The 60,948-nt window shown below is 39.1% G+C and overlaps 7 protein-coding genes across 10 annotated transcripts; 3 read left to right on the top strand and 4 right to left on the bottom strand.

Annotated features, from left to right (window-relative positions):
* Nucleotides 1–563: 563 nt before the first annotated feature.
* On the bottom strand, nt 564–8,599 carry grk1b (G protein-coupled receptor kinase 1 b). Its single transcript, XM_044141780.1, is given in 9 exon segments — nt 564–1,553; nt 1,678–1,879; nt 2,873–2,997; nt 3,093–3,176; nt 3,274–3,431; nt 3,642–3,769; nt 4,681–5,276; nt 5,279–5,386; nt 8,558–8,599. Coding segments are annotated over 8 exon segments (1,677 nt in total). The 5' UTR covers nt 5,379–5,386; nt 8,558–8,599; the 3' UTR covers nt 564–1,269.
* Nucleotides 8,600–12,322: 3,723 nt separating this feature from the next.
* On the top strand, nt 12,323–21,942 carry slc25a35 (solute carrier family 25 member 35). Its single transcript, XM_044141781.1, has 5 exons — nt 12,323–12,860; nt 12,936–13,001; nt 13,087–13,239; nt 16,181–16,315; nt 18,593–21,942. The coding sequence occupies exons 1-5, from the start codon at nt 12,489–12,491 to the stop codon at nt 18,761–18,763; spliced, it is 897 nt and encodes a 298-aa protein (XP_043997716.1). The 5' UTR covers nt 12,323–12,488; the 3' UTR covers nt 18,764–21,942.
* Nucleotides 21,943–23,596: 1,654 nt separating this feature from the next.
* LOC122845310 (mannose-P-dolichol utilization defect 1 protein-like) lies at nt 23,597–28,853 on the bottom strand. The gene is made up of 8 exons (XM_044141514.1): nt 28,844–28,853; nt 28,453–28,641; nt 28,162–28,227; nt 26,766–26,898; nt 24,757–24,842; nt 24,136–24,251; nt 23,942–24,052; nt 23,597–23,852 (listed from the first exon to the last, which is right to left on the bottom strand). Exons 1-8 carry the CDS (start codon nt 28,851–28,853, stop codon nt 23,730–23,732), a joined length of 834 nt encoding a protein of 277 aa, XP_043997449.1. The 3' UTR covers nt 23,597–23,729.
* A 1,621-nt stretch (nt 28,854–30,474) lies between these two features.
* On the top strand, nt 30,475–32,343 carry LOC122844841 (transmembrane 4 L6 family member 4-like). 3 transcript variants are annotated; one of them, XM_044140640.1, is made up of 5 exons: nt 30,475–30,768; nt 31,021–31,086; nt 31,581–31,720; nt 31,840–31,979; nt 32,070–32,343. In XM_044140640.1, the coding sequence occupies exons 1-5, from the start codon at nt 30,592–30,594 to the stop codon at nt 32,090–32,092; spliced, it is 546 nt and encodes a 181-aa protein (XP_043996575.1). In that variant the 5' UTR covers nt 30,475–30,591; the 3' UTR covers nt 32,093–32,343. The 3 variants fall into 3 exon arrangements, with proteins under 3 accessions (XP_043996575.1, XP_043996574.1, XP_043996572.1); XM_044140639.1 differs by having other exon boundaries at nt 30,487–30,768; nt 31,796–31,979; XM_044140637.1 differs by having other exon boundaries at nt 30,491–30,768; nt 31,793–31,979.
* A 958-nt stretch (nt 32,344–33,301) lies between these two features.
* On the top strand, nt 33,302–36,853 carry tm4sf21a (transmembrane 4 L six family member 21a). Of its 2 annotated transcripts, none has more exons than XM_044140738.1 (5): nt 33,302–33,604; nt 33,832–33,897; nt 34,737–34,870; nt 34,942–35,160; nt 35,493–36,416. In XM_044140738.1, exons 1-4 carry the CDS (start codon nt 33,428–33,430, stop codon nt 35,141–35,143), a joined length of 579 nt encoding a protein of 192 aa, XP_043996673.1. In that variant the 5' UTR covers nt 33,302–33,427; the 3' UTR covers nt 35,144–35,160; nt 35,493–36,416. The 2 variants fall into 2 exon arrangements, with proteins under 2 accessions (XP_043996673.1, XP_043996672.1); XM_044140737.1 differs by lacking the exon at nt 35,493–36,416 and adding an exon at nt 36,435–36,853 and having other exon boundaries at nt 33,304–33,604.
* Nucleotides 36,854–37,038: 185 nt separating this feature from the next.
* Nucleotides 37,039–43,465, bottom strand: slc25a15b (solute carrier family 25 member 15b). Its single transcript, XM_044140736.1, has 7 exons — nt 43,037–43,465; nt 42,223–42,312; nt 40,938–41,196; nt 40,716–40,853; nt 38,789–38,964; nt 38,553–38,711; nt 37,039–38,467 (listed from the first exon to the last, which is right to left on the bottom strand). The coding sequence occupies exons 2-7, from the start codon at nt 42,275–42,277 to the stop codon at nt 38,346–38,348; spliced, it is 909 nt and encodes a 302-aa protein (XP_043996671.1). The 5' UTR covers nt 42,278–42,312; nt 43,037–43,465; the 3' UTR covers nt 37,039–38,345.
* A 2,358-nt stretch (nt 43,466–45,823) lies between these two features.
* si:ch211-284e13.4 (insulin receptor substrate 1-B) lies at nt 45,824–60,136 on the bottom strand. Its single transcript, XM_044140983.1, has 3 exons — nt 59,427–60,136; nt 53,526–56,660; nt 45,824–50,902 (listed from the first exon to the last, which is right to left on the bottom strand). Exons 1-3 carry the CDS (start codon nt 59,773–59,775, stop codon nt 50,895–50,897), a joined length of 3,492 nt encoding a protein of 1,163 aa, XP_043996918.1. The 5' UTR covers nt 59,776–60,136; the 3' UTR covers nt 45,824–50,894.
* Nucleotides 60,137–60,948: the final 812 nt, after the last annotated feature.

Genomic DNA, 60,948 nt, shown 5'->3' on the forward strand with positions numbered 1-60,948 from the left:
AAATTTAAAAGTAACAGTGTGACTTCTTAAAGCAGGGGTGTCAAACTGAAAAGAAAATCTAAAAATGTACGCAAAAACTTGAAACAGAATTAATAAAATATACGAATAAAATAAGAATAAAAATGATTAATACAATATACGTAAAATAAATGCAACATAATTTAAAGAATTTGATCAAGAGATCATCATAGGAAATTGTTCAGACTCAAGTGCTGCATTTCGGTTCGCTGGTTCAAAATTCAACAAATCAGTTTCATGTGGAATCAAATGTTGGTGGGGCATCAAAAGTGAAGCTTCAGGTCAAGAACAGGGCCACAACTATAAACCCTGCAGGGAAAAAAAAAAATATATATATGTCAGTTCATTCAAGTTACGACGTAGACTATAAATGTTTCACATAAGATTGAAAAGAAATACATTTATGATCAGTGTGCATTTCCAATAAAAAACAACCAGGAAAAAGAAATAGAATAATTTTTTTTTTTTTTTAAACACACACACACACACACACGCACACACACAGTGTGTCCTAAGAACACAAACAGTTTTTGGCCTTATTTAATTCAAACCCCCTTTCTTTGTATTCATTAAACAATGTTGCTATTAAAAAAGGAAAAATATATTTTAATTTCAAACCCTTTAAGAGGAGGGAGACAGAATATATTTTTGCTTGTCACATTTTTATTAAATTCTTTTAACTATTATTTCCTACAACATCTGTACATAGACACACTTTTATTCATACAACAGAGACAGACAGTCTTATTAGTTTACTTCATATTCATTTGACTGTAGCCACATTTACGTTCATTAAGTTTAACACTGTGATATTTTATAGAGTAAAAAAATAAATACAGTCGTGTTTTTGTGCTAAAGATGTACTAAAAGTTGTTTAGGGAAAATCTTTTTCGTTTTGGGGGAGAGCGATGCACTGAATCAATCAGAGAAATGTGCATTTGTCTTTAGATATTTTATTTAGAAAATCAGAGTAAATATCAGCATCTGAGAAAAGAAAAGAAAAGTAAGAGAGAAGAAGGAAGAAGAAGAAGTGAAGCTTAACACATAAAATTCTCCTTTTATATCTTATCAGTCTCGTACACGGTGCCTTCCACCCTCCTCTCTCCTGTAGGGAGTTTCTCTAAGTTTCTCCGGTTAATTGACCCTCTGACCCCAAATCAAATCTGGTTCAAAGGAGTTTCTGTTGGAAAGAGAAGACAAAACATCTTCCTCGAAAACTCTGTTATCAGTTCCATGTGAGCTTCCTCTCGCTCACAGCAGCACACAGACTCCACCTTTGGCCTCTATGTAGTTTGGGTCGAGATCATTGGGCAGCTTGCCGCCCTCGCCCCAGACGTTCATTTCTCCAAACACGCCCGTCTCTATCATCTCTTCCTGCCAGGGAATTGGGATGTTTCCAGAAGCAAAGTCATTGTAAAACTCTGCGTCTTTGTCATCCAGCACCACTCCTTTGATTGTGCTGAACACACCCACTTCATCGATATCTTTGGCGTAGACCATTTTGGGATCAGGGACAAATGGTGGAGGCAACACGCCTTTAAATGAAAAGCAAGGGAGATCAATCAGTTTTGCTTTAGCATATCTTTTTTTTTTTTTTAAATCTACTTTCATTTGTGTATTAGAGAGATGTTTATTTTAGTTGAGTGCAGTTGATTTGACCTGCTTCCAGGCGTCCCCAGTTAATTTCTTTGAAGAACGGCTGATTTTTGAGCTCTGTGCATTCATTGTCTTTGAAGCCCAGTCGTTTTTCCGGGTCCTTCTCCATCAGACATTCACAAAGGTCTTTGCACTCCTTGCTGAAGCTCGGCGGGTAGAAAACAGGATCATTCAAGGTTCTTCTAGCAACCTCGTCGTTTTCCACCTGAACAAAGAGAAAACGCTTTTCATATGCTCCCTTGCCACATTGCAACTATGAATGTATTTTTAGGATTTTATTTGACAGGCAAATATGATTTTATCATCTTTTGTCACTCTGTGCTTTCCTTATTCTGTCAATTTTAAAGTTGTATTGTGTGATTTCCAGGCACATAGTGTCATTTTGTAGAGCAATCTAGTAATTATGTTAACTGCAATTGCAAAAAAAAAAAAGAAAAGAAAAATACGAAGAAAGCTCTTGATCTTGACTATGACTAAAAAAATAAGTTTTACTTTGTAATTTAATGCCTTGGAAGTCACTTTAAAAACTCCTGCTCTTTCTAAAACTCTGCCTTCAGGAAGTCATCACAACAGCATTTCACTGAGACGTAGCTCCTACATTACTATTCACAGCTCTGCCAGGTGTTTTCTAATTGCAGCTGGCTAGTCTGGAGGAGCTGAGTGGGAGAGTCGTGGAGGTAAAGTGCTCTGTGAGGCAGAAGCAGCGTGGATCCATCATGGCATTTTGCATTAGTTCATGTTTCCTGTTTCTGAATTTCCTTGTCAGCTTTGGGTCAGTTGTTTCTTGTATTTCCATTTAACCTCAGTTGCCTTCATGACTGACATTCACTTTGCTAATAGTGAACTATCACTTCTGTTGGCTCTAGTAATCATTATAATCTCTCATTCCCCCTGGTTCTTGTGTGTTTTTCCATTAACTCTCAGCCGTACACGTCCCTCTGTCATCATGCTGTCATGAGTCCTTCACAGACCACTAACCTAACATGACAAATCGAAATAGAATCACATCGTTTTAGCTAATTAAAATCTGAAAACTCCAAACGTTCAAGGGTTTATAATTTTGTAATTTTGTGTTTTGATGATGTAAAACACTTTGAACTGTTTTTCTGCTGAAATGTGCAGTACAATAAACTTGATTGATTGATTGATTGATTTAGTGGCGAGCTTTATAGCTAAACTTATCAAATTACCAAAGTACCTGTTCTCCTCGTACTCTAAATGGACCTTTAGCAGCAATCATCTCATACAGGGTGACACCCAAAGTAAAGTAGTCCACTGTGTAGTCATACTCTATCTTCTGTAGCAACTCTGGAGCCATGAAACCTTTAGGTATAAAAACAAGGTGATCCTGAATTTACAACGCAACATTTATTTTTTCTGGACAGATTTTGATGGCACTTTTATTACTTTGCATTTACCTGGAGTCCCAGCATAGCCTGCGGTCTTATCCTTTCCAGGTGGAAGCTCGACAGCAAGACCCAAATCTGACAGCCGGACATGTCCTGAGCAAAAAGGTTATGGTTTCAATGTTTGAGATGACAATATAGATACATATTGGAAAGACTTGAATCGCTTGGTAAAATGGATTAAATGGCTGACCTGCGTCGTCCAGCAGAACATTCTCTGGCTTCAGGTCCCGGTAGATGATCCTGTGCTGATGAAGATGCTCCAACCCACAGATAATCTGAGCTGTGTAAAACCGTGCTCTCTTCTCATCAAAACCTGGATTCTTCTCGTCTACGTTATACATGTGAAATCTGAGGAATGAAGAGCAGATGTAATATTGATTATAGTAAAAATATAGGAAATCATTTTTAGGTAAATTAGCATCCTTAGCCTGTTTAGTTATCACATTACCTTAGGCTTATTGAAAGGATTTTACTCTGATCTCAAAGAAACTGTTTGCCTGCAGGAATTATTCCATGACATGTTTCTTTCTAGTCCTGCTGAGTGTTTAGAAAGAGTACCTGAGATCTCCCCCATTCATGATGGTCATGACCAGACAAAGGTCAGTCTTGGTCTGGAATGCATAAGCCAGTGTCACGATAAAACGGCTGTGAACTTTTACAAGGATACGCTTCTCCACAATCGCTCCCTGAACATAAAACAAACAAAACAAAACACAAAAAAAATCAGCACTTCCAGGAATAGTCAATGTTGTCCTTTTTACAGAACTACACAATTTACCGTTCAGCATTTCAGACCTTTTTCCCCCTCATTGAGCCGCCTTTGAAGATTTCTCCTTGAGGCAGGTGACTTACAGGTGTTAACGGTTCAGTGAGATTTATTAACCTCTCTTCTTTTAGATACTTTGCAATGGAATTACTTGAAGAAGAAGCTACAATTTTAACAGAACAAATGCATTTTATTGTCAGCTTGTCTGTGATAAACGTGCAACGTGTCTTTTTGTTTTTGAGATATGAGTCATATTAAGATATTTCTCCTCACAAAACCGCATCATATAGTCAAACAAATGGTATTCAAGTCATAAGATCCATGAGCTGAAGGGGTGTGTTTGTGCTGAGTTCAGTTGTTTTTGTCAAGTCCAGTAAGTAAATTTGGTCACAGAAACCACTGTTGTGGTTTGGAAAGAAATGAAAAGATAAAATAGAGTTATCTATTTGCAAACTGGAAACAAAACATCACTATATGATAAGTGGGGAAAAATATTCACAGGTTATTTCAGTACAACCTAAAGTAAAGCAAATATGAAGAAAGAGCTTTTTGGCAGAGGGAAATCTACACTTTTGAAACAAAACCATACTGTTGTTTTCAAAGTTGTGTGTGTAGAAAAAGTAGTATTTCTTCCATTCCACAAATATTCATTACTTTGTACTGGTCTGTCTCAAAAATCCTCTATAACACGGTTTTGTGATTTTAAATTACAAAATGTGACAAATATAAAGGGATATAAGGAAAGTATCTCAATTTCTCTTGAAGTTTCCAAGAGAAAACATTTTTAACAAAGGATTTTTAACATTTTGTACAAAATAATTCCTGCTTTACCTCGTAGCCTTTGCGTTTCTTAAGTCGCTTCTTCTCCAACTTCTTGTTGGCGTACATTTTACCCGTTGCTTTCGCCTGACAGGCAAACACTTCCCCAAAACCTCCTTTACCTAGAACCCTGAAGTCCATGAACCACTCTTCATCAAAGGGCTGGCTCTCCAGCCATTTGAACTGAACGAAACGTAGGAAGAACATGCTGTTCTTGAACTCATCTAAGGCCTTCTTCTCCAGATGTCGGAGCAACTGCTGCTCACTTTCCTTGAACAGGTCAGCACGGACGTTCTTTAGGTCTTCTTTGACGCGAATGATGGCTTTCTCCTCAAGGAAACTGCAGAAATGCTTCGAATCTGTCTCATAATACGTGTTGACCATTCTCCGGGCCTTCTGCAGCCTGTCGTTCTCCTGGCTTATACCGTAGTCTTCTATGTCTTTCCACAGCTCTCCAGCATTTTTGTAGGTGGCACTACTCTGGAGGAACTGCTGAAACAAGCACTTGCCAATGGGCTGTTTGGTACACATGCTTTCAAAGGTTGTGTCTACAGTGGTCTTCATGTGTTGGCAATCTCTGATGTGAGGAAGTTTCAGCCTGGCACGCATTTTTTGTCGCGCATGGCGGCTGCTGCACATCCATCCGCGCCGCCTCGGGCTGACACGTAAGCTGAGTTTGCTACGACAGTTTCCAAACCACCGATGTCCATCGCTTTGCCTTTGTCAAGAGAAGGAGGATAAGCATATCAAGAAAAGCACAAGTAGTGTCTTTAAAGTGCTTTGAGCTTAAATAACTACCATCAGTTGTTACATGGGCACTCTTAAACAGCAATCACTGTTTTTCTAAGGATGTACTGATAAATGATCAATCCTGGATTTGGGTTTTGTATTGAGTGCCTGTCAGCTCCGTTCAAGCTAAACACCAATGGATGATTGGTAATCCTGGGCACCTGTGGCTGCTTCAATCTGTTTCTCAGAACATAAATCCTGAAAAAATTATACATTAAAGATTAAAATAAATTTGCAAAGGTTTTTTTTTCCCTCTCTCTCTCTCCCTTTAAAGGAAATTATACTTTGCCGTTGTTCTTATAAAGCTAAGATTTTGCTTTTCCAGTCATGGAGGACCATTGTCCTGCATATTTAAAATGACTTTCTGTTTGAACACATACTGTAACGAGTCAAGGACACGTCTCAAAGATTCCAGGAAATTTGTCCTTCAGGACTGGATTTCCCCACCTACGGCTTAACGTGTAAAGAGTTAAGCCAACGTTTCCTCCAGTCCCTGACATCCAGTCAGTGGCAGTTTCTGATATGGGCGATATGGGCAACCGCCCAGGGCAGCATCTTGTGGGGGAGAGCACCATTGATGACATTTCAAACTATGCTGGCGATTAGGACCACATATGTGATTAATTCAGCCACAGACAATAATTCTCATATTTAGTTGAAAGCAAAGATGACATAAGAAGGGAGATACAATTTTATTTGAGAGATACAATTTTCACATCTACTGAAAGGAATGTGAAATGTGTGAGGGATATGTTTTTTTCTAACATTCCCACCTTCATTTTCTGGAAAGTTTTTCTCGGATTCCCCTGCCGTTATCTTTCCCTTCTCCAGCAGCTGTTTTGTCATGGTGACTGACCTCATTTCATTGTATTCCTCCTTAGATATTTGTGTTACAGTTGTGAACAGTAACAGTATTTTAACATGATGATTCAAATATTGGAAGTAGAGCATAGGTAACTTTAGATTCATAAATCAAAATGATTTGAGTGAGAAGTAAGTCCTCTGGCACCATTTATTAATTTATTAAGACAAATTATTCACCAGTCTTTTCAATGGCAGCTGTAGTCAAGCACCAAGCGGGTATAAACGATGAATGGTTGACATTTTGGGGTAGCACTGTTTCCATTAAAGACCAGATTTCATGTTGTGACAACATTTAGAAAACCAGGTAATTCTGCTGAGATTGCAAATGTTTCTGCTTCTTGTTCAGGCGGGTCCTTTGCAGGCTGAACACACAAATGGGAAACATATTTTAAGATGCTTATTTTAACTGTGCTTCCAATATTCATTTATGATTCCATAAATACTCTTTCTTTAAGTATTCAAAGAGTATTTAAATACTTATCTCTAATATATTAATCCAAAGGTTCGCTGCTTAATCTACTCCTGGACACCTGCTTTAAACTACAGATTAAGGTAGTTTAAAGCAAGTGATCCGCTGGGATCTTATGTTGGGAAATTATGTTGGGATCTGCTGCACTCTGCTGTTCACAAGTCAAATATGAAGGATTGCTTCTGTCAGAAACATCCTTATTTATATAGAGTCATATGGAAAAATTAGGACACCCTTTGAAGAATCAGTGCTTTCAAAAGAGCAGAAAGTTGTTTATTACAAGATAAAAACAGGGAGAACAAAAGAGAGAGAGAGAAAGAGAGAGACAGAAAATACATAGTTTTAGCCAATAACTTAAAGAAGAAAAAATAGTAATTTAACTGAGGAAAAAGTTAGGACATGGTACCGCCTTATAGCTGGTTTTTGCTCCCTTTGGTCAAAGTATCTTTTGAGACTCGTCCTGTAGCAACACACCAGTCTCTCACATCAACTCTGTTCACATTCAGCTCTACGATGTTTGTTTGGGATTCTTGTTTGCTCAAGTCACTCCTCTGCATCTCAGAATATCAGAGAGCTGATCTCTTACTCTGTTCAGGACTTCCTATTTTTTTAACTCTCAGCCAAAACATCCACTAGCCATGACACATCCCCCTCCATGCTTCCCAGTTGTACATGTGCCTCTTTCCTTTTGGAGTGCTGTTGTTTGGGTCACACCAAGGATGTCTCTGTTCAGTTTCAGATTCCCTGATCACCAGACTCATAACCTGCGCCTCAAATACTCTTTTTTTAAACTGAAAATTTTAAAAGGTCTTTTTTTTTTTGTTGCCATTTTTATATTACTTGATTCTTTTAGTTTTCTCAAAATTTTTATGAAATATCCATATGTCTGAATAAATAAGAAACTAGGAATTTGGTTAAATACAAGTGAATGTAAGCAAGCATTTCATTCTCAGCTGATTTTAAAAAAAATGTTCTTATTCTCTTTCTAAGAACGTCTCTACATAAATGTGAGTAATATTTCTTTATCTAAATTGGTTTCCTTTATGCCTCACAGCTTTTTGTTTGTTATTGTTTCTATTTCTAAGACATTTGTTTAATTAGGTTTAATTAAGTTCATAACTTAAGTTCATAACTTAATTAATCAGTTCAGAAAATGTTAAATAGTTAAAGACTGCAACTATTTCTTTTTGTTTTGCAAGACTAAACCAAGGAGCAGTTGATCAAATATTTTCTTTAAATCAAAAACATTTTTTTTCACAGTTTATACATAAAAAAACCCATTGTATTATTATTATTTTAAAAAGCATTTCTTTGAGACAGCTGAGCATAAGGTGTGTTGTGGATCAGCAGGTCACTCTGGTTGTTTATTTCATTCCTGACCCAGTGCTGTTGGAGCAGATAGTAACACGCTGGCCTCTGCAGGTTGTCCATTTAACCCTGACCGTTAACGCCACGGCTTTCCGTATGAATGACTGATCTTCACGTTAATTACCCTTCATGAACCGGTGACTGTTAATTAGCCCAAATTACGTGGTTCTCTGAGGCCAGGCCTGACTGCGCTATGTTTTAGTTATATGTAATTATAAAAGATAAGCAGAAAGTAATCTGTTTTGATTGATGTTCAATCCCTTTGCCTCAATTATATTTCAGTATATTTATCACAATGAATAAAATCATCAGCAAAACCAAGAAATGTTGCGATTTTTGATTTTGCAAAGATCCTTCTCTTAATTGTAACACTCCTGAGATAAAGTGAGTAGTACTTACCGTGTTGTTTTTCTTCCGCGTCTGGAAAAGCTGTTTAAAATTCAGGATTCTAGATCCAAAAACATAAATATTTTTACCCTTTTGGCTGTTTTTTTCTTTTTAAATCAGCCAGCACAGGCAGAATGGTCTCTGTCCTGTCAGAGAGCTCCTCTCATCTCCTCTTCCTGCAGTGGGATGTGATGGGAAGGTGAAGACTTCAGGTTGAGGTTTACTCTGCTCCTAAGATCCCGTTTGGCAGCTCACTGGCTGCTGATAATAAAAAGGCGGAAGCGACTTGGATCACTCAGACAGAGACATGATCATAGGAAATCCAGCTCATGGGACAGTTTTTCTAAAGATTGTAGTGTCATGGGTTTTATAATCATCCAATCAACCTTAAACAGGACTATTTGATACATTCCTCAAGGTAATAAAATTAACAATAATGTGATTTCAGTTTGATGCCACAGAATGCGGTGATTGAGCCACAGTCCAGCTCCAAAGGAAGGACTTCGGATCTGACCAGGATTATCCTTGAAGGGTTTCATATCCGCACAAGAATTCAACATAACCTTTGAACTTGTCTCTGCCAGCAGGCCTCTCAGTAATCAAGTGAAGACTTTAATGAATTTAATGAAAATGTGTCTGCTCTTCTTAAATCGTTTGTGTGTTTTAAAAAGAAGGACATGAGAATTGAGAGGGTACGTTTCAGGTGAGAGGATTTAGTGTGTGGTTAAGGAAACGGAGAAGAGGGATTTGGATCACGTAGCTAAAGAGGACAGACAGGGTGATAGCACAGAACACAAAGAGGCCCAAAGTAGCTCATAATAGGTAATTAATTACTATAAAGTAAGGAGAATTCACTTTACACACTAAAATAATACCAAGTTACATCTCTAAATCGTTGTTAATTGATCACAAAATCTGAAGGGAAAAGAAATTATTTCCAATTAATTTAACTCAGTAAAAAACACAGTAAGTATATTGCTTTATACAATATTGCACATTATAAGATTAAATGCTCTAATATATTGCTCTTCAAATCAACATAAAACACACTTTACTGTCCAGTCTAATCCAGCTCAGTGACAGGTCAAACTTACTTAACCAGGAGGGGCCAGTAGGTAAAGTGGCCATGTATAAATGTAACAATCCAGCATTCATGTTATAATTCTAATGTGAGTAAAGTAAATAAGTAAATAAAGTTTATTTATAAAGCACTTTTCACAGACATAAATTGTACAAAGTGCTGTACGATAAAAATCAGCCTGAAGACCATACAAAACATAAAACCAACATATTGTGTGTATATGAAACACAATAAAATCAAGAGATAAAAAATGTTTTAAGTTGCTTTTTAAAACCCTCCACAGAGTCAGCAAAATGGATCCGCAAGGGCAAACTGCTTCACAGCCTTGGGGCCACCGACTGAAAGGCCTTCTCACCTATTGTCAGAGGACCCATCAGTGTTTCATAACGCCCTGAAGTTAAAAAAAGAAAAAAAAAAACATCCTATTATAAATGTTGACATTGTTGTTGCTATGGTGTTTAGAGGTCTGTCAACTGATTAAATAGATGTAATTAAATGAGGTTTTGGACGTCAACGTTCCAACTCCAACACTAATCTGTCATGAACTCAATGAGGCTAACCTGGTAACCTCTGCTGAACTCACTTTGGTTCACTCTGATTAGCTTGGAGAAAAAGACTGCAGAATGTGCCCTTAATAAACCGTTGACATTTATTTCATGCAACTGTTGGATTTATGTTATTGGGGCAGATGTTGTAGTTTTAAAAAAAAAGGGTTAAAGACCGTGACCCTCTTGGATCATAGGAGAAACTAAAAGGAGTCTCATTCTGCTCCGCTGGCCGGCATTTTGAACTGTACAACAACCGGGTCAAACTTCATGGAACGTCTTCCATGAATCTTAAATAAGATGTTAAAATTATGCTGCTTAAAGATGTTAATCAGTGGATTGTGCCAATGATTTTTCTTCCAACTAAAGAAAACCAATTTGTTTGCTTAAATAACATTAGCCTTTCACCTGCTAAACTGTTAGCAACAGTTTAATTTAGTCTTACCACCCCGCAATGAGATAGTAGTGGTAAAGCTGGACTGATATATGTATACAAATAATAAATTTTATCCTAAGTCTGACTTGTTTAATCATCTAAGCTTTAGGTCAGTTTTAAATCCAAGTTTTAGCTGCCATTACATTATACATTATTCGCTTCAAACCATTTTTTGAGTTGGAAACGCAACCCAGCGTGCTGAATCATAATCTGATCTAAATTGTGTGAAATAAACCCAAGCCTGAATCAGTTCATATGACACACTGGCTCATTTCAAAAACAGCAGTCTTGTTATTACATTGAAGTAGTTTGTAGTTTTGAGTTGGCTGTTTTCCCACTGGTGATGCTGTTGTAGGTCTTCCTCTAAGCTATAGACAATTTATTACTATCCATCCATCCATTTTCTGTTCACCCTTCGTCCCTAAATGGGGTCGGGAGGGTTGCTGGTGCCTATCTCCAGGTGGGTCCCGGGCGAGAGGCGGGGTTCACCCTGGACAGGTCGCCAGTCGTCACAGGGCAACACAAAGACATACAAGACAAACAACCATGCACGCACACACACACACACACCCACACACACACACACACACACACACACACACACACACCCACACACACGCACACGCACACACACACACACACACACACCTGGGGAGAATTTAGAGAAACCAATTAACCTGACAGTCTTGTTTTTTGGACTGTGGGAGGAAGCCGGAGAACCCAGAGAGAACCCACGCATGCACAAGGAGAACATGCAAACTCCATGCAGAAAGACCCCGGGCCGGGAATCAAACCCAGGACCTTCTTGCTGCAAGGCAACAGCTCTACCAACTGTGCCATTGTGCAGCCCCACCAATGTATTACTACTTTTGAATTTTATAACTACTTTTTATTATAACAGTTATGATTAATATCTATTATTTTCTTTATTTTTTTTGAGCCTGTTCGGTTTAAGATACAGGTGGCTGCCGCCCCCTAGTGTAAAGGAATTGTGGCCAATTAAGATCAAAAGTCAATATTTGGCTTTCCACTTCTGAACTCTTTTCTTCACCACCATCATTTCACTTTGGTAAACTTGGGTTGACTTTATTTTATTTATTTTTTTTATTGGAGGATTAATGTACAGCGTAGCAAAAATGTATTTTCAGTGAATCACATGCATTTATTTATAAAACACTGTCCAATTTTACACGCTGCTTTGCAGCTTTGGTTTTAGTTACTTTATGCAGGATTCTATAAATATAATCTGTAACAAGACAAAGCCTGTTCATGGGCTACCATAAGTGACGAACACTCGTATTGTTTTATTTTTTAAGATGAGACGTTCAACGAAAGGATGAAATGTGAGTTAAAAACTGGGTTAAATGTAAATGTGGGTTTGATGTAACTGTATCGTGTGCCAGAGAAAACTGGCAAGAAGTTACTGTTTCTAGTTATGATGGACTTAATGTTGCCGCTAATTTTTGATTGTGAAAGCACAGAAAGTAGTGACTTTCTTCGTCGTTTTATCTATCATTTAGGTTTCTTAATATGCGACTTAAAAGTACAAAATAGATTCAAATCAATTGGAAATCACATAGAATAAGAATTAAATTGAGATACATTTGTGAAGAAGCCATTTTCTTTCTCCGCATTCAGCGGATATTTCGCTTTTGACCTTTGTTTATTAAAATTCCGACTGTACGGGAAGCTCGTGAAGCAGCAACGTCTGAGCGCTTCAGTTAGCGGCCATGTATCTGCGGCTTACGATATTACAGCGAGTGGGGGAGTTGTACAGTAAAAGTGGGCGGGGGCATCGCAGCTGAGCAAAATGTCACAAATATGAAGGACAGAAACCAGTGTTAGCGAGCCCGAACTCCCCGTTGTGTCGATCTGACCGGGATGGACTTCATCTTGGGCGGCGGGGCGGCCTGCGGAGCGTGTCTCTTCACCAACCCGCTGGAGGTCGTCAAGACGCGGATGCAACTTCAAGGGGAGCTGAAGAGCCGCGGCACCTACCAGGTTTACTATCGCAACGTTTTCCACGCTTTCTACACTATCGGTAAAGTGGACGGACTAGCCGGCTTGCAGAAAGGGCTGGTCCCCGGACTGTTTTATCAGTTCTTTATGAATGGAGTCCGGCTCGGCTCCTACGCCATCATTGAGTCGGCAGGTTACATCCACACCAACGGAAGGGTCAGCGCGGTGAAAACCACGTTAGCGGGAGCTAGTGCTGGGGTTGTAGGCGCCGTCATGGGCAGCCCTGTGTACCTGGTTAGTAGCTGAATTCACTTTGAATAAGTCAGGCGTCACCTCTGACGTCTAACAATGAACTCTCCTCATTGACAGGTGAAGACACATCTGCAGAGCCAGTCTACCTCCTCCATCGCAGTGGGACATCAGCACAGACACGAGGTAACGCACAGTGACACAAAGTGATAGTGAAAATGTAAATGCAGTTTTTTTCATGTGTTCCTCCCCCTGCTTCTTCTCCGGACAGGGGATGATCCATGCTCTCAAAGTCATCTACAGGCAGCATGGCATTCTGGGACTGTGGAGGGGCTCCAGTGCTGCTATACCAAGGGTCAGCATAGGCTCTGCAACCCAGCTCTCAACTTTCTCCTCCTCTAAGGAGCTAGTCGTCGACCTAAAGGTTAGAAAATATTCATCCTTAGGGTTAGATGAAGATGGCATCCTGCCAAGATGTAAAATTCTGTTTTATAAATTTTCTGTTGTGTGTGCATGTTTTATAAATGACTTCACTGTTTGAAAGTATCTGGGTTAACTAGCCATATAACTTGATAGAGCTGTCTGAATATTTGGGGATTTAATGTTGTTTGTTTACTGGAATCAAATGTTTCAAAAGTTTGAACAAGATCCCGATTACAAGTGGCCCCAAAGTTAATTTCCTGCATAGAGTGATCAGACTCAGCCTTAGTAGACAAAGCAACTCCTTATCTGGGCTGAGGTTGAAGTAGAGTCACTGTTTCTCCATATTGAAAGGAGTCAGTTGAGGTGGTTCTCCTGGGGAGGAGGTTTTCTGGGCCCATGCCGCTGGGAGGAGACCCTGGGGAAAACTCAGAACTCACTGGAGGGACTGGCCTCTGAACACCAAGGAATTTATCAGAATGAGATGAAGGGTGTTGCAGCATTTCTGTAAAGCAACTACTTCAGTCTCGACCAGAGCAGATAGCCTGACTAAACAACCAGTTATTATCGCTTGTTATACTCCCACTGTTGCTCTATACTCTATAAAGAGGGAAATAATTGTCAGGTTAAATTTTCTAGGCTCTTCAAAACTAATGCTAGATGTTTATTACATATTTTAACGGAGTTCTACATGTCAAAATCACCATAACAATTAAGAAATGTCAAGGTATGTTTAACTATGACTGTAAAAGTTACTATGTGCTACTCTAGCAATAACTATATAACTGTTGCTTTTCTGTTACTACCTGAGAGTTGCAGTATGAGCAGCGCCACACAAGATTGTGATTGACAGCGCTAACACCCACCTCCTGGCTCTGATTGGTTGTTTGTAGTGAGCGCAGGGAAAAGACAGAGGAGATAGTGAAAGTTTCAACAAATACGTGAAAAAAAATAGTACTATTTTTCACTCCAGGTTATCGTACCTTGTGGTCCAAGGCCTATTCTTAGCCTTACAGAACAAATTGTTCCAGCTGTTTTAGCTGCCAGGGTTAAAAAGATTACCAGGCTCCCTCGTTACTAATATAATCATTTGATCCAGAGACGATCATTTGAAGCCAGTAGCTGTGCACCGATTACACAAACAGTCATTGTTGCAATGACAAAACGCTCTGTGATGCACTCCACTGGAATAGAAATCCAACACCTTTTACTGGGCCCCTCTGGCTGAAAACGTTCGACTTGCACAACCAGTGCCTCAGTTTACTGGTGGGCCTTGCTGCCTAAACTCTAGCTGAAGGGAGTCCTTGATACTCCAGAAGTTGTCTGATGATTAAAGAGTGTTAATCCCTACTTGACAGGAAGAATTCTAGGAATTATTCAACTATTTGCTCCGTTGTGTAATTTGCTCTGTTGTGAAAAGTCACCGGGAGGAAGCGGGGGCCGAACCCTTCCTCCCAACATCTCCGCCAACATTGGCTCATTTACATGCTGCTAAACGTCTGAAATACAGGACAGCCTTGTGTTTTATACAAACAGACACATAGGCTGCTGCTTGCCACTCACTGGTCTACAACTATAACACATTTAAATAGATAAAGGGGTTTTAGCCAGCGTGCTGTGGATTTGTTCCCTGCAGAGACATTTATTGGTACTTCTAGTAAAGTGTGCAGTAAGCCTTAAATAAATTCATCTTTTATTGCAGGAGGTAGGCATTTTACACAAAAACATTTAGAAAGGACATTTAAAAAATGCTGTTTTTCAGTGGAGGAAGGAAAATGAAACCACCTGATCTTGCTCGTATTGAGCAATATTAGAAAGCGGAGTAGTACAGACATTGTGAACTTGGAAAAAACGGAAGAGTTTATTAAAATATACACTGTGAGAAATGCTTAGTATATGGCTTATATAATTGAGAACACTACATTCTTTATGTGTGCCGCTATATTGAATACTAAATTCAGTGTCGCTTAACTAGTTTCACTTTTTCCAGTCAGGATACTTTCCTCAGGGAGGAGAGTGAGAGTTGCTACTATGTGATAAAACATCTGTGCTCACAGTTATGCACTGTGGATAGTATTTGATGCCGTGGGCCTGTTTCTCTATGAAGTCTCTAAAATACGAGGACATTTTAAATGAAAATCTGGCCCAGTTAAGAAAAACAGATAAAAATGTAAATAGTTTTTACTAAAGCTGGATAATGATAAACTCAATATCCATCCATTTAATCATCCAGATAAATGGATGGATAGCGTACGGAAATGGTTCAAATAGAGCCATTTCAGTTCCTTGTCTGAAACCTGTGGGGTTTAGAGAAGACATCATATGTTTAGCCATCGTCTTCCTGTGCAATTCTGCTTTCGCTTCCAGCAAAGTCTGAGCTTTCTCCCATTCACTTGGATTGTTTTTGGTAGATTTTTCTACCGAAGCCAATTAGTGAACAGTAGAAGTTGTGAATGATGATTTCCTGCGCTGTTTTAGAATAGTAATCTGTAATTTTGGCAATGGCAGCAGAGGAGATGAACAATGTTTTTTAGTCCGTTTTGGTCACACTTCCAAATATTGAATGAACATTAAGAGCCGCCTCGTTCAGATCAGCGTTTCTATCTTTGCAGCAGAGGATGGTTGTTTACAGTGCAAGCAATTTCCTGCAATTCTAATTAGATTTTTTCTAAAAATCTTAGTACAATACTGAGAAATGTATGTTAAGGCTTTCTCCATGCCTTTATCATACTGAAAACCAGTAACCAGTTGCTGCTGTAGTATGCATGTAACACAGGTGCTAATTTTAGAACCAGTCCTCTGTTTCACTTAGTTAAAATTAGATATAGTTGCTATGTAAGGATGGCCTCATTTTCTGCCACTGCACAGTCAGACCTCTTCTCAGAACTGCTATAGAGCCCACACTCGCTCATCGCATGCCTTACGACATCTCCATCTTTGCACAGGTTTTCCCGCAGGACAGCTGGTTGGTGCCTCTTAGTGCCGGCATGATCAGCAGCGTGATGGTGGTGCTGGCAATGACGCCTTTCGATGTGGTTAGCACGCGACTCTACAACCAGCCTGTCGACCATTTGGGAAAAGTAAGTGAAATAAAAATGTAGGGAAACAATTGGGTGCCCATTTAGGGGGAGTTTTTAGTCTGCGTTTTTCAGTGCATCGGATCTACAGATGCCTTGCGTTTACGCTACACGCAGATGCTAACATCTATGATTTCACTTACAGGCTTTATATACATTTACCCTAAAATGTAACGTAATAGATTCCCATTTAGACACTCGGATCAGTTTTAACCTTCGAATATTATAAGTTTGCATAATATAAAACAACAGGGGAACCAAGTGGTATTAAAACCTCCAAAATAGCAGTTTCACCTCATGTGACAAGCTCTTAGTTAAGATAATTCATCTTTCTAAATGCAAAAAATTACACAACATAAATTGACAATAAGGGAGAAAGAGTACAGGTTTAGTAAATATTGCTCAAGCCTCACATTTCTGTTGTGTCAAATTCTGTCCAATCAGTAATTTAATCTTTACTTGGACTTGTCAAAAAATTACAACTCTCATAATAAAAGATGCCATATTTTCTGCAAATATGCGTCATTGCTACAAAATGGACAAAGGGACTACTTGAATGTCACAGCAACGTTCTGATAAATATTGTTACTTTATTTCTTTCTACGCTATGCAGACGTTTTGTCGTCACTAATGAAGATTCTGACTTCGTAGATGAAGGCCTACAGAAAGCTTTCAGTGGCTGAAATTACTCTGTATTTTCTGATCCTAATTTCAATAATTTCATCTCTTGTGTGTGCCAATTGGATCCATTTAACTTTGTCAGGCGATCATTTAGTCTGGCAAAGTGCTACGAGGTGAAGGCATCTTTGTCCTGAGGCGTGTACCGCGTTGTACATGTCACACATGTTCCAGCACACGCTGAGTGGAGGAAACAAGGGTTTATTATAAGCCGCACAAATACTTTGTAGACATGAGAGGCGTTTTCAGAAATTACAAGAGATATGAAGCCGTGTGAAAGCACTACCTGCTGTGTCTTGGCTGATTTCGAATGAGAAGATTGACAGTTGAATTTTTCTGGCAACATTCAGAAGTGAAAACATTCCAGGTGTGAGCTTATTAGCTTGTGCTCACTTGTAGGTTGCTTGCGATGATATAATATGATGAATGGCAACTTGAGCAACGTTCTGTTGATCAACAAGAATTTTTACTTTCAAATTGATTGCTTCAGGTTTTTATTAATATTAAATTAAAAAATACTTGCTCTAAGGACGACCTTTTCGTTTTAGTCACTGCCATGGATTGGTCTTTAATCTTGTCTAATCCTGTCACAGGTTTATGTCAATTGTAGCTTTCAGGCCAGTCTGCGTGTGTGTGCGTGTGTGTGTGTGTGTGTGTGTGTGTGTGAATGCCTCAGGCTCCAGCACTGCGTTTACATTCGCCTCCAAATTTTGGTCAGGATTCAAAGGCACACAATGTTCTCTCTGTGCCAAATCATTTGAAAATGCAAAGGTGTGCAAGTAACTGCTGCATTCCTCTTGTGGGAAAGTCATAGTTCGTTATTAAGGCTCCCTGAAGCTCTTAATCCACAGGTTATTTATAGTATCCATTGTCCCTTTGCTCTTCAAGGTGTTGTAAGTAAAACTGTGACAGTCGTGTGTTATTATATCATCTGTAGCATCAAACACAAGGGCTCCTGATACCAGACAAATGTGAGAGATAAGAAGACATTATCTCTGCTTCTGACTTTTTTCCCGTTGCTGTAAAAATTATAACCACAAACCTTTCTATCTGTCGAACCAACACAAAGTAGGGTTTTTATTTTGTTGTTGTTTTTGTTTAATAAAAACCTGAAAAGTGTGGCGTGTGCATTTGTACACAAGCCATATATTTTTGGCCACGTCAGCCCAAGGTGAGTCTGTGAACATCACTTTCTAAGGATTAGCTCCGTCTATATTTCCGTGAACTCTGACCAGTTTCCACAGCATGATGCTGCCACCACCGTATATAGCCACATGGACGGTGTGCTCAGAAGGATTTGCGATGCTAATTTCTTGCCACACAAAATATCTTAAATGTAAGTTAATTCTTGCGCACATCTGACCAGAGCACATAGTTGCTTAGTCTTTTACGCAGGGACTTCTGACTTTTATTTATTGTATGTTTTTGTTACTATTATTATTATTGTTGCCTTTCATAACTTGCATTCTTCTGTTACATAAAATACCCCCATAAAATATGTTGAGGGTTGTGCTTGTAATGTGATTTGGGAATGAAAAGGAAAGACAGAGAGCTTCTGTTTTCCTGATTTGATGCGATTTTCTCGTCTTTTTTTTTGTATAGGGGCAGCTGTACAAAGGATTCAGTGACTGCTTCTCCAAGACTCTGAAAAAGGAGGGCCTCACAGGACTCTACAAAGGCCTGGGAGCCTCTTATTTCCGACTCGGCCCACACACCATTCTGTCCCTCTTCTTCTGGGATGAGCTGCGCAAACTGTACCAGAAGCTCAGATAACATCAGGGAAACCAGAGGAAAAAAATGGGTAATTCATTATGCAGAGGTGAAATGAGTCTTCATTCAAGGAGGTAAAGGAAAAACCAGAAGCTGTCCTGTTTGCTTATTTTTACTGTGAAGGAGCAAAGGTTTACAACACTCCGTTGAGAAAGCACATTAAACTTGAAATATGCAATTTGGTCTGAAACTTCACCCAGAAGCTCAATCTTTAATGGAACCGTCTTGATTTGTCACATTGCTATGTGTGCACAGACAAAAACACATGCAGTATGTCATATAGGGAAACATCTTCCCCTTATCACCCTAATTACATCATTCCAAAGTATTTAAAATGTGCACTTCATGCATTATGGAGAAAGCAGCACATGAGCCTATGTTGCAGCCGAATCATTTCTGCAGTCTGAATAGACTTGTGATCCCATCGCAGCCTGAGTTTGACCCCGTCTGACTCACAGTGTAATGTTGAAACAGCGTAATGCTTTAATTGCTGAGGGAAAATCTCTCCCCCGGTGCAAGTGCTGCTTGATAAACCAGAATTTCTCAAATTAGTTTCTGAAGAGCTCGCGATGAAGTGCAAATAAGAAAGGATTGTTATTTTAAGTGGTCAAATAAAAGAGAAACTTTCATAGAAACTAGAGGCTAAACTCTGATTTGTTGCAGGATTGTTAGTGGTGGGGAAGAAAAAAATCACAGAAAAGTCCTTTGAAGTGTCCAGAGTGGGAGAAGTAAAACGGATCCAGGAAAGTGTTTGAAACGGGAACTGAAACTAAAAGAAATGTATCTTCCCTTTTTCCATTCTCAGGGTGCTGGGTGACAGGCTACCTCCTTTATAAAAATCAACAAATTTCACTGAGGCGAAAAGCCATGATGTGTATTAATAGCAGAAAGGACCAAGAGTTGTAAAAACTCTGCAAATGAAACAAAAGTTGCCTGAAAAAATGTCAAAATAGTTTCAGGTGATTGAGTGATATAGGCTATGTTTTTATGTCTCTGTGTCGTGCAGCATCAGTTTTTATTATACTGCACTTGCCAATGGTGATGAATTAACTTTTATTACTCAATTCTTGTTTTCCATAACCAGAGCTTGATTTTCTTTTTAGCATAAAACCTTCGTTTCCTGTGGATGAAAATTTTTTTGTTACAATTCTCCCAGATTTTCAGCAATTGTGCTGAGTACTTTGAAAATGCCTAAACACTTAAAAGTTAGAGGACTTATTTTTGTTACTCTGAAGGCATATTTAATATGATGCAATAATGATTTTTCTGTGCCTTAAAAATTCATCCAGGGCATAAATGACCATCCATTCACTATTTGTTTATCCTTGGGTGAAGTCAGCAGGGGGGCTGGTGCCTGTCTCCATGTTGCCGAGAGACATCTTGGACATAAGTTGTCCACTTTTTTATTTAAGTGACATTTCACTTTAGGCTAACTGTTTCATTTTGTTTTATTACGGATTAAATAACAGCTATAAATTTAGCAGCATTTTAAAACAAAAGTTTTGTCAAGCTGTCGTCCACTGAGTTTTATTATTCATCCCTGACATGTGTCGGTCTGTTTCACTGCCTTCAGCAGATCTACATCTCATCAGAGGACAATCTGGAACATGATTTCTTATCCTCTACAGAAGGGTTTCCAAAGCTGATGTCTCATCTGTCAGGCAGATTTGGTGCTTTGAAGGTTCCACCTACAAGTAGGGGTAGCCGATAAATCAGCCTGCCGATAAAATGTGGATTTCCTCGGCCGGTACTTAAATGTGAAGCGGAGCTTATTCACCGATCTTATCTACTTCAGCAAAAGTCTAAAATTCAGCCTTTCTGAATTTGCGATCGGCCAGAAAACTGCAATCAGTGCACCCCTATCTCCAACAGTCAAAAATGTAATGAGCTTGTGTTTGAAAAGCCTTCAGCATGCAAGCGCCTTGTGATTTCCCTCTTTGTGTGCGCAAAGGAAGCAGGAGGTGGAGTGAGATTTGTGGAAGTAAATTAGATTTTTGGCCATTTTATGCGAAGCAGACCTATTGCCATTTTCTCTACTTTTAAAAAGTAGCTTGGCTGTTTTACGCAGAGCTTTTTTTGAGACTGAATGATTCCCTGCGAGGGCTTTTATGTCTGCAAGACTGTGTATTAATATTTTGTTTAGGAGAATTGTGTAAATGAAGACTTGTGTGTTACATGCCTTTTAAAGATGATATGAAAGAGTATTTGTAAAACTTGAAGCATTTCTGACCAGAAAGGATCACAGTCTAACATATTACATCTATGTTCCATTAAAAAAAAATACACTGAGCTATTATTAAGAGTATGCTGACAAATCATAACATTTATTTTCATGCCATATTGCTGAGAGCACCTTGACTTAAGAGTTACACTTCTGTCACCTCTTGACATCTGTAGCATCCAGCGTAAAAATGTACTAAAACCTTATAATTCAGGTTCATTTCTTTACTATTTGGCAGCAGTATAATCTCACACAGAAAAGGAACAAACTCCCACTTCTAACACCCTAAGTTAGCATTGCTAAAATGCACAGTCAGCACAACGATGAAGGCAGTTAAAAATAAAAAAAAATAAAAAAAATTCTGCTTAAGAATTGTTGCAAATTTCTCAGGGAGAAATGATGCTAGTCATCAGGCTTTGTACGAATCTTTGTCAAGGGTACAAACAAACGTGGAGGTCGCTATTCATAGAGCCAAACTGTTTTGGTTGTAATGTCGTAGATGCAGTCTTGAGTACTATAATCCAGCGTGTTAATCCTTAATCCCCATCGTGAATGTCTGCTTGATCTCGATCGTGGTAGTCTAAAAATACACATGGCAGCAGTGGAGGAAGAGTGAGTCAAAATGAACCTCTATAAAATCTAAACAAGCAGCTGCTCTGAACTTTCCATCAAGAAGTCAGAATATTGTGCCAACTTGCCTAAAAAGAGAGCAAATGTTTCTCTTTTAAGGGATTTTGCTTGTTTTAGGATCTTCAAACATGACATAAACACTGCAAAGACGTAACAAGACTCCATTCACACAAAACGATTCTTCGTCTGAAACATATTCACTCATATGAAAGATGCGTCTCATGTAATGAAGACAAAGCTGAGGCTTTTTTTCAGTCAATGTGTAACAACAGACTTGTCTGTTTTCTCTTGATGATGGACATGTAGAGCAAATAAAGGATTTTTGTATTGATTCCTATTGTGTTTATCTTTTTTTTTTACGCTTTCTGTTCAAATACAAATAATGAGCAATCAGCTTTTGTTGAAAATACCCAAACGTTCACAAAGTTTTGAGGTTTACCAGGGTTTGACTCGACACAGGACCAAAAATGAAATCAAACGAATCCTGCAGCAGCTGATGGAGAACAGAAAGTGTTGAGGAACTTTACGCTCTTGCATTATTTTTGGTTTTGCACGGGACGAAACCAGACTGGAACTGAGGAAACTGCTCATTTAGAAACTGAAGGAAAACGACTGAGATCATGAGCTTATTAACACCAAAATATACGCTGGACTTCTCCAAGTATTATGTTACCCCTAGAAACATAATACTTGTGGATTGGTGGTGTAGCGCGTTCAGAGTTTCACTACATCATTCAATGGATTCTTGACACATAAATGTTATGTTCCATACCATCATGGGAAAAATTGTTAACACTTGTCAATTGTTGCGGGAAAAAATTTGCGTCAAGCACTGTTAGTTGAAAATCACTCAATCAAGATTATTCAATACCGAAGACACAAGATCAAAAAGTCATGAACAGGTCAGATTAAAGGTCCAAGTGAGCCTCAGAGTTGGTTCTGTGTGGATTCTGACAACAGGCAGACAAAATAACAGTTTCATACCAACGATAAGGAAGGACAGTCTAGCTCCTGAGCAGCTGCAGAAAACAGCCATGTAACCTTGGATGTGTTGCCTACAGAGGCTCATTTGGTGAAAGTTCATAAACGCATTGAATTAAAAATGTCCTAAAAAAAGTCTTAAGAAAGCTAATTGCTAATAAAATTGTCTTTTCACATAGTGCTGTATCCAAGCATAATATTGGAAGTTGAGTGGAAGTTAACAGGACATGCACCACATCTGTTGCTTTCGTTGTGTTAAGATGTCAGTTATGACAACGATCCAACATCTGCTATTCTTTAAATTCATAGAAACCAAGATCCCAGAGTCAGGAATCATGAGTTAAGTCTCCACAGTCACATATGATGTGGGAACTATCCCATCTACTGGTACTGTGTTTTATCAAGTCTAAAAACATTCTGCTGTCTGCCAGGAATCCTCTGCTTCCTTTATCTGTCTTGTACCTCTTCATTTTAATTTGTATTTTCCTCACTTAGCCCAATACTATGCAAATATCATGTTTCGTTTTTATGCAGATGACTGCCAGTTACACGGCTCCTTTCACAAACCAAACACACAAACGGAGGATATTGTGAGGATAAATAAGAACTGGCTGGCATTAAATAAAAAGAAGGAGACAGCGTGACCCACATTTGGAGGCCTTGAGTCCTCGACGCGGCCGTCGCAGGTTTGATTCCCGGACCCGGCAACATTTGCCGCATGTCTTCCCCCCTCTCATTCCCCCTTTTCTGTCAGCCTACTGTCATATAGGGGACACTAGAGCCCACAAAAAGACCCCCTGGAGGGGAGAGAAAAATAAATAAAAACAATAAAATAAAATTAAAAAAAAAATAAAAAGAAGGCATTCACAGATCCTTATTAAGACTGAAATCTGAGGATGTCGTTTTTTGAAAAGCCACTAGAGGGTGCTACATGACGTTTTATTCCGCTAACAGTTGTAGCTAATCTAAAGACAAGAGGTATTAAAACTTCACAAAAGTTCTAATAATAATAAACACAACATGCGCCTTATATTAGAGAGGAAATATCCTTCACACATTGTTGCACAACAACTACATATTATTAAAATCATTCATACATCAGTATCTTAGTGATAGAAAAACTTGCTGCCTCTGAAGCTAATCTGTCTTCTTGGCAGCAGAGCCAGTGCTCCTCCTGTAGCAGACGATCTGAGCCATTAGGACAAAGCTGAGACACGTGGACAGGATGTGAGACAAAGTAGTGAAAGATCCTCCGCTCTCCTGTAAGAAAACGTTTCACAAAGCCGGAGTTAAAAATCCCAAGTAAGACAGAAAAAGAGTACAGCATCCAATTGTTTCTTACTGCTTACCTGTACGGAAACAATGGCAGCACCAAGGGCACCTGTACATGACAGTAACGCTGACAGGCTGGACAGCTGCCCTGTGTGGCCATCCTGGTAGTTTGTCACAATTTGCACAACCTGGAAAAAGTAATAAGGGCACACATCTGTCTGCATAAAAGAGTCCACACATCGGCAGGAAGAAGAGACTGATAGATTGCTACCTTGCTTAAAATGAAAGCTGCCAAAGTGGAGGTGTACACCAGTCTGATGACGGCCGCAGCCGCAAACGAAACCAGGAGGAGGATTACGCCACCAAAACCCAAGAGCAGTAGAAATCCTGACAAACACATACACACACATTTCAAAGATTTAAATCATACATTTTGACCCCAGCAACACCAGAGAGAAAGCAAGACCTTTTTGAATTGATAGTTACAAACATGGTTAAAAAGTCTGTTCATTTGAAAAGACACCACAAGGTGGAAATCAGCTCTGTGAACAATTATCCAGTTTGGACTTGAACCCTAAGAAATTAAGATTTTAGAATATATATACAGTACAGACCAAAAGTTTGGACACACCTTCTAATTCAGTTAGAAGGTGTGTCCAAACTTTTGGTCTGTACTGTATAACAAAATCATATATATGTACTTTGTGAAAGATTTAACCAGTGAAACATCTGGAGTAGGTTAAGGTAGTCATGAATGATCCCAGCCATGGGATACTGGTACGATGAGGTATATAATTCAATAACTATGAACTGAAGATAAAATAATTACCAGTATGTCCTCCTGCTTCCCTTTATTTTCTATATTTAGGATGAATACTGATTCAAATCTGACCTTTGAGGGTTTCACCGCGATAATGCAGGATGAGGAAGATGATGGTTGCTGTCTGAGCCGAAGTGAAGAGCCTCTCAGCCCAGGCACTGTGCAGAAGTTCAAACAGAAAGCGCAGGCATACTGGTAAACATACTCTGCCAGACATTAAACAGAAAAAGCTACTTACTCTGCAGTGCTTGGACACTAATAGAACCAGAGTCTTTGAATTTGAATGCGGTCATAATGGGGAGTGCGGACCTGATAAGCGAAATATTCAGAAAATGGACGACCACCCAGGAAACCCAGGAAACAGCTGCACTCCCATTGACGGTTGTATTTATAAAGCAAGTATTTACAAATGAACCATCTAAGTGCTGCAACATGGAGATGAATAGCAAGTTAAATGACGCGATGGTCCTGGAGTGCAGCTTAATGTAAATCAAACTGCAAAGTAAAATAGAGACAGATTAAATGAAATCAGTCCTCAAAACTGTTACATCAAAAAGCCGGTAAAGAGAAATATAAAAACCTCCTGAATAGTTCGGAAGCAATTGTATATTTTACATTAAAAACGTGGCATAAAATGGCAAAAACTACAAAGCTAAAAACAAAAGACTTTAAATCTTATGATAATGATCATTAGTTCCCACATTAGACAACCAAAATAATTACATTTAGGGGTTGAAGAAAGAAGGCGGTAGATTTTTACAGGAAGTCCAACACGACTTCTTTAGATTTCACAAGAAAAACAGAAGAAAACAGAAGAATCCTGTTTACTCAAGAGAACACCATAAATGTACAACAACCACAAAAAAAAACTAACAAGGAAACTTATTCAGTCACTCAAATCAACAATTCATTGTGCAATCCTGTTGAATAATACACATTTAATCTAAGAAAGTTAAGAAAATATGTGGAAAAGAAGTTAATAGATTAAATTACCAAACAACTATGAATTACAAAAAGGTGGAGGGAATTGAAAGATGAATTTATTTAGTTTAAAATGTCACAAAACTGACAATTAATAATTCAGCTCAAATGATATTCAGAGTCATGCATGTTGGTAATGACTAAATATAAAACCCTTACCCTTACTTTGGGAAATTCCTGTTTGTTTCATTCATATGTATATATATATATATATATATATATATATATATAATTACAAGGAAGAGATAAATGCTTTGTTAAAACCCTAAAAGCAATTTAAGAAATCAATAGCAAAGAAACGAGTCTATCCAGCCATCATCTCCCACGTATTTCTGAGGATCTCAGAAAAGAATATCTAGTTCCTCTGCCTCAAATCCCCCCCTAGTGTGAAATGTCCAGAAAACCTTCAATAGGCAGGTCCCTGAAGGCATCCTGACACTAAGCCTGACTGGCATCCGAAGCGGCTCTTTGTAACTGTGAACCAGGACGGAGGGTCTTCACCAGACAGAGCCCAGCCTCATATAGATGAAGCTCAATTCTCTATTATTTCATTTTCTTCCCTCGTTTTCATTTTTACACAATCAATTCACAACGCAGGCCATTTTAAGTACCTTACTACAAACAAATCTGATGAATAAACAGAAATTACATAACCCATCTGATCATAAAGATACACTCAAATTCAGCTACATTTATTCCATTTCAGTCTTACTAATAATTGTAAAAGCTGTCTTTATAAATGAATGAAACAAGTCACTTTAAAGTACAACAAACATTATCCTTATCTGTAGTTTCACGTTTTTGTTCAATAAATATTTCTTTTTGAAAGCCTCAAATTAGAGGACCTGATTAAATCCAGCACACTCAGCTGTGAGCTGCACCAATCTAGATCCCGTCCAGAAATGTTGTATTATTTTGTGAATTTTTTTCTGTGCTGACGTCTGGAAGAAAATATTACGGCCCGGGTCAACAGAGTCTCCCGCAATGTTGGGTTCTTTGACGGTTTTTGTGTCAGCAAGCAGAAAACACAAACAAAGTCACAAACAAATAACGGAATACTAACCCTTGACTTGCTTATTTAGTGGTTATTGATTACTTACAAGAACGGGAAGTTGTTGGCTGCAGCGTAGACGACCGGACATGACAAAGCATAGAGCTGCAGCAGGAAGGCGGTCAGACTCAGGCCTTCTGCACTTCCTCTCCACAGCAGCTTCAGCAGCTGAGGGAACTGTGCTGCTCACGACAGATGATCGATGTGGAAACAGAAAATGAGAATGAAAACGTAAAAAAGTGCGCGGTAGCTATTCATGATGACTTCTACCCTTTAATTACTAAGCTTGTATGGTTATCTTGTAAGCAGCTTGCTGATTTCATCAAACAACATGATTGCATTGTAAAGTGGAAGCTTGCTCAAACCCCCAGCTTCTGCATACAGGCAGCATGACAATGAGGAGGCTTCAGGACCAGGCCTGATGTCTTTGTTTTCAAATTGGAGACATAGCCTGTCACTGTTGTTTATCTGAGTTCACGGGCTCTTCTTCTAATTAGATCATTGCTTTCCATCACAAAGTAACGAAAAGTCAAAGAGCAAATTTAGATTCAGGCTCATTGGAAATAAAGACAACCCCAAAGTGTTTCGGAAAAGTAATCATTCCCATTTAGTGAGACTGGATGGAAAACATCAAATGTTTTGTCACAAGTTAAGTTTTGGTACTGGATTTTGAAACCATGCATACATTTTGATGTAAATTATTCCATGTTTTAGTTGGAGCTGGCTGTGTGTTTAAAAGTCTTCCACCTGAGCTGGGGGTCTCTGCAGCTCCTCCAGTGATAATACTAACATCTTGGGTGTTTTAGATAAATGTTCTTGTTTCTTCACCTAATAGTTAAGCTGAACATTTTAATTTGATGGACCGAAACGTCATAGGTTGTCCTACAACCTAAACCTGCATTAATCTTCTCCATAACTTAATCACTGACTGGTCTGCTGTGCTCTTTGGTTTCAGTGATTCTGTTTGTGTTCGCTAATTTACTCTAACAAACTTCTGAGGCCTTCAATATCGGATGCAGGTGGATTATTTATTTTTAATTGAATGAACTCTTACCTTTTTAGGGACATGAGGAGGAGATTCACATGCAAGCTGCACTTTTTAGATATTTATTTTTTATATATATATATATATATATATATATATATATATATATATATATATATATATATATATATATATATATATATATATATATATATATATATATATATATATATATATATATATATATATGTTGTAATTTCCAAATGAAGCTTTACTTGATGAGTTACATTAAATCACAATAAAATAAATTGAAGCTTGTGGCTTTAATATGAGAAATGTTTAAAAGTTTAGGAGTTCAAGCCACTGCACGTTTTTTTTTTTTTTTTTTTTTTTTGGGTTTTTTTTATAATAATAAATTAATAATGCATTTTTATTATTTTCTGATATAAAACAGTCTTACCCAAAAATGTGTCCAGTATGATCCAAAATCCGACAATTTTGTTCAACACAAACTTTAGACAGGGACCTGGAAAATAATAATTTTAAGAAATAGCGATCGGCAGATCACATCAAATTATTGAACCACACAGTGAGTAATGTTTAAACGCTATTTCCCCATGCGTGGCTGATTAAAATCGTAGTAAGTTTGCAAGAGCAACATGTTCTCCATTCCTCTGCGGCCGCCATATCCCGCACATCTGGAAACTTTCCTCCCTCTTTGCTCTGATATTTCACCTCAAAAGACCCTCACCGTGCAAATGCAAGCGGACAAAAAGCTCCTCGTAGCATTTCTCTGGCATTAAACGGCCCACAAGGAGGTTTTTCAAGGGAGACGTGTCCATCGTGGGCCAGCTGTGGACGGGAATGACTCGCTGAAACAAGGGGAGTGGTCCAATGCTTCCCAGATATTTACAGGGGGCGCTGTAAGTGAGCTGTGACGCTTAAATGAGAAGAAAATGATCCGTCCTTTTTATTCTCGCTTTTTTAAAATAAAATAAAAAATACCCTGCCTGCTTCTAATGTTTAATGACAAAATACTTCAAATACTGGAGTGTTTTCTTCTGTAACCCTAACCCAGGGTTCATGAGGCAGACGGTGGATAGTTTCTAGATAACACTAGAGATAGCCTAATCAATTAATACAAGCCGCCATTTTGAATGACGTTATTATACTTGAATTCTTTTCTCGGGATAAAATATGGTATATTTCTAGCGCTGTTTATATAAGTGATTTTTTTAATGACTTCTCTTGACCAAAAAGTTTTACCTTTAACTTATTATTTACATTTTAACTGCTAACTAATAGCCACGTGCTAATTCTAGTCATACTCAATATTCACACTTTGATCCTCCCTTACAAAAAAATCCCATGAAAATCCACATGTGAGTCACATGTGGATTTTCATGATGTGACTGTGAAAGTCACATGTGCCACATGAAAACCACACAGGTGGTTCATACAACGTTTTACATGTGAATGATGTGAATCACATGTGAAAGCACATGTATATGTGTGATTCTGGAACATTTTGTGGTAAAATCACATGGGATTTTCATGGGATTTTTTTTGTAAGGGCCTGGTCTCAGAAAGGGAATAAACTAAACATATTTGTGTAATGATAAATATCAAAATAAAATTTTTAGTCTTTAGTTTTTTTTTGTTTTTGTTTGATCAGCTTTGAATAAATTAAATAAGATGTAAATTATTTAGAGCTGCATTGGAACCAATGGAATGGGTCCACCCACTGTTGGTCCTTTATAAATGCTCAATGCTTGTATTCAAACTAGATTATAAATCCTATCTTTGTGTGAATTATTAATCTGTAACTATTAATAGTTAGTTACAGATTAACTAATTAGTGTGGTAGATGAGCTAATGTTTTTGCCGCTTCACCGACAGTCTGTGTGCTCAGTTTGAATACTGGTTTGATCTGTATTAAAATCTTACTTCTAAAATAAATGTAAAATTCAGATTAAGGTCAAACAGAAAAACAGTCCACTTGACCATATTTTACACCGTCAAATTTCAAAACGAGTTTCACATGAAATAAAAGATTCACAAAAGAAAATGTACAAATGGCAACTGTTACAGCAGAAATATATGTTAAAAAAAATCAATAAAAGATTTTACAACTATAATAATAACAACAACATGTTATTATTAAAATTAGGTTCTATTTTAATAAAGAGTAGTTATCACGCACTATGACCATTTTACTTTTCAAAACCAGGCAACCATAATCCTGAATAAAAAGAATTGCTCTTAAGAACAAGCATACCAGATTTTGACTTCACGTCTCCTTTCACTGGTCTTTTATTATTCCAGTTAGTCCGTTTAGCCAGAGTTAACATTCGATAAGATGGAGACACAAGTTAATCCGCTGTGGTTTCCTTCAGGAGAAAATGTATTTCCTATTCAAAATATTATCAGAGGCTGTACTTGGGGCTATTAGTAATGTCGCAGTCATTGCTGAGACAATGATTGCTCAGTTGCAATTGGACTCTGTAGAAAGCAAGTTAACTGCCATGCTGTGTCAAAATTAAATAATTCTTTCTTTTCTGCCCACATTCTTGCAAAATAAAAAAGTATTCCCATCATTCTAAAGAACTTGTGGCATGCCACAAGGCTCAACCCTAGGCCCTCAAATGCTTATTTCCAACATGCATTGCAAAACAACTGCAGCATAGGCAAACTGTCATTTTAAACCATGTAGTTATTAAAAAATTAATTATTCAACCTCTTCATCACAGTCACACAGACACGAGGGCAAGCGCGTTGAGCATTTTTGGTCATGTTCAAAGTGGGACTATTGTGAAAACAGGAACTATCTTGGCTAAAACGAGCATGACTGGAGCTTTTGTGGCAGTCGGCGAGTTTTCAGGCAGACAACATGTGTACTGGAAAGTGCTCCCTTTTCATTGCGATCTCTCTGTACCCCCTGGTTCTCCTGTCCATCCTCTGCAACATTTTGCTCTTCTTTCCTGACTGGAGCACCAAGTCTGTCAAAGAAGGACACATTACTGATGAGGTGAAGTACATGGGCGGATTCATCGGTGGTGGTGTCTTGGTAAGTAGTTGGTTGGTAAACGAGACTTCAAATGGAAAGGTGTTCTAGAGTTTGTGAAATTATTATTGAATAGACACCTTTGATGGATTTGATAAATGCTTCTTTTTTTTTTTTTGTGACGTAAGTCATTATCAAATGTCTTAAAACCAAACCAGGGGCTGCAGAAAGTTTGTGCTGCTAAAAACCTTCACCTGACTCTTATTGTGCAAACCGAATGCAATCCGCTGATCCACCCAATGTGTCCTAACACAGGTACTGATCCCAGCACTGTACATTCACTTGACTGGAGAACAAGGCTGCTGTGCAAACCGCTTGGGGGTGAGTTATTCTGACCTAACTTCAGGTGAAACGGGGCAGCAAATACAAGTTGTAACCAAGTTCAAGAAGATCTGCAACAAAACAGGCTAAATTCAGAGTAGTTCAGTTGCTCCTGAGCTGAAGAAATATGCTGCGTTGTGCTGCATCACCATTGCACAACACCAAGGTACTTTTGATGGAGATAACAAAACCACGGTTTACCATATGTGACATACATTTCCTCTCTTTTGTAGGTGTGATGCTTATGCACTGTGGCCATTAATATTAACATAAAACAATCAAATATTTGCAGATACTTTCATTGCGTGCACATATTTGCTGGATAGTGAAACTTGATGAAAATATATATATATGTAAAATCTGTGATGAAGAGAGGGAATCGGTGAATATTTTTCCAGTTTAAAGTGAGTGAAAAAGGAGGTAAACTCACAATTAACTATTTTAAAACCATCTTCATTTTAAACTGACCTCTGTTTCTCATTTAATATTGGCAGATGTTCTTTTCCGTCATATTTGCCGCTGTGGGTGCAGCTGGTGCTGTCTACAGCTTCATTGTGGCGTTGCTCGGCCTCTATAACGGGCCTCTGTGCAGAACCTCATCTTACAAATGGGAACGACCGTTTATGGACAAGAAGTAAGTTGAAACGCATCTGTGGCTGTTCTTGTTGAGATTTGGTCATTTATGACCTTTTCGTCTCATCCTCAGCAGCCTGGAATATGTGAAAAACTCTCAATACTGGAACGATTGCCTAGAGCCAAAGAACGTGGTCCAGTTCAACATGGGTCTGTTCATCACCCTGATGGTGGCCAGCGTTCTGCAGGGTCTCCTCTGTGTCAGCCAGGTGATCAACGGCTTCGTCGGGTGCATCTGTGGAACCTGCAACGACAAGGAGGTCAGAAAAAGCTGCGTGACTTCAACACGTCCTAATTTCCACTTCCTCATTCAGACATGTTTTCATTGTCTCATTTCTTCTTCTTTACAGGAACTCTGAGTTTGTCGGCATGAAGGGTTCAAAAAGCTGTCGCCGTGCAACATCTGGAAATAGCCTCCTGGTTGCTTTTTAAAGAAAATGCTTACTTTGACACTGATGTTCTCTTCAGCTGTGTTAGCTTGTTCTTTCCACAATATATTACAAATGCTTGATTCTGCTTGCAGTGTATTAATCTGAGGAGATAAGTGTTGGAAATACCATGCACATAAATTGAATAATGAAATAAAATGTTTTATCAGGTAGCACACTTTTGGTCCTCGTGTTAATATTTTGAAGTTGCTATTTTTTTTTTTTTTCAGTCAGCGCTAATAAAGTCTTAGGTGAAACAAATGCCTATTAATAACTGCAGTTTGTGCAGCGACGCCTGTGGCCAGAGATATCAGATAAAAGATTTTTAAAAAAAGGAAAGTAAAGATGTGGTTCTACATAACAGAGAATTATTATTATTTTTTTGATAACTGGTAATTTCATAATAATGGGCTTGTCATAAGGCACTCGTATAGAAAGGGGGTTCCAGTTTTTCAAGGAGCCGTTCATGGCTGTAAATCTTATCACAATGAGTAACACTGCCTCGCCCAAATGTTACTAAGAGGCCAAGCTTCTTCATAAAATCCCTCACTTCCTGTCGTTACTGATTAGAGACAATAAACTTTAATCATTTGATGAACAGCAGAGAAACAACGAGAGACGCTCAGCATGTCCAAATTGTATTTGGTCACTCAGTCCGGATATTTTCCAGGTTTTCACCAAAGCCAGACATGTTCTGTTTGTCTCTCGCTCCTGCAGCTGCATGTGCAAAGTTCAACTGCTCAAAGCTCCTACTGTGACAGAGTAAACATTGTGAGCTAAAGGACCTTTAAGGAATGTTGTGGGTGTCACACACACACAAAAAAAAACAATCAATCAGAATCACCTGTTACAGCAAAATGCAAACACAAACTTTCTTATATCTTTTATTCAGCAAGTGATCACTCAAGAAAGTAAGACTTTGCACAACCATAGGGACAGCACAACAACACGTCTGGTTGAGATGACCTAAATGATATCCTCAGCCATGAAAAGCTTAATGTCCAAATTAGCTTTACTAACCCAACAAAACAACACTCTGCCCATCTCCATGACAGCGGAGAGTGAGTCACATTCACTTCTGCAGCCTATCCCTGACTCTGTTTGCCTTTCTTATCTTATCAGATTCAAACCTCCCACAGTCGAGCCGTTTTCAAAAGACACCCCGCTCCGAACCGGACTACAACTACCCGATCTTCCCAGGGTCGGAGAACAGCAGTCGCCTGAGCTGAAATTTAAACCTAAAGGAAGTTTTTTTTTCTTCTTTCCAGAAATCGGCCAACATGTGTACTGGAAAGTGTTCCCTCTGCATTGCGGTGACTCTGTACCCGCTGGTGCTCATTTCCATCATCTGTAACATTGTGCTGTTCTTTCCTGATGGAAGCGTCAAGTACGCTCAAGATGGACACATTACAGATGAGGTGAAGTACATGGGAGGAGTCTTTGGCGGAGGGATACTGGTGAGTTTTTTCCTATATTCAGCCTTAGTGCATCTGTCCAGTATAATGCTTTCTTATTCGTTTTAAGGTGAATAACAAATACCACATGAATCTCACTGCTAAATGTTTATTGTCTCCTGAGTAAATGTTGTCTTTCCTATATTTTCAGTAAACAATTTATGCATTCTGAATCTGACCTCATGATAAAACCGGAGTCTGAATACGTGCTAAAATAACCTCCAATACAGGTTCTGATCCCTGCACTTCACATTCACCTGACTGGAAAGCAGGGCTGCTGTGGAAATCGCTGTGGGGTGAGTCATACAGGAAACAGTGAATACAGTGACAGGTTAACGATGCGAACTCCTGAATAAAGTGTCCACTAGATATAAAAATGTCAAAATTGTATTGCAGAGTTAAATAATCATTACACGAGTCACCATAAATAGATATTCCCCAAATTTATGACACATATGGAGTCAAATTTAGTCAAATAATGATTCCAACTTAAATGTACAGTAACTACTGTATTTCTGAACAATTTACTCTAAGCATACATATGTTTCCAGATCCCTTTATTTTGATTCAACTAATAAGCATTTACCGTAATCAATTGCATTTTCTGACAAACTTTAGATTTTTATTTGTCAGAAATATTGAAAACTGTGGATCATTTTCTTTGCACTTCAATGGCTGATCCTTTATGTTAGTCTATAAAGCGAAGTTTCAATAACATAAACCTGGAGCTTGTGATAACACAGAAATTTTACGGGATAAAAAGAGCTTTGCAAAAATAATTTGGAAAGATAGAATTCATTCTGCTTTTTATCATAGTTTGAGTACACCATCTTGTTTTGAGGAAGGATTTTTTTTAAAATAGAGGAAACATGTTGAGGCCTCAAACTCCCTAAAGATTTCTTGTAAGAAGTTGATTTTAGACTGAGTGCTGTGATCAATCGTCCCATGCAGACAGGACAAAGTCAAACAGTCATAATTTGTTTAGATCTGAGTTTATGCTTTTGCGTGAAAACCAAACACACATTGATGTTGTTGATGCAAATCAACAAGTGGGGAGCTTCTCCTCAGCTCTGAATAAACTCTGGAATTAAACTGCAACCAACATGATCCTGACCCTCTCCTCTAACCTTTGCAGATGTTCCTATCTATCGCTTTCGCTGCGGTGGGCGTGCTCGGTGCCCTGTATAGCTTCGTTGTGGCCGTGCTCGGCTTGCACAATGGACCTTTGTGTAAAGTGTTACTGGTTTGGATGAGGCCTTTCAAAGACAGGTAAGACCCAGAACTCTAAGGTGCTAATGTTTGTGTGCCGTCTGTAGCTTAACAGCTTCTGTTTTTCACAGTGACACCAGTTACCTGAGCGACAGCTCAATATGGTGGAGGTGTACCGCGCCTGAGAACATCGTCCAGTTCAACATCGGACTGTTCAGCACTCTGCTGGTGACCAGCGGCCTGCAGATAATCCTCTGTGCCATTCAGATGATCAACGGGCTCTGCGGCTGTCTGTGCGGCACCTGCGTCAAGAAGGACAAAGAGATGATCTGAAGATGTTGAACCAGCAGGTACCCACATCGTTGAGATTCCAGTAATTCAACTTAAAGCATTAAGTATTAATTAATACCACACATAAGGCAATTGTTAGATCCTGATTGTTTAGTTGTTTAATTTATTATTCCATGCCTTTTCTTTGTTTAGATCAGTCTTGTTTCTGTTTTACTTCAGTTCAGTTCTTTGCGTTTCTTGTTATATTTCTAGTATCAAGTTATTCTTAGTTACTCTAGTTTTAAATTTTTTTTGTTATTCTTTGTTAGATTTATTTCCTAGACTCCAGTGTACTCTTTCCCCTCACTACACCTACAACCTGTTATCTCATCACTCTGTGTCTTTTATTTAGCATTCACCCTCCACAGGATTTAAGCACCTTATCCTCAGTCACTCCTTGCCTGTTCCTCTCGTCACTTCCATGGGTTTTCTCCTCGTGTCTCTGGTTCCCAGTTTTGAATTTACCTGGCAGGCAGGAGCTTTGTTATCCATCATCCTTTTCATTAAACTGATCAACTAACTCAGCGTCTCAGCCCCTCTGCATTTTGGTCCACTTTCAAAGACACCACTTTATGACAGCTACATGTTCAAACATTTGTCATTGGTCTTATTTTTTTATTTATGTAATTTGAAGTTTTCATTAATCTGCAACTGCAAGTCATAATCAATACAATTCACACCAGCCCCAGCGGCATGGGCGTGCATCAGGGGGCATTGACACTGTTTTTTTTAAAAAACGTTCACCTTGGAGTGGCCAAATTTCTATTATTCCTATCTCGACTTAATAGAGACTCCTTGCACTGTATTTGTTATAATGGCACTTTTTTCAGCCATTATAACAGTTCAAACCGCAATTGACGTGTCGTAACGTGTTTTTCCGAGCCACATTTAAACGCAACATGAGTGTTAAGATGCCCGCGCTGCACCGTCTGGTTCAAACAAATTAACACACAACATGACCTGTTGTTTCATTCTGGGTGCAATGAATCTAAGTTTCTTTTTCTTAAATTTAAAAACAAACAAATGTCAATACTTTACGAACAGCTGATTGCAAATCACGCGTATGAACGTGATTTGTTACCGTTTGTGGTCAAGTTTGGTCAAAATTAGGCAACGTTTGAAAAAGAATAATTATTTAATGCCAACATATTTAGCAAAACTGCTAGTTTGACTAGTTTAATCAGAGTCAAAACGTACTTAATTGTACATTAATACAGCTGTTTTTAAGTAGTCACTAAAACAGTAAATACACGAGTGAAATCTTAACGCTCTCATTTATTTTTCTCTTTCCCAGCTGCTGCAAGTTTCTCACTGGCGCCCCCTGCTGCATCCTTTAACAATAAGAACTGCAGAAGGCTACAGAAAGTGTCTTAAAACTAAAAGGTTGAAGACACTTGTCCACGTTTTTGTCCATTTTATGCTTCTTACTTATGTACTACCTTGCACTTACATTCAATAGTCTTTCTGTATTGAAAGGCTGTATCATTTTGCTTAGAAGAGGCTCATTTTATACCCATGTACAGGTTTGTAATTGTATTTCATGCCATTATTAAATTAGGATAACATTCTCAGAGACTGAGGATATGAAACACTGGACCTAATGAGTCGTTTGATTTTTACTTGCACTGTGAAGACGCTGCTTTTAAGCAGCTGTTGAGTAAATTCAGTGACAGAAGTAAAGTCTGCTTAGAGAACCAGGATGATCCTTTAAAACAACAATAAATAAATAAATAAAAAAATAAACTTTGTGACGTTTATGTACGAGCCAAAAACCTTATTGCACTTATGGTGCAAGAAAGTGCAGCTGTTTTTATCATTTAATTTTATCAAAAAACTGTAACCTCTGTTTCAGTGTTTAATTGTTAAAGTGATTTCCTTAAAGAACAAATAAAATGCATGAAAACCCCCAAGATCTTTTTTTTTTAAATTCATGTATTTAATGCATTTTAATGCAAAACCATAAAATGTATTCAACAAATAAAAACACAGAACATGGAATCAGGCTCAAAGAGCAAGTAACAAGGCAGCTGATATGTTAATGATTTTCTTCTACATAACAAAAAACAACACAGGGGAGAAGTGAACAGCAGGAGCGAAATAAAAGAACAAAACCAGCGTGGAAAAAAAAGTATTGGAAATGAATCGTTTTCTGGGTGTTTTTAATAGAATCTCAGGAGGTTTAAAAGCACCTAAAAAGTACAGATGAAAACAGATGAAAGCAAGATTTCTCCTGTTTTTAAAATGTACAGAAAAAAGGCTTGAGGAGGTTTATTGGCATGAAAACATTAAGGTTCCTTAATACCAGGAAGAGGTTCTTTAAACAAGGTTCCTGCATATTTCTCATGGGAAAAAAATAATCCACTCTTTGAACAGTCAACCTGTGCTTAGTGCTAAAATCAGAACATAAAGTATTAATGTTCACTTTGGATTCATGGCAGACATCTACATTTGGCAGAGAACAATAGAATGGAAGGGAGGAAATGAGAAAAAGTAATGAAAGAAAGGAAAAAGAAAGAAGGGATTTGTGACAAGGATGGGATATCAGAAAGAAGGAAAGACAAAAAGAACAGGAAACTTAAAGAAAAGTCAGAAAGAAAAGGGAGAAAGTAAACACCAAAGGAAGGAGGCAAGGATGAGGAAAGGAAAGCATTTCAAGGCTTATGGGTTAAAAACTATAAAAAACAGAAATATTAATCTGTGATCATAGTCTTTTTCATATGGAGACATGGGAAATAAATGAAATCAAATTCCAGCTTTCTGCAGACTGGGAAAGTCTGTTTAAATAAAAACACAGTCATTGTACTACATGTTACATCAATTAATATGACACTTTTTTAATGATCTTAACATTATGATCACCTTTTTCATATGTGATCTTAATGTTAAGCTTGAAAACAGGAGTTAATTCAATAAAGTAAACCGCACCGTCTAACGGAGCCTTCCTCACACTCATGTGTCTTCTGGCAGAAAGTTGTGCGGACACCATGTTGTTGAGGTAGGAGAGATACTACCAGCTTGAGTGTTCATAGCTTCAGAACTTCACTGCACGCCTTTTCCTCAGTCACATGTTCAGTACAGCACTCCAGAAACCCAGTTATAACATTTTAAAACACTGACCATCCAGATAAGGATACTTGTAAACACTGTCTCACAGCTGGTTTGTGGGCAGTGCAAGTGTGGGAGTGTGGCAGTTTGACGGAGCAGCTCAGTTGTCGAACTGCTTCATCATCAGCTTCCTGCTGACCTCGTAACCCAGGAACAGCGCTCCGTTAGAGGGGAAGCAGCGCACGATGGTGGGGGTGAGGCCGGAGTACAGCGCCCTCACTCCTGAACACACCAAACAAGATTGGAAAGGGATCAGAAAGCAGAACGTCACATGTCTGTAGCTCCTCCCGTTCCTGCCGGTGCCTACCTTCAGAGCGAGCGATGGTCATGAAGGTTTTGAAAAACCCCGCCTGCTTCCCCGTCATGGACATGACCTGAATCCGAGATTTGACGCAGTCCATGGGGTAGACCACCAACCAAAGGCACGCGCCTGCGATGCCGCCGCTGAGTACGATCGGAGCCACGCCTTCAGCACGTGCAGCAAACACAAAGTTATCGAGTCGGAATCGGACAGAAACAGAGTTATCGTTCCGCTCCCAGTACCTATATCATCTTTTTCACATTCCATGTAGTCTGCGAATCCAGTCCTGCAGAGTTCGTAGGCGCCAAAGAAGCAGAAGTACCCGGGAACCTCTCTGGCTATAGTGGTGGTCAGTCCCTGGAAGAAGCCCTGCGGACCCTCGTTCCTCATAATGGACTTCACCACCGACCACACCGAGCTTCAGACACACCAGACACATTTTCACTCGGACATTAGGCGAGCTCAAGTACACACACGTTGTAGTCGATCTACAGATGTGCTTAACAATCACTGACCACGCAGTCGGGCCGCGCATGTGTGCATGTGAAGCCAAACCATCTGCAAGTCCTGCTGTTAGAAAATAACGATCTGAAGACGTCAGAGTTCACCAAGGGACACACTAGCTGCCTTTCGATTGACAATATGACGGCAAAAATTTGACTTTTGTAAATTTTCCATTACAAAAATGAATTCCCTTATTGGAAGCAAGCCAATTTAAAAAAAAATAAAATAAAATTTTGTTTTTTGATATAAAGTTTTTGTGCTAGCATGAGATGGTTTTTCGGGATTTCGCCAAACTCCAATGGAAACGCGTTTATAATCAGACAGGTCACGTGATCAATACCCAGACCTCATCGATGGTGGGACAGGCGGAGATGATGACAGGAAGTGGTAGGAATGCTGGCGTCATGGCAGGTTTTTTGATGGCTTACTGCATGAACGAACCTATTAGCATGTGATTTTAATTGTGATTCTTATTAAATGGAAACACCACGATAGCAAATTTGCGTTTTTCCGACATTAGCGGAATATTGTCAAAATTTTGCACACATTTGTAATGAAGACGCAGCTGCAGACTGGGCTAAAGAGAAATGGAGGAACGTTGTAGAAACAGATGAACGCCAGATTTCCCTTGTTTGTAAAATGTAAGACCTGCGATTGATGCGCCTAAGTCCAATTTACGTCACTTTATATGAATTTCAGATAAATGAATTTTGTATCTTAACGTATGCTTTCAGACTTTTAAATACTTTTTAAGGAAGCACGGACACCCTGGCATTACATGGCTGCATTGAATTTGTGTAAACAGGATTGAACAGGAATGTATGAAAATGAATTTGAAGCTAAATTTAAGTCTTGCAGCCGATTCTTAATTAGATTCAAAACTGGACTTTGACTAGGCCAGCTCCCCCTGTCCCTGCTGAAGAAACGCATCCTACACAATGATGCTGCCACCAGAATGCACAGGCAGAAATTCAGAGAGCGTTCTGTTTTTGCTATACACTACATTTTGCACGTAGACTGGAAAGTTTAATCTTCTAATAAATTCCTCAAATAAGAGGAGAGTCAGCATATTGTTGGGTAGGGCTGTAGCGATACACTAACCTCATGATACAATACGCAATGTTCTCACAATACAATATACATCACAATATTCAGTAAACTGTACGATTTTATATATTTTTAAGATTTACTGAAAGATTTTAGAGGGACAGTGATTTTGGTGACATTTTGTGACTTGCATTACATCAATGAACTGATGGTGTAATACTGGTGTAATAAATGCTGTTTTTGTTATACATTTGTTTTGTTTAAATGTTAATTGTGTGGCTTTGTGCATTTGGTTATACAGAAAAGGAACTTTTTTTTGTCTTACTCACTTATATTACATAATGTAATTTATTTGATTTCAGAAATTGTAACTGGTTGTTCCGTTACATGTCATTTTTAATGTACACGTGCTTGTTGAAACATGAGGAATTTGAGTGGGATTTAATGTATCGATACTCGCGGATGAAAAACCGATACTTTACAAGGAAAAAAATATATCAATAAATATTGTAGAATCGATAACATTACACAGCCCTTTGTTGCGTGTCTTTCTAAAACGTAAGTATGTGACCACAAATATAGTCAACTTAAATAATACTGACAAAAAAAAAACCATACTTGTTGCTTTTGGCAATCCTTCCAGACATTTCCATCTCATACATGGCTTGTAGCCGACACTTGACCAGCTCAGTGGGGCAGAGGGCGAGTGAGGAGAAGATAGAAGCCACAGAACCAGCACAGGCTTTCTGCAAGTTGCTGATGAAGAGGGAAGAATAATCAAACCCACACTTAGAAACTGGACATGTACGTATGCTTCTTTTACTGGTAGAGGCGGCGAACCTCAGCACAGCGTCGTGGTGCAGTCCAGCTGCAAAGCGGATGACCTGCTGGCAGAAGCCGTAGCTCATGAACAGCACAGAGTTCTCTGCGATGTTGGCCACCAGCGCTGGGATGGTGCCCTGGTACAGCCCACGCACGCCATCTTGTTTGTAGGTGGAGACGACGCAGTGGACGAAACCCCGGTACAGAGTGGGAAAGGTCTGCATCTTTACCTTCGCTGTGTCCAGAGGCTGACCGCTAAAGACACAGGCAGCCCCTCCTACGGCACGGGGGTGAAACCACACACAAACACAAAAGAGCAAACTGCACATTGTGTACGGAGAGATAAAGATCTGAGAGCGATGCAGACTGCTGCACTCGGCTGAGCGGAATAACCAGCAGCGGGAAACGAGCCGGAAAAAGTCAGGCGTCATCAGAATGATCATCTGGGGTGTCAGACACATAACCATCTTATTATCACTTAACTCAGTTCGGCTCCGGTTTTATTTCCAATTGGTTTAGCAGCTCAATCAATACAAACATTGGAGAAATCTGACGGAAACTAAAATGCCTTTAAGACATGTACGGCGTATCGCAACCACAGACCTCTACAGATTTTATGTGACAGACCAAAACAAAAACAATGCCGAAGTAGAAGAAAATCAATGCGTAGTTTTTTCAAAATAACTGCATTTGTATTCAAACTTGTTGATTGATATCCCTAAATAAAATCCAGTGGAACAAACTGCCTTCAGAAACGTCCGCGTTAGTAAATCAACCTGTGTTTCATTTAATCTCAGTTGAAATCCAGATGTTATGTGGAGGACTCCAGATGTTTGTCAAACAGCAGAGCGGGGAAAAATTTTAAAATTACAAAAAAAAATACCCTATGTACTGCAGTTTGTCATAATACATGTAAGGGGTGCAGCATATATACAAGAAGGCTTGCTAACACAACATAAAATACAATGAACACAAAAAACACGATGTGCAAAGCTGGTAGAGAGATGCAACCTAAAAGGCTTGCAGCTGTAATTGTAAAAAAAGTTTGAAACTTCAGCTTTTAATTTGTAAAAAAAAATAAAAATAATGCTTTGTACCATGTATAATTTTTTTTTTCCTGCTTCACAATTTTATGCCACTTTTTGTTATCTTTCACATAAACTTCCAATGACATAGACTAATGTCTGAGGTTGAAAAATACGGAAAGGTGAACATTTGTCCTTTGGCGAGGCATTGTTACTGCTGCCGGAGACGCTTCGTGTCAAGAGTAATTATTTGCACAACATTTAAGGCTTTTAATTACCAACTGCTCCTGCAGAGAGATCGATGATGGCCTGGACGACCTGGTGTGGAGCCATGGTCACCTGAGTGGATTTCTCCTTCTCTCAGCAACCTAGAGGCAAGAAAGAAAATAAAATTTTGTTACAGATCTCCAGTCGTGAGCAGTTATTCAATACTTGGCTGTCTGCAGGAATGTGTGCGCTTCGGATTGGATCGGGTCAGAGAGCAGCAGCTGAGTTACACATTGTTTTTCCCCCCAACACTTGCAGCTGCTATCATGTGCGAGTGAGTTTCAGCAACCTGTCACCCTGACCCCTCACTGTGTTCTGGAGTGGTTAAAAACCCCCTGAATGTTGGTGAAAAAAATACAAATAAAAAAAAAAAAAAAATCCATTTGCATTACTAAAAAATAAAACGAGGCATTTTCTTCTGGTTATTTTTGTGCATCTTATAAGGCAAAACCTTATCGAATTTATACACACAGGGTTTCTTTAAGTCGAGTAAAGCACCAGACAGAGTAGTTTTAGGTTTTATAAATAGAAGAGTGACCCCTTTGACGTCTCTTAAAAGAGCTACCAGTAGAAGGCGCCAAAATGCTACCATCTGTCCAGCATTCAAACAACTTTAAATGGCGAACATGTGTCAATATCTGCCTTTTTCTACTTCACGTAAGAACAAAAAGAGTCAAATGTGACTTTTCTTTGAATGAGTTCAGTTTGCTATACTAAAGCTGAATGCCATATAGAAGAAAGTTACTATTTCCCCCAAAATACACTCCACTAACTCCACTCTGAAAGCTAAAATATTAAAACGGACTGTTATTTGCATATACAAACCTAGCAGGACACCGAGGACTTCAAAACAGAGCATCAGAGGTTGAAGTCGGAGTTTGTGAGTCAAACATTAAGAGTAACGGTGACCCTGTGAGCTGCTGACCGACGCTAGCATCCACGGTGGGCCTCATGGTGTGTGTTAATGCTTTCTAATGGCGTCCAACATCAGCCGCCGAGTTCACCGATACAATCAACTGCACGGTTCGGCCATCAGAGATGTCAAATCGAGGGGAGATGATGGGAATCTAAGGTTGTTCCCTCACAAGGAGCAAAAGCTACAGACCACTCGCTCAGAGTTAAATTCCAGGTACCAAATCTATCAGCATCCACGAGACAAACAAATGTACGTTTGCAACAAATAATACTTTACATTAACACAAGCAGTTTTTGTATACTAAAAATACAAAAGAATAGCAGGTTAGAAGGGTTTTGTTTTACACGGTTCTAAGTCTTAGCATACGTAACGGTGGGTTTGAAAATTGTACGGTGTGATTGTGTTTATCCTCATTTAAGATCTTTGAAAGGAAACAGCATGGCACAGAGCGAACTACAAGTTCCGGTTGTTTTGGGGTTTGTTTGTTTTTTCAAAATAAAGTTCCCTCTGATTATAGGGGAGTACAGCGCCGTCGTGTGTTACCTTTATAAATACAACGTGCCTTCCAATCAGTTGATCTCTTTCCCATTTTATGTTAGAATCCCAAACTTAAACATGTTTAATTAAAATTTAATCTGAAAGATTTACACAAAATAATACAGAATTGTAAAGTGGAAGAAAATGCATAGCGGTTTTTATATTTTTACAGATAAAAATATAAACATATGAAATATGATGCCTTAGTTTTCTGTCACACAGAATACAGAAACAAGTTCAACGAATGTCAATGCTTCAGAATCCATTCTCTTTTTAAAGAAATTGAACGTATCAATGCAGATTAGTATTAAAACAGGTGGGAATAGCGAGGGTTCCCTTCATTTGAATCTGATTGTGTTTTTAGAAGAGATTGTTTTAAATATTTGGAAATTTAGTTACTAATTCTACTTGTGTACCAAATCCATCACATGGAAAAATGTTACAATGCATTTCTTCTTTTACCAAAAAACATCTTGCCACCTCAAAGTCAACTCTTGCAGGAGCCATTATGAAATATGTAACAGTGCAGGCATCAAATGCAGTCCTATCAAGGAACTTCTCAGAATGTCCTGTTCTTGATCACAGCAATCCAGGGTACTCTGAGATCTCGGCTCTTCAAATGGCTTCATCCATAATTACCTTTCCTGATATTAGGGCTGTCTGAGGGAACATGTCCTTCTTTTTCTGAAGAAGGAACATCCCACACTCTCAGGGCTGTGAAAAAAACAAGATCAGATCAGAAACATCTTTTTTTCCCCAATTTATTTATTTATTTATTTATTTATTTGAATCAGTGGACTGATGAACTTCAGTTATGGCAGCTAATTCTCCATAGTGACGACCTCAAGTCTCTTTCTATTTTCAGTTTTTGTTTACAGTACAATTGTTTCCCTTAACTAAGATTTCAGGAGTTATTAGATTTCGGGTGTCTTCAAGGCTTTAACATTGAAGTTATTGCTTTTCTTAATCTGTGTGACAGTTGTTGCAAAAAGGGAAACAGATTGCATCCAAACTTTAGAGAAAATCAAAATTTTTTTGTTTGGAGGTTTTTGACTTGACAAACAAACAAAAAAAGTCTAAATTCCCAACCCCAGCAGACTACACAGAAAAATTAACATTATCTTTTTATACATGTCGGAGAACAAATGTCTATTGTATTATTTTAGCTAATATATAGAATGCATGCCATTTTAATATTTAGGTCATTTATGATACATTCAAATTTCTTTTTTTTTCTCGGTTGGAGTGATCACCCAACAAACAGCTGGACTTTTTAAAACCAAGATTTGCCTCCTCTACATCAAATATGATTGTGAATTATTTCTTAATCGACACATGGTCAAACATCATAATTACAAAAAAAAAATGTAAAAAATTATGTATCCATTTTTTTTCGGTAGAATAAATCTGATTTTTAATTTTTAAATTTTAATTAAATAAGGAATGAAGTATTTTTGTACAGAACCATATCACCCCAATTAAGATTTATGAGATTAAAACTTGAAAACGGAAATTGAGATGAAGTCATAAAGATAAATATGTCAATATGTTTAAAGAAATGAATAGTACTGTATTGTAAACTATGAGCTCTTAGAGGAATGAAACGTATCCCTCTAAGTCTTACAATTTACAATAACAAGTTTTAGGGACTTTAGTTTTAGTCCCTAAAACTAAACATTTTGGTCAAAATTTTTATTTCATGACTAATACTGTCAAAATTAAGGATGACTCAAACAGGACAATGAAAAATGGAAAACTAGTTTTAAGCTTCTTAAAAGACAAACATCCAACCAGAGTCCTGCTTTATGCACCTTAATGGAAACACAATGTTTGTGGGTTCCGTGAAATACAAATTTCCTACTGAAAATGAGTTGATGTTACTCACAGGGTAATAAATACTGAAACAAAAACTGTCAAGCAGCAGAAGCCTCACTCAGTTGTTATTTACCCCAAAACTACCCAAACTCCATCTGTTAAACAGAGGAGGCAAGGATTAAAGAAACTCTGTCGACAAGCTTATCCTTTAAAACTCAGACCTGTGGCGGCTTACTGTGCACCGGTCTAGACTCATTTGACTCCATGTCGTTAATTCAAAAATAATAAAAGAATCACAGAACACTTTTTTTTTTATATCACTTTGCCTTTTATCAAAAGAAAAAAAAAACATTGTTGTTGTCTACATCACAGACAAAAATCATCAATATTCTGTTTGAAACAATTTTGCCATAAACAGAATGAACCCCATGCCGCCCCTTCCCCTCCCTTCCCTTTAAGCAAACTTCTTTATACACATTAAACTTTACATACCTATAGTTCCTGTTCATCTTTTACAATTACATCATTATCAAAGTAGGATCATTTGATTTTAAAATACATACGATGCTCTTTTACTGTAGTTATAGCAGGTATCCTGATTGTACATACAGTATCATTTCCCACATTTAGAGTCTGTGGAGCAGCTTGTGCACCGTGCTAAAGAAAGCAGAAATGCACTAGAAATACAGCAGATATTAACATATTAAGCTGCAGTGGTTTTGGTTGTAAAGTTCTGCACTCCTCTTATGCGTTTGCCCCCACTGAGCCAACATCAGACTCTCCAGGGGGCTTTACAGTAACACCAACTGTTGCGTCTGCTCAGATTTGAGATTATAAAGTACAGTCAGAGAATCTCGCTAATCCCCAATTAGAATGGAGGCTAACACAAACAGATTAAAACATCCCTTCGATAAGATAAACTATGAAAACAGAAGCTCCTGTATGGATTTGGTTAAGATTGTCAATATTAACCATACACTGAGAGTGCAGAGACTATGTTAAAAATATCAAAATTGTAAGGAATCCTGAAGGAGCCTCAGTGGTGCCCAACGCTTGGTGCTTAATATGTCTTATTTGAGCCCAAAATATTATCTTTGGTGACAAAGAATGAGAAATGTAATAATTGTAATAATCAAACTATGAAATGGCAAGATATATTTTTTAAAAATTGTGATTTATTTTGAAGAAGTCATAAAAGTCATGCTTAATTTAGGTGTGTATGTGAGCCCAATTTTGCAATATGCAAATATACAAAAGATTGAAACTTCTTATGCTGAAGAAAATAAATGTGCTTTCCTTTAACATAATCCCTTTTTTAAAAAAGCAGGATTGGCAACCTTATTTTGAAAATCCAAATGAAGTTGTTGCTAGTGGCTGTCCAGGCCAAACAGTAATTTGTATCCTTCTTTACTTCTAGTATTAATTTTAAAAAGTACCTGCTAGTTTTACTTTGAAAGTCCAATTTTAGCTACTGCATTCTTTATGAAGAGATGCACATTGGTTGCCATGGTGATTCCCGCCGTTTCCTCACAATTCGATGCGATAATCAGGCACCAATAAAAACCTTTAAGAAAAAGATGATTTTGAGATAAACTTTAAACTGACTTGACCACACTGGTGCTGAGTTACTTTGAATTACAATAAATAAATAAATAAATAAATAAATAAAAATAATAATAATAGTTAAATCAATCTAAATGTGGGAAAAGCTACCAAATGTCAGAACTCCATCAAGAAAACCTTTCATTTGTTTTTACCCTGTGTGCACTCAGCCGGAGCCCTGGACTCAGAACAAGTTTGGTTCTGCATTGCATCACCTTATCAACAAAATACAGCAGACATTTTTTTTCTTTCTTAAAGTATTTGCAATTAAAATGGTCTGCAGTTTCAGCAATGTCACAACAAGGCCAAATAAATGTTGCCACATGTAGCTGTGATTAAACACCCCCCAGTCAAAGTACCGTCAGAGAAACACAATGTGAACTTTAAAAAGAAAGAATATCTTGACTGATGTCTGGATGTGTGTGTCTCCTAAATTAGACCAACAAATTATTCTAAACCTTTCATTAATTTTAGACTTTTGTTTTTTGTTTTAGTTTTTTCTTTTGGGAACTTTGCTTGGCTGCAGCAGGATTTATAAAAGAGGAGGTAATGAGTGTAAAGACTTGGTCCACAGTCCTACAGATGTTGTGGGTGGAGAAAAGAAGACAACATGATAGAGAAACAGAACTACTCACAATTACTGGAAGCTCAATCAATATCTGTATCACCAATTCACTGAAAAGCATGTTCATACAGTTTTGACACAAACAAGCTCACAGCCACAAGCACGCTCCATTTTTTCAAAAGCTCGTTAAGGGAGTGCTTTGAAAACTTAAAAGTTAATTCATTAATATCGTGTTCATTATTTACATACAAGATGGCAGCTTCTTCGTGAAGTAGAAACCAGGAAAGTTAAGATGCTTTGCAAAGGTATTCATCACTTTCACATCAGGATCTTATCTGACAAAACTAACATGAATAGAGTATAACTGTGGAGTACAGATTAGATGTGTCTCAAAAATGAATTATTAATAAAAAAACTGAAAAGTGTAGACCTATATCCAATTGGGAATCTGTGACTTGGACATTTACTGTTCCCAGATGCTTTACAAAGAAGAATGTCTACGTTGTTTGAGGAAAGCTGATTGACGTACCCCAAAAGACCTTTCTTATTTGAATTTGTAATTATTTTGGAAAAAAAAATCACTTTTTTCCAACTTTTCAACTGTGCACTGCGTTGTGGTGGTCTATTTTGTAAAATCCCAATAAAATACAGTTTGACTTTTGTGGTTGTAATGTTCAAAAGCAATGAATAGTTTTGCAAGGTATGAATGATGTATTGTACATGTTTGTTTTTTTCAGGTGGGTGCATGAGAGTGAAATAGAAAGATGGGACCACTACAAAAAAATATATGAGGAGAGGATTCTTTCTTCTTCTTTTTCTTCTTTGTCTTTTCTATTTTCTTCTTCTTCTTTTTTTTTTTAAAGCAAAACCTCAGTTTGACAAAACCAACCAAAAAAATAAAAATAAAATAGCGAGAGGGGTGCATGTGCTTACATTGTGGCTTCAGTGTTAGGCACTGCAACAAAATCAAAACTGCTTCTTCTTTCATGTCTCTGATAAAACACTTTAAGGCAATCTAATCACTGTTGAATGGCAGCAGTTTCTGGTCTGTCCTCCTTCCACAAATTTAAGCTTTGAAGAGAAATGTTATTGTTTTCCCTCAGCCCCATTTTCACAACCCATTTTACGATAACCTGTGTAAAAACAGCTACAATCAAAAATGAGGCACTTTATAAAAGAGTATATAGATATCTAGGCTATATAGTATTATTCATTATATGTATACTGTATATTTTATATACCATTGTAGTGTGTCACTTTATATTAAAATTGTGTTAACTGTTTTGGAAATGAGGAAAACTATAACCACAGTATGTACTATAGTTTCTGTCACTCTACTCTTATTACTATAGTATACACCATAGTGTAATATACAGTTGTAATAGAAAAGCTAAGATGCCAAAAAAAAAGCATTTATAATTTTTCTACTAAGTTTGTATTACTTAAAAGTTCAAAATGATTTTAAGTCTTCAACTAAAAAAAAAAAAAAAAAAAAAAAAAAAAAAAAGCAACGTGTATATCTCTGTTTCTTTTCCTCTGGTGGTCTCTCCTGCTGAAGCGCTCGTTGTGTGACTCAGACATCATGTAATTGATTTGACAGTCATGTGTCAACCTCATCTGATACACTGTTATTAAGAGGAATCCGAAGGCGGACGATGGGGGGATATTTGCAGCTCTCTGTCCGTGTAGACGTCGCAGACCGGCTGCGTCTGTTCAACTTCTCTGTGTTCAAATCTTTGAACACTTAAAGAGGGACATGAAGAGCCTTGCTAGTTTTATTTTCAGGACTCTTTAGCACCTATCAGCCAGGACATTTCCATAAACACAAGCAAAAGTATTTTCCCCATTTGAATGGGGCTGGATTTGATTTGTGTCACAGCAATGGGGATTGATAGGTAAATGGTGGGAAAGCATCCTTCACTTTAACTGGCATCTCTGTAAGGACGTGCAAAAAGCCTTAAAATAAGTTCCTATTTTATTTTTATGTAATTTGAATCTCTTTATTGTATTGGGAAACCTTTAATTTGTAATGCATGACTTGCGGCTTCCTTGGGGAAACCTTTATGTGACGCAGAGGCACATTGCTCTTTTCCGTTCTCCAACGTGGGAAAGACAAGAGAACATGGCACTCAAGAAAAACATCAACCCCATAAGTTAGAAAATGACTCCAAACACCTAGATGATGATGATCTAAATTTGGCCACAGATAGAGCAACAATTAAAATCAATAAAGGGAACAAACAAGGCTGGCCGAGGCAAACAAGGCAACTTATAGTTTGAAAACTCCAACAAAGAGTTTGTCAGATTTGTATTACAACCATTAGATACTAGCCAGCAGGTTTTCGGGCAGCTTGCAGTGAAAAGTCATTTTAGTCTTAGAACCCTCTTATGTGAAATTTTGCTACTGCAATAAAGGAGAAATTTATTTTAAAGATTTTTAAACATCCTCACCAGGAGAGCAAATACATGTGAAGGGCTCGGTTGTGAGTCTTTACATTTCAAAGCATTTGACCAGTTTTTGAAGCACCTCGGTAACACAAGAGCAGTAGTCTAGAAGTATAAAAGCTTTTTTTGGGGCAACTTTACAGTAGATAATAATTTAAAACTGTTTACAGTGAGATGGTGTGAATGTTTTAGAAACGTATGTCCAGCAGTTATCTTCTTACTTGCTTGAACCTAAGGGACACCTGTTGATCATTTAAACTATGTGTGCAAAGAAGAAGGATGTAACACTGAAGTGAAATTAAATAAGCTCACTAATTGGCATGTAATTGCTTTCCAATCTTGTGGCACAAAACTTCAACAAACAGGTTCGCTCAAAAATGACAGATAGAGTTTTTGCCAATTATAGAATTCGATGAAACTTACATTAACACACATAATAAAACATTTTGGAACAATTCAAATTTTTAATGAAGTACAAAACAATGGCAATCATATTTTGTAGCCTGTCACATGTGAGCTTCTCTGTACCAAGTTAAAAAAAGATCAAGTGTCTCCTTAGTTCAAGCAACGTAACGTCTTTTCCTTACGCTTTGATTGTGTGTTGAGTTTGTAAGGCTGTGTGTGTGTGTGTGTAAGTACGTGTGGGGGTGGGCGTGTGTGTGTGTGTTTGGCACACATTTGGTTGACAGAAAACAGCAAACAGGAAGGGATGAGATTTCCATAGTTTCAGCGTTCCGACTCCGGCGTACAGTTCTGTTGTGGCAACACACGGCGAGCCGTCGCATCAAAGACAAAGACGGAGATCAACACTCTGGAATGAAAGAATCAAAAGAAGGCAAGGATAGATTCAAGGATAGATTTTTGACACAAGGAATTTTCTCATCTTCATGCAGTTAAAAGCATAAAAATGATTTTCTCCCCCCAGCACATCTAACGTAGACTTCCTCAGCACAGAATGTTACAGCCGATAAAGCCGTTCTGTCTAGATTATATATTCGCCCAGGCATATTGCTTTTGTTTAATCTAGAAGTCCTGCTGGCAGCTTGAGTAAATATCACATGACGCTTGATATCTTTGTTGAAGGATTTTCTGATTGGTCCCAGGGCCGTTGTTGCAGATATCAATATTGTGTGTGTTTGTGACAGCTTTATCACTTCCACAGATTATTGTTTCTTCGTTTCTTGATAACCACCTGGACAGCACAAAGTGTTCACTGATCTAATCTGATCACTTCAATATAATAAAGTGGCAGTACCTACAATTCTCGTCACAGGTCTAAACGTTTGGCTTTAGATGATTTATTTGAACCAAGGTTTTCATGTCTGGACTGTTAAATTAATGAATTTTTTTTTTTTTTAAACAGAGATTTGAACTCATTATGGATTTTCTGTAATCCACACAGAGTCATATAGACTCAAATATATATATATATATGTCTGTCTGTCATATATATATATATATATATATATATATATATATATATATATCTCCCCCCACAGATTTTTGTTGATTTTGTTGTAGTATCCACTAACAAGCTGTGGAGCACTGATGTGGTTTTTGTAGCCAGCAACACACTTCTGGATTCAATTTTCTACGCAGAACTTGTAGAACTAATTTAAAATTTGTTCTACACAAAAATGGATCTAGCTTTAAAGAAAATATTTTCAATAAGGTTGATATTAAAGGTAAGTTCAATCAACAATTGTGTCAACATTGAAGAATTGGGGTTTTCTTCCTCAGGTAGTCGACCAGTACTGGTAAACCAGACCATCAGGGAGAATCTAAGACCACCATGGTTGGCATTTGGCTCAACATTCTCAAATTTGAATGTCTAACCCTGACTTATGTAGACATACTTCTTCTCAATAAAATGAAATATCTTCATTTTTGATAACAAAACACGTCTCCGGATGGCGTTGGGCTCCACCCTCAAATTTTAGGAGAGCTTGATGCCAATAGTTTTGGAGCAGGGCTTTCTGTTTGTTGGCAGGTTTTGTCTCCATTTTGATGTTAAATTTACTTCACTGTGGAAAGTGATGCTGGTTTTCCAGGATTTACAATTAGGTGCTTGAAGTCACCCCGAACACAACTTGTTGAAAATTCACAGACTATGCATAAAAGTCAGATCCATGCCAGAGAAACCAACCAATTTGAATAAATTATACCAATTCTGCTAAGAAGAGTGGTCAAAAACCCTGCCAGAATTTGTCAGAAGCTCTTTCATGGTTAAAAAATATCTGATGTCAAGGTACAACTTTCTATGGGACATTTGACCAAATACAGGTCTAGGCCCGAGACTATATGTACAGTTTTGTCCCTGTGTGGATTACAGAAAATCCATAATCAATTCAAACTTGTGCACTCAAATCTTATTGAAATCATTGAAGCCGTATATTGTACAACCTTTCGCTGTAGAAAGAAAATCTAACCTACAAATAAATAGTTAAAAACCCAAAAATCAATATAAGAATCATGGTAGGGATGAGTGCATGTCAACTTCTGATTGGAAATGGAGAAAACCAGGTTCTTTCTGGGTTTATAATGAAACACTGACACTGCTCTGAGGTACAGTTTATCAGACAACAGTTACAGTGAATGAAACCAGGATAAATGGGCTTATAGAGGTTTGGATTACTGGAAGGCATGATCAGTCATTAACTGCAGCATAAATAATTACTTATGGACAGAATATTCCCAGAGCCTTGATTTCAATTATGTAAATGCTAAATAAATAGCTGCCCATTTAGAATATGATTGCCCATAGAATCATATTGCTGATAGAGCGCATATTTTTGAAGACGTGCTCATGAAAGTCAATTTATTTTTTAAAAAAATTAAAAAGTGAACCTTAAACAGTACTAAGCCGATCTTTGGAATGCAACTTAATGCTGCCATCAGAAATTCAGCAGCCATCAACCCGCCCACATACAAACATATAAACACCTGGCCCGCGTTTTGTCCCCTGTGCCTCCATTCATGTGAAATGGCTCATTACCAGCAGACAAATCAATTGGCCCTGCTCTCTGAACACCCACTTGTGATAATAAGAGACTCTACAGACAGCCCACAGACTGGAAGCGCAGCGCTGCCCACCAGCTTGAAGCCTTGGAAAACATCAGTGCAAGATGAAAGCAGCAGTGACTAAGATCCAGAAGAGGATTTTATCAGATGACTATTAACATCACGTCAAAGCATGTATCCAATCTGATTAGTGTTAAATGTTTTTTTCTCCTTTTAGCTATATTGAAATGTTTACATCATTGACAGGATTTTTTTTCATAACTGTTGGGCCTGCAGCTGGTTCTTACTTTACTTATGAAGCCATTGTGAATGGCAGGCAATGTTCTGAATGTCTGCAATTGTCAATTGGTCATTTTACAATTCAGAATGAATACTTTTCAGATATTTGTGGTCAGAGGATTCGTAGCGCTCACCTTGCCCGTCTTTCCTGCTGTTCTGGTTCGTTCGTAGTTCCTCCGATTTGTAGAAATCAATACTGGCATAAGTGTTGAGGGAAGAGCCGGCACTGGTACTCGCTCCGACGTTGTAGACAGGAGAGGTGCGCTCTGCTCCAGCTTGAGGGCTCTCCTTCATGGCTAAGTCAAGGTCTATGTAGTTAAGGCCTTGTTCAGTGGATGTGGTGGAGGCTTGGGGTGGAGGCGTGGCAGACAAACCAGCAGTCTGGCCATTCTCCCACAGTGAGCAGTCCAAACCCTGCCGATGACTCGCTGCGTGGCTGCCCTCAGGGAAGAGGGAGGTAGAAGAAGATGCGTATGGTGGCAAAGATGGCGGTGAGCTAAACGTCTCTGACCGGTGGCTCAGGTGTCCCTGTTGATCACCTCGGACCATCCTGCTGCTCTTATCAGGCGACTGGAAGGACTTGACCGGGGAAGAACCCAAACTTGCATCCTGCTCTCTAGAAAGTGGTTGACCAGAGTGAGTTGCAGGTCTTGCTAAGTTGCTCGAATTGGAAATTTTGCTGTCTATGAATGGAACATCCGTCGGCCCTGTTGCCATCTTTATTTTTGTTCTGTACCCTGCGCTGCATTCTGCTACCAGCGGAGAGGGCAAGCTGTGCTCATGCCGGGCCTTGGGGGAAACTGTTGGTGGGTCCTGTAGGGTGCTGAATGTGGATCTAACATGAGTCAGTGGTGTCGAGGATTTCCCTAAATCCATGTTGACATACTCAGCGGAGGTGGAGAGTGGTGCTGAGAAGCTGCGGGGAAGGTTAGCAGGATTATCATGACAGAGGAGCGGCTGGTTTATGGGCCGAAGAGTTCCATGGATTAAAGGCGGTCCGTGAAGAGACCCTCCACTTCGTTCTTTATTGAATGCACCATCTTCCTTAAAGATAATACTTACATAGTCCCCGACATTCTGGGACCCTGATGGTGGTAGATTCTCCTTAACCCTTGGCAAGGTGTTCGCTTTAGCAATGTCTGAAGATACACTCAAAGGACGCCCCCTCCTCTGTTGCTTTGGGCTTTTACTACTGGAGGCACGCTTTTGGTGGTGATGTCCGTCCTTTGTGGATGTTCCTGCACTTTTGTATTCCGCCCCAGTTCTTAATAAACTTAACCCCCGCCCACCAGATGTTGACTTATCTTCAAGGCTTTCACTGCTAGCAGAGCTGGAGGAGAAAGAAGAGGAAGACATGGAGAGCTGGCAGCCTCCTGCAGAGCCCACTGCAATTTTGTTTCTTTTGCTGTACCCTGTTCTCCCTCCCCTACCAGCACTTTCATGCCCACTGTCTTTCTTTTCTTCCCCTTTGTTCAAGTCCTCCTCAAAGCGAGTGTAGAGGGTATGCTGATAGGCTCGTGGCAGGGAGAAGTATGAATTGAACATTTTTGGTTGCAGCTGGTGCTGCTCAGGGTGTGAAGGTGGTGTGCTGCAGGCAGAGCGACTGCTGACAGGGGAAATGTTCATGTAGTCACTGGCTGCCCGGCTCTCCATGCTGGCTCTGCTCTCCCATATGCCCAGTCCATGCAGGTCTGTGGAGCTGCTGCTGTTAGGAGACATGACCATGTAACCCTCTGAGGAGGGTTGGCGGATGTGTTGAGGAGGGGACACACTGTTTTTGGGGGTCATGGCCATGTACTCATCATCTGCCACGGGTTTAGCACTGGCATCGTACATACCCATTGAAAGAGATAGTGAAACAGGCGGAGATGTTACCCCAGGCAACATTGACATGTAGCCACTGTCTACAGCTGCTCCTCTGTCCCCATGTGCCCTGCTTTTGTCAGCTCTCTTCCTGTTCTTCCCTACTGCGTCAAGCTGCCCACCCTGAACTGCTGGATTCCCTGAGCCTTGATGCAGATCCGCACTCTCTCTATTAGCACTCTGTGACATGATGGCATACTCTTCCTCATCGTCATCATCTTCATCTTTTCTGTGCGGGGTTAGTCTTTCATGGGATGCCAAAGGCAGGGATGCCCTCTTACTCAGCAGTCTTCGCTCGGCCTCAGACTCTCGACTTGATGAGCGTCGCAGAATCCGTCTACCTTTTGGATGATGATGGGAACCAAGCAGACCTTCTCGTTGTCCCATTACTATATAGCTGGAGGAGCCCTCTCCATGTGCATGATGTCCTGATAGACTTGGTATGAGCAGAGAGTGTTCACCAGGACTGGAACCATACTCATCCGAGGACCCATAGTCACTCGGTGAGCCTGAAACAGAAACTCTTTGAGAAACACGAGCGTAGGAGCAAATTGACATGCCTCCCACTACGGACCCAACCAGGCCACACTCTGACCCATGACCTGAACTGGAGGACAGGCTTGGTGCAGGAGAGGGAGCAGGGTTAGGTGTGTAACGTGCAAGGCTTAAGGTAATCTTAGCAGGTGTTGGAGCCCTTGTGGGTTTGGGCCTAAGCGTTGGAGTAGTTGAGCAGGATCCATTCAGGCTTGGGCTGGAACTGGCCCACGTCCCTCTGGCACTCGCTCCTCCCTCTTCCGACCTGGCTCCAATGCTGGCTGTTCGTGCCCTTGGAAATCCATGACGTGACGTGGGTGATGTGCTTGTGCTGCTGCCACCTGTTCCTGGGGTCTCAGTGCGTGCTCGTCTGGAGAAGCCCACCTGGCTTGGTGGCAGGTTTGGGTGATGACGCCGACTCGGGACACTAATGGGGTTTGAAGCAGTACCACCACCACAAGAAGTTCCCACAGACTGAGACTTGCTGCGCTGACGAAATTCCTCACTCAGGGCTTTCATAGCCTCCAGCAGAGTCTCGTGCATGTTTTGAGCCACAACAGAGTCGTCCACTTGCATCCAGAACTCTCCTGGACCTGTAATAGCTGAGCGTCCCACCTCAATGAAGAAGAAGTTCTCTGAATGGCCACACCTACGGACATTCATCAGCTGCAACACCACAGCGGCCACGTCCGAGTTAAGTTTGACAAAGTTGACTGTCTTATCAGTCAGGCACAGCCGATAGATGCCCACCAAGTTCCTAGCATGTCCAAGACCTTTAGGCCAAACCTTGACTTGCCATACCTCCTTAAAAGTCGGGATGGGAGATGGAGAGCTACACTCTCCACTGCTGCCATAGTCTTCAGGAGTTTTACCTGTGAAAAAACAAGGGAAAAAATATATATTAATCAGTTACACCTCTAAATGTTAAAAAAAAGCAAAACAACACTGAATTTAATTATTGTCTGTCATGATATAAAAAACTTTGCAAAATATGTCTCTGCCTAGCAGCTGTGCTCTAGCCAATTAATCCTCATCGCTTTAAGCTCCAGCAAATAATAATTATTTATGTCCTAAGAGGCTTAGAATAAATTAGCTGAAAAATAATACCACAGTGGTACAGGTAATCATTATTTTTCAAGGTAAATGCAGATATGTAATCGACTACAGTAAACTAGGAATTTGTTCAAATTTAAAGCAACATTTTCTCTAAAATAGTTGGTAGTTTTGGATATGAGTGATGTGGCTCACCCCCCAGGGCAATATAGTTCAAAACCAAGCTATTTTTTGTCACAAAGTTTCTGTTGATTATTTGTATGTCCAGTGAAATGGGATGTGACATCATACAACGCAAGCACTTAAACAAAATTCACCACGCAGGCTAGCGACACTAAAGCTGGCATAAAATTCACAGGTTTTGATCTAGTGCCAAATTTAACACGTTTTTCATGGGTCAGAATAAATAAATCATTCTGATTCACATTTATTAAAGCACAATTTGTGATTTCTCGTCCTTCATCCCCTGAGAGCCACACAAAGAAAAACTGTATTGTGGGTAGTAGAGCTCAGGAGGTTGGCTGGTCACATTGCCCACTCAACATTTCAACTTTGAGGAGTTTATCTGTTATTTTATCCTACTTCAGTGGTTCAACTTTTGACTTTTGTCTTCAAAAAGTCAGTAAACATATTGTTACTTGAAAAAGTACAAATTTAGTAAAGTGTTATTTCCATTTAAAGGTTTTAGAAACACTGAAATAAACTTCGGACAGAAGTTCAAACAGCTTTTTAAACAAGTAGCATCTCATTAAACTCCATGTTTGTCTATCATATCATCATGCTGTTTTGAAATAGTATTACAACAAGGAGTTGGATTTTTTCAATTTTTTTTCAGTTTTCTTACAAACATGATTTCATCTACGCTGGTGTTGGAAGCAAGAATATCCAACATTAAAATGTAAAAATAAACAGGATGCCCCTCCAATGTATAATGGAGAAACATGTTTTTTTCTTTTTCACCAATCTCAACCTCAAAGTCCAAAGTTAAAAAGTACTAATCAAGACTGTGAAAAGATGTAATAAATAAATAGATAAATATATATATATTTTTAAAAGAACCGGTTGAAAGGTATCTAAGAGGAAAATATTTCTAGTACACGAGGAAGTTGTGCCACTGTTGCGAAAATGGCGTCTGAAGATCAAAACAAATAAAGCAGACAAACCTCTGCTGGTTCTGAATCTGAATTAAAAAAAAGGTAGGTGCATGACAAGTATTTCAAAATTGAAAATGAAATGTGTTAGAGATTGGCATCATGGGTGCTTGCTATCATGTTAATACGGACCAAAATCTCGGAGGACAACTTCCTTTTAAATACAGATAAACCCAACATTATTCAAAAGAGATTAGATTTTGGCTTAAGCTAACTTTTCAATACCATGTTTTTCAATACCATGAATTTGACAGAGAATCCATGGAGGGTGAAGAATAATCACCAATCATCATAAAAGATAAAACATTAAATGCCAGTATATAAAAAAAGTGATTATAAACATGGTTTGATGGCTGCAACTCCAATAAATATTTCATTAACTGATAACAGAGAAGCGGATCAGTAACGCACGATATGCTATTTTGACACACAAAAAATGTAAACAAGTCATGCACGCATAGAGATATAGGCTATGCACATACACACACACACATACGCAGGCACGCAAACACACACCTCGGCTCTATTGATGCTGTCCCTGGCAACAAGATGTGGTCTACGCACTACGCTCTGAGCGCGTATCTGCTCAGGCTTCCACTACAACACGTCGGAGAGGGGCAAGCCCATCAGTCTACACTGACTGACTGAAACGCATGAAATGCAAAGCGGAGGGGGGGCGGGTGGTAGTGGTGGTCTGCTCCCATCATAAGGATAACAACGTAAACACGAGGGAAGCCAACAGAAACAAAATTTCCAGTCCGATGCCGTCCAGATCCTGCCTTAACCGCGCCGCGCCGCACAGCGCGAATGTAGGTTAGGCGAACGGCAAGTCAGAGCTGTGCAGAGAAACAAAAACACAGGCTGCAGCGGAGTGCACCGCGATAGGCTACTACTATATGATGCATCCCTTGGATGGTTGCTATATGCCCACTGCGTCATGCAAAACACACCATCGTACGAATGCGGGCTTCATTTTGGTCAGAAGAAGTAGCGGTTTTCCCTTGCTGCACGCACGAACAATTAAATATGAATCAGATTTTTTATTTTTTTTGCCTAATGGAATTGATCCTCTATGTTGAAGCTTGGTGAGACTGCTGCACAAACACATAACGCATGCCGCCCGTTGCGTGATGGTCTACCCCGCTCAGTCAGATGAACCACCTCCTGTCTTAAAAAACAGCCTGATTTGCGGAATAAAATGAGATTTAAAAATAAATAAAACAAACAAACGACTAAACCACACATGTAGTAGTAATAATAATAACAATAATAATAATAAAAATCAACATATTCTGACAATACAAGCTGGGCTCTTTTTTTTTAACAATCTGGAATGGGCGAGACAGATATATGGAGATCAACCAGCCTATAGGGCAGGACAGGCCTGATGGAGAAACAGACAGTGGGAATCACAGCCCACGCTTCATGTCTTACAGTTGCACTGAAGATCCAGCATGGCTTGGTACCACTCATTCTGGACCTCCTCGCTGTCCGCAGCGATGGCAAAGCTCTCGCTGCGGGTGTAGAGCACGATCATGTGCTTGTTCTTGGAATCCGCCCGCTTGTTGATGTTGAAGCAGGTCTCCAGGTTCAGGACCTTCTTGGGCACAGGTGATTTACTGCGGAATTTCTTTTCGTTCTCATAGTACTCAAGACGAGAGGGACCATGCTCCGAGGCCGCCCTCAGCACGAAGAACCGCCGGTGCATCGATTTGTGCTTGCGGAGGTAGCCGCTTTTCTGCACATCTTCATAGTTCTGCGGCTCGACCGCTTGGCTCTCCATGACCAGAGCAGCGCGATGAAAGCCCGGTTACACCGTAAGAATCTCAGGGAAAAAGCTGAAGTCCATGTGTTCTCCTCATTTGTCCTGCTGCGGCTACATCCCTCGTCTTCTCCGTGCGCACGCTGGAAATATCAAGCATGTGTGCGGGGGATCAGGACGGGTGAAATCAGCCGAAGCATGTTTTTTGGATCTGGCATCAGCTGCAAGGGGAGCAAATGAGGGATGAGGGATGAGGGATGAGAGGGGGGGATCTGTGCACCGAGCGTGCACAGCGAGCGCCGCCGCTCGTCCTGCAGCCCAGCCCAGTCCTCAAGTCCGAGCCCGGCGCAGTTCAGCTGCTTGAGGACGTCTCCTCCACCTGTCTGAGGATGCCCAAAGCCTGTGGAGACCCCCCTCTCCCCTCCCCTCCTCACAAACACACTGTCAACGTTGACGTAGTGCAAAACAAACAAGTTCCGTTGTCAGCTTTCAAAATAAAGTCCTCGTCTTATCCCAATTCAAACTTTCGAACACGAATACAATGTTCAATTGTGGTTCTGCTGGAGATATAAATGCAGTGCAGTTTTTCTTACCCAAGGAAGGATCTATGAGAATGGGGGGCTCAGGTCTTGAGACAGTTTTGATGTCTATACTGACACCACTTCCTTTCACATGTGCGGACATGTGAAGGAAAGATAAAAGATGAACATGAGTCCGTCTTCATCAACCGCATGTGCTTCCACCCACATACTACAATTGCATAAAGTCATTCAGAGGGGCCACAATTGTCCCCCATTTCTTACTTTGTACACCCCTACAGTAAATATACCTCACACTGTTTTCTAAGGAGTGGCAAGAATTTCTAATAACCTTAGCATGGCACACCAAAATCCCCAACCGACCAAAAACAGATTTTTATGTTTTGTTATATCTCTGTCATGTTAAGGTGGGAGACAAAAAAAAAAAAAAAGTCAAAACACATGTCAAATAAGTAAAATTCAATTCAGTTTATCTATGTAGCACCAATTCAAATCAGAAAAACTTGGCAATTCAATCCAATTAAGTGTGTTGCGACAGAGGACAGTCAAGTGCATTGTGTTGTTTCCTCCAGTGGCTTCATCTGGGAGAAAAAACACGTTTGTAGATGAGCTCTGAGCTAAATTAAACAAGAACCTTAACAGAATCTTTAGTTTT

Source organism: Gambusia affinis, linkage group LG15 (genome assembly GCF_019740435.1).
Source record: "Gambusia affinis linkage group LG15, SWU_Gaff_1.0, whole genome shotgun sequence".
In the NCBI taxonomy this organism is placed as follows: domain Eukaryota; kingdom Metazoa; phylum Chordata; class Actinopteri; order Cyprinodontiformes; family Poeciliidae; genus Gambusia; species Gambusia affinis.

Excerpts from the sequence above, each read along its gene's own strand:
- slc25a35 (XM_044141781.1), top strand. The coding sequence starts at position 12,489 with ATGGACTTCATCTTGGGCGGCGGGGCGGCCTGCGGAGCGTGTCTCTTC. Across the intron at positions 12,861-12,935 it reads TGGGCAGCCCTGTGTACCTG|GTGAAGACACATCTGCAGAG; the intron begins GTTAGTAGCTGA and ends CCTCATTGACAG. Across the intron at positions 13,240-16,180 it reads AGCTAGTCGTCGACCTAAAG|GTTTTCCCGCAGGACAGCTG; the intron begins GTTAGAAAATAT and ends ATCTTTGCACAG.
- LOC122845310 (XM_044141514.1), bottom strand. Across the intron at positions 26,899-28,161 it reads CATACTGGACACATTTTTGG|CACAGTTCCCTCAGCTGCTG; the intron begins GTAAGACTGTTT and ends TGTCGTGAGCAG. Across the intron at positions 24,252-24,756 it reads TCGCGGTGAAACCCTCAAAG|GATTTCTACTGCTCTTGGGT; the intron begins GTCAGATTTGAA and ends TGTGTTTGTCAG.
- LOC122844841 (XM_044140637.1), top strand. The coding sequence starts at position 30,592 with ATGTGTACTGGAAAGTGCTCCCTTTTCATTGCGATCTCTCTGTACCCC. Across the intron at positions 30,769-31,020 it reads TCATCGGTGGTGGTGTCTTG|GTACTGATCCCAGCACTGTA; the intron begins GTAAGTAGTTGG and ends GTCCTAACACAG. Across the intron at positions 31,087-31,580 it reads GCTGTGCAAACCGCTTGGGG|ATGTTCTTTTCCGTCATATT; the intron begins GTGAGTTATTCT and ends TAATATTGGCAG.
- tm4sf21a (XM_044140738.1), top strand. The coding sequence starts at position 33,428 with ATGTGTACTGGAAAGTGTTCCCTCTGCATTGCGGTGACTCTGTACCCG. Across the intron at positions 33,898-34,736 it reads GCTGTGGAAATCGCTGTGGG|ATGTTCCTATCTATCGCTTT; the intron begins GTGAGTCATACA and ends TAACCTTTGCAG. Across the intron at positions 34,871-34,941 it reads ATGAGGCCTTTCAAAGACAG|TGACACCAGTTACCTGAGCG; the intron begins GTAAGACCCAGA and ends TGTTTTTCACAG.
- slc25a15b (XM_044140736.1), bottom strand. The coding sequence starts at position 42,277 with ATGGCTCCACACCAGGTCGTCCAGGCCATCATCGATCTCTCTGCAGGA. Across the intron at positions 38,712-38,788 it reads ATGTGAAAAAGATGATATAG|GCGTGGCTCCGATCGTACTC; the intron begins GTACTGGGAGCG and ends CACGTGCTGAAG. Across the intron at positions 38,468-38,552 it reads GACCATCGCTCGCTCTGAAG|GAGTGAGGGCGCTGTACTCC; the intron begins GTAGGCACCGGC and ends TGGTGTGTTCAG.
- si:ch211-284e13.4 (XM_044140983.1), bottom strand. The coding sequence starts at position 59,775 with ATGGAGAGCCAAGCGGTCGAGCCGCAGAACTATGAAGATGTGCAGAAA. Across the intron at positions 56,661-59,426 it reads GCTGGATCTTCAGTGCAACT|GTAAAACTCCTGAAGACTAT; the intron begins GTAAGACATGAA and ends GTTTTTTCACAG.